The 52,396-nt window shown below is 36.3% G+C and overlaps 7 protein-coding genes, 1 non-coding gene and 1 pseudogene across 12 annotated transcripts; 4 read left to right on the top strand and 5 right to left on the bottom strand.

The window, feature by feature from the left end:
* Positions 1-5,473: 5,473 nt before the first annotated feature.
* On the top strand, positions 5,474-7,374 carry LOC147560208 (uncharacterized). The gene is made up of 2 exons (XM_086662299.1): positions 5,474-7,217; positions 7,260-7,374. The coding sequence occupies exon 1, from the start codon at positions 5,977-5,979 to the stop codon at positions 6,946-6,948; it is 972 nt and encodes a 323-aa protein (XP_086518425.1). The 5' UTR covers positions 5,474-5,976; the 3' UTR covers positions 6,949-7,217; positions 7,260-7,374.
* Positions 7,375-10,446: 3,072 nt separating this feature from the next.
* LOC147560207 (uncharacterized) lies at positions 10,447-12,499 on the bottom strand. Its single transcript, XM_086662298.1, has 2 exons — positions 11,695-12,499; positions 10,447-10,844 (listed from the first exon to the last, which is right to left on the bottom strand). The coding sequence occupies exons 1-2, from the start codon at positions 12,067-12,069 to the stop codon at positions 10,686-10,688; spliced, it is 534 nt and encodes a 177-aa protein (XP_086518424.1). The 5' UTR covers positions 12,070-12,499; the 3' UTR covers positions 10,447-10,685.
* A 4,544-nt stretch (positions 12,500-17,043) lies between these two features.
* Positions 17,044-21,992, bottom strand: DFL2 (Auxin-responsive GH3 family protein). The gene is made up of 4 exons (XM_086662297.1): positions 20,589-21,992; positions 20,273-20,374; positions 18,989-19,818; positions 17,044-17,745 (listed from the first exon to the last, which is right to left on the bottom strand). Exons 1-4 carry the CDS (start codon positions 20,915-20,917, stop codon positions 17,198-17,200), a joined length of 1,809 nt encoding a protein of 602 aa, XP_086518423.1. The 5' UTR covers positions 20,918-21,992; the 3' UTR covers positions 17,044-17,197.
* A 2,402-nt stretch (positions 21,993-24,394) lies between these two features.
* LOC147560205 (Pentatricopeptide repeat (PPR-like) superfamily protein) lies at positions 24,395-26,571 on the bottom strand. The gene has a single exon (XM_086662296.1). It carries the CDS (start codon positions 26,511-26,513, stop codon positions 24,519-24,521), a length of 1,995 nt encoding a protein of 664 aa, XP_086518422.1. The 5' UTR covers positions 26,514-26,571; the 3' UTR covers positions 24,395-24,518.
* Positions 26,572-26,628: 57 nt separating this feature from the next.
* On the top strand, positions 26,629-26,700 carry TRNAQ-CUG (transfer RNA glutamine (anticodon CUG)). The gene has a single exon. It is a non-coding gene; the product is annotated as a tRNA-Gln (tRNA).
* Positions 26,701-27,557: 857 nt separating this feature from the next.
* Positions 27,558-31,942, top strand: LOC147560203 (Cyclophilin-like peptidyl-prolyl cis-trans isomerase family protein). Its single transcript, XM_086662295.1, has 12 exons — positions 27,558-27,973; positions 28,744-29,004; positions 29,087-29,176; positions 29,503-29,598; positions 29,755-29,862; positions 30,037-30,086; positions 30,270-30,372; positions 30,573-30,626; positions 31,068-31,223; positions 31,326-31,448; positions 31,557-31,606; positions 31,708-31,942. Exons 1-12 carry the CDS (start codon positions 27,698-27,700, stop codon positions 31,817-31,819), a joined length of 1,479 nt encoding a protein of 492 aa, XP_086518421.1. The 5' UTR covers positions 27,558-27,697; the 3' UTR covers positions 31,820-31,942.
* Positions 31,943-33,018: 1,076 nt separating this feature from the next.
* On the top strand, positions 33,019-36,517 carry LOC147560202 (uncharacterized). The gene is made up of 7 exons (XM_086662294.1): positions 33,019-33,632; positions 34,599-34,739; positions 34,826-34,939; positions 35,035-35,208; positions 35,873-35,988; positions 36,093-36,162; positions 36,253-36,517. The coding sequence occupies exons 1-7, from the start codon at positions 33,123-33,125 to the stop codon at positions 36,283-36,285; spliced, it is 1,158 nt and encodes a 385-aa protein (XP_086518420.1). The 5' UTR covers positions 33,019-33,122; the 3' UTR covers positions 36,286-36,517.
* Positions 36,518-36,632: 115 nt separating this feature from the next.
* Positions 36,633-38,711, bottom strand: LOC147560201 (pentatricopeptide repeat-containing protein At1g08070, chloroplastic pseudogene; annotated as a pseudogene).
* A 3,684-nt stretch (positions 38,712-42,395) lies between these two features.
* On the bottom strand, positions 42,396-46,065 carry LOC147560200 (putative protein phosphatase 2C 52). 5 transcript variants are annotated; one of them, XM_086662292.1, is made up of 6 exons: positions 45,915-46,065; positions 44,562-44,956; positions 44,124-44,471; positions 43,928-44,045; positions 43,614-43,837; positions 42,396-43,025 (listed from the first exon to the last, which is right to left on the bottom strand). In XM_086662292.1, the coding sequence occupies exons 2-6, from the start codon at positions 44,811-44,813 to the stop codon at positions 42,537-42,539; spliced, it is 1,431 nt and encodes a 476-aa protein (XP_086518418.1). In that variant the 5' UTR covers positions 44,814-44,956; positions 45,915-46,065; the 3' UTR covers positions 42,396-42,536. The 5 variants fall into 5 exon arrangements, with proteins under 5 accessions (XP_086518418.1, XP_086518419.1, XP_086518415.1 ...); XM_086662293.1 differs by having other exon boundaries at positions 44,562-44,941; positions 45,915-46,035; XM_086662289.1 differs by having other exon boundaries at positions 43,614-44,045; positions 45,915-46,035.
* Positions 46,066-52,396: the final 6,331 nt, after the last annotated feature.

The following is a 52,396-nucleotide window of genomic DNA, read 5'->3' as shown; positions in this document are numbered from 1 at the left end:
AACTTCATTAAGAATCTGTTATACCCGCAGTCTCGTTTCTTTCGGGATTGTGACTACGCCCTTACCCATGGTCCCATCAACACCTTTCTGATAAAGCCAAAAAGCTTATTTGTCCTTAATGCTCTCAATTATGGGCGACCCTGGATCCTTAGGGGCATGCTGTTAGTTCTTAAGCAAGTTGAGTTTCCATTAACCGAAGCTTCGGATGACCTCTTCTATGAACCCTTCTGGTGTACTCTGTATCGGATTCCTCAATCGATACAGAATAAAACCGATCTTGATGCGATTTTCGAAAGTATGGGCAAGATTATTAAGATTCGGCCTCGCAATCTAGGATGTGTAAACAACCCCATCATTCGAGTTCAATTTCTATACGATGTTAGATCCCCTTTGCTAGCAGTGATAAACCCTATCTTTAATGATACGGTTTCGGAGATCAAAATCAGCTACAAAAAGTTTCCTGGTGCAATCTGTCATCATTGTCGGATTATCGAACATCCATTAAACCGATGCCCCCGCCCCCTTCAATACTACTTCTCTGGAGAAGATGAAGAGTCTGACTCAGACCCGATGGAAGATACTATGTCTGATGCAATCCTTGAACCAGTCGAGCCAATGTTAATTGCCCCACCTCCATCTCCTGTTCATCAACCAACTCCACCCCATCTATTGTTCAACCCCTCTGGTAAACGAACCCGAGACCAAGTTAGCCACCAATCCATTAGTTCCTCTGATGATTCAGGCGAAGAGAATCAATTTCAATCCATGTTCGCTGATAACCAGGAAACCCAGACTCTTCTTGAGGAGTCTATGATATTATCTCAGAGCTTGAATATTTTGGTGCATGGGGAGGAAGGGGATGGTGTAAATCCATCAGCCTTTTCTACCTAGTTTCTTCTTTGTCTGTTGGTAGTTTATCTTCCTGTTTAGTCTGTTATTTTGTGTTTTCTTTTAGTTTTCTGTTATTGTAGTAGTTATCTTTCTGTTAGCCTACCTGCCTGGTACTGGTGGCCATAGAACTGGTCGGCCTTCAGTGGTATCGAAGGCCTTGACGGAGTCAAACCACTGAGTTGGTTCTCGACTCGTGGTTAGGGGCTCCTTTTTTGGGTTCTCTGGCAACAAGTACCAGCGAGGGGGGGCCTTTAGTATTTTGTAATTCTGTTATCTTTTGTGGTGGACTCTTTGTTACTGTTTATCTCCAGGCTATCTTTATATTATATGTGGTATTTTAGTTTGTTTTGTTGGTTCGTTCTCTAGTTTTCCTTTGTTTCTGCTTATTGGTAGTTGGAGCTTGGGTTGGTCGGCCTCTGGCCTGCCCATTCCTCTCAGTTGTCTCGGCTCCGTCTTGCTTTCTTTTTTCTCTCCTTGTTCTTACTGTTTAGCTTAGGGGTGCCTTTAGTCGGTCTTGATGGACCATCCTAAACCAGACCTCTCCCTGTTAGCTTGGAATATTCGGGGTTGTGGGCAGTACCTCAATCGGAAGCATCTTTACCGGCTTATCAAGAGCCACAAACCTGACTTCATTTTTCTCTCCGAGACAAAGGCCACGAATAACCACCTTACTCAAATTCTCAAATTTCATGCTAATTACAATCTGGTGGTCGTGGAACCAAAGAATAAAGCCGGGGGTTTGGCCCTCTTTTGGACTAAAGATTATGAGGCCACCACTATTCATGTTGATGACAATATGATCCATATGAAATGCACTCACAATGATCATGGTCATAGCTTTGTCCTGACCGGCTTCTATGGTAGCCCTTATAGAAAAAACCGAATGGCCCCTTGGCTCACCCTCAATAATCATAAGATTGATCCCTTAACCCCTTGGGTGGTCATTGGCGATCTAAATGCCATTTTACACCCTTCTGAGAAAGAAGGGGGTCGCCATGAGGTCTCTAATCATTTCACCCATATTAATCAGATGATTAACAACCTTGGTCTCAGAGATGCGGGCTATAAGGGCACCACTTTTACATGGTCTAACAGGCAATTCCATGGTAACCTCATTAGAGAGAGGCTAGACAGAGCTCTTACTAACCACTCCTGGTTGATGGACTATCCTGCTTCCCTTGTCACTCATCTGCCAGGAGTAGGCTCTGATCATATTCCGATCATTCTGACTACTTCTGCCACTGCTAATTTGGGTAAGCGCCCTTTTAAATTCATCAGAACCTGGATGTCTCATCCGGATTGCGGGGAGTTCATCAAAAACCATTGGTCTCCCACCCTCCAGTCTATTCAACCCAAGCTTAATAACCTAGCTATTAATCTGGCTAGGTGGAACAAGAGGGTGTTTGGTCACCTGGATACTAAAATTCGCCATCTTACTGAGGCCATTCAGCAGGTGACAAATGGTCAGGATCTCAATGATTTACATCGCCAACTGGAGGAAGCCTATAATCAACTTGAGAGTCTTTGGAAAGAGAAGTTTAGAAACGACAATATCAAGTTGGGTGATCAGAACACAAAATTCTTCCATGCCAAAGCTATTAATCGCAATCGCAAGAACCGAATCACTGCGATAAAAGACACTAATGGTAACTGGGTGCAGGAAGATTTGGATATTGCTAACAGTTTTTCTTCTACCCTCCGTAGTATCTCAACTACTTCTGATCCGGTTATCTCTGATGAGCTTCTTGATCTTTTTCCTCCTCAGATCCCGAACGCTTCTAATCTTACCCTCATCAGTGTTCCCTCGGAACAAGAAATCTATGCCTCTGTGAAGTCTCTTAAAGCGGATTCGACCCCTGGGCCGGATGGTTTTCCCCCTATGTTCTACCATGCCAACTGGGACACGGTGAAGAAGGATATTATTAAGCTTTGTCTCGGATTTCTTTTCCCAAACTATTCTCCCGGAGCAAGTCAACCATACGCATATCTGCCTCATACCCAAAACCAAAACCCCTCAGACCACGTCGGACTACCGTCCAATCAGTCTGATGAACACCACCTACAAAATCATTACCAAAATTATGGCAAATCGTCTTAAACTTGTGCTTCCGGAAATCATTTCCCCATTTCAAGCAGCCTATGTCCCCGGTCGTCAAATCACGGATAACATCATCATCGGCCAAGAACTTGTTCATACGTTCAAAAAGATTAAAGGTTCGAAAAGCTACTTTGCGCTCAAGCTGGATATGTCGAAAGCCTTCGATCAGATCGAATGGAGTTTTTTAGATAGAATTATGCATTGCATGGGTTTTCACGCTAAATGGATTGATCTCGTCCATACCTGTATATCTACCTCATCTATGGCAATCCTGATCAATGGGCGTCCTGGTCCTACTTTCAATGTTAGCAGGGGCATTCGGCAAGGTGATCCTCTTTCCCCTTTCCTTTTTGCCCTTGCGATGGAAGGACTCAGTCGTCTTCTGGAGAACAATGGTTCGTCTGAGCCTTTTCAGGGCTTCCCCATCCCCAAAACTAACATAAATATCAAACACCTTCTTTTTGCAGATGACTGTATCATTTTTGGCCAGAACTCCCTCGTTAACATTAATTCTCTGCAACATATTCTGGACACTTTCTGTTCGGCTTCTGGGCAAATGATAAATTTCTCTAAATCGACTATTTTCTTTTCAAAAAACACCCACCCCAAATTCAAACGCCTTCTTATTCGCAATTTTAAGGTCCATCATTCCTCGAATTTGGACAAATACCTAGGTACTCATCTGTTCATCGGGGCGAATAAGAAGAAGTTGTTCTCTTCCATCACCAATCAGATTCAACTCAAGCTGTCTAAATGGCAAGCTTCTCTCCTCTCCCCAGCTGGCCGCTCTATTGTCATCCAAACAATAGCTGCGGCTGTTCCCCGATACCAAATGCAATGCTTTGCCCTCCCTAAGGGTATAAGCGATTGCATTGAAGTTCTTCAGCGAACTTTCTGGTGGGAAAAATCAAAATCTATCCATACCATTAATTGGTCGGCTATTTGTCTCCCCAAGAAATTGGGGGGGCTTGGATTTCGCTTTCCGATTCTTGACAACAAAGCGTTTCTTAGCAAGTTAGTTTGGCGCCTCCTAAAAGATCCCGGCTCTCCTTGGGCTAATATTCTTAAAGCAAAGTACTTTACCAAGGATCTGAAACCCAAAAAGGCGAAGAGTCATCACTCGTGGCTCTGGAAATCCCTCTCCAAGCAGGTGGACAGGGTTGCTAACTTAATGTTCTGGGATGTAAATAAAGGCACTAATATAAACATCTGGTCTGATTATTGGATTCTCAATCATCCTCCACCGATATGTAATACTACTAATAGTACCCTTACTACGGTCTCCCAACTTATTATCGATAATCAGTGGAATACTAATATTTTAACCCAATGTTTTAACAGTGATATATGTAATTCTATTTTGAGTATCAACCTACAGGAACAGCTAGAAGATACGGCAAGATGGACGCTTACCAAATCAGGTAAATTTACCATTAAATCCATGTATTATTATTTACGTACTGAACACCAGGCCTATGATACTAAGGAATGGAACTTTATTTGGAATTTACCTATTCAACCAAAAATAAAACTATTCCTCTGGAAATGTTGTACAAACAGTTTGCCAGTTCGAGGTAAAATTGGGCAGTTTATTGGCCAGATGTTTGAATGTGTTTACTGTCGAGCTCATGAATCTTTAGCTCATGCTCTTTTACATTGTGATTTGGCCACAGCTGTTTGGTTTCATTTTAGTATCCTTTCTTGCAACATAACTAATCTTTATGACTGGATCATTTCGTGGAAAAATATTGACGGGCAGACCACTAGTCTTTTTGCAAATATTCTTTGGCAGATTTGGAAAGCACGTTGTGACAGATGCTTCTCGAAGGTGAACACTCTTCCCATGATGGTGATAGATCAAGTAAAAAGAACACCAAACCTTCTCAAACACCAGAATCCATCTTCACCAAAGGAGCGAGACTCTCTCTGGGCTCCTCCAAAAGCCCCATTTATAAAAGTCAATGTTGACGCTTCGTTTTTGGAAGGTACAGTGATGGCCGGGATAGGATGTATCATGCATGATGAACACGCAAATTTCCTCGCCGCTTCAGCCTGTAATTTTAGAGGACAGAACGCAGAAGAATGTGAAAGTTGGGCTATTGTCAAAGCCCTCCAATGGTCGTCATATCAGAAGGTTGTTTATCTTCATATTGAAAGTGACAACAGTAACATAGTGCAGACTCTCAACGGAGCACAGGTGAATCTTAGCTGGCAAGCAAGCAAGTTAATCGGCAAAATTCGCTCGCTAGAAGGACATTTCTCCAAAGTCTTGTACACTCACATCAATCGGGACGGTAACGAGAAAGCTGACAGCTTAGCAAAATGGAGTCGCATGAATTTGGGTAACTGGATATGGCGAGCTCTTTCGGACCTTCCAGAATCATTACGTATCTCTTTGGGCTAGGCCTTGTGTTTTTGGTTTGTCTTTGTTTTCTCTCAACAAAAAAAAAAAAAAAAAAAGACACAAACCATCATTTTGTCCATGGTCCTTCTGAAACAAGTCTTCCAATCTTTTTCAAAGTGTGTTTGATTATTTCAAAACATGAGTACCTAAAATGGAATGATATATTTTCTCTATTTCCCCCAAATCTTTCACTTCTAACGTAAATTTCCCCCCATCCTTCTCTCCCTCTCTCTCTCTCTCTCTACTTTAAAGCAAACATCAACTCCGTGATCTTTGCTCTCTCTCTCTCTACAAGAACACACTCTGTAACTGTACCAGACCACTCTCTCTCCTCTCCTCTCTAATAAATAGAGTCAAACAAAAATCTTCATTCAGCTTACCTCCTCGTCCTTTCATTCAATCCTCTCACAGATATCTTCAGACCTGAAAACTCAATCAAATCTTTACCCCCCCAACCTTCTCTCACCGAATCATCAATGACCCCCCACCTTCAAATTCTTTCCCACCTCCTCATTTAAACTTTCTCACTCTAAAATCAACTTCCCCCCATTAATATCACTCTTTTCACCAAAAAATTTCCCAAATGGGTTGTTGTTTCAGCAAAAAAGATGAATCTGACCGGAACCCACCTTCTAGTTCTCCTCCTCCGGTACCGGATTCTGACATTTCTAGGTTTAAACCATCTTACCGTGGTGGTCCTTATTCAACTCAACTTGAAGAAGAAACTGTCAAAGAAGTCCTCTCTGAAACACCCACTATAAAACCACCATCTTTTGAATCGTTTCCAAAGATTGGAGTTGAAAAGAAGACGAATCAAAATCAACCCATTTTGCCTTCATTCCCCAAGATTCAACAAATAGAAGAAAAACCAGAACCAGTCAAAGAAAAAGTAAAAGAAAATGAAGAAGAAGAAAAGAAGATGAAAAAGGAAGCTCCTTTATCAAATATAACAGTAACCCAAGAAGTATCAGAAGTTTCAGAGATCTGTAGCTTAAGTGAAAGCTATTCAACGACTACATTAACAGAGAAAAAAGATGATGAAGAAGAAGGTGAAGTACGTCAAAGAATTAATAGATCTCCAGCTAAAAACCCTAGAAGAAGATCAAATCCTACTGATTTTGGTTACAGAACACCTGACAGAGGAAGAAAATCCCCTGCCAAAAGATCAGAACAACCCTCACCCAACCGGAGAAATGACAATGCCGGCAAGCTTATGTCAAAATCAAATACAGACGTGGGTCAGATTGGACGACGACGAATGATGCCGGAAAATACCAGAACATGGCGGCGAGACTCAGGTGATTTAGGTGAGAGTTCAAGACGAAGATCAAGATCTCCATCAACACGAATTGAAACGGGTCAGAATAAATCGGGTTTGGGTCGTAACCCATCAACAAGGAAAACGGGGCGAAAATCACCAGCCGGAATTCCTCCTCCGGTGGTGGCACCGGAAAGTAGTTCAAAATCAGAAGAGATTAATGAAGAAGAAAACGGGTCAACAAACGAATCTCTTGAAAACCCGCATGTTTCTTTAGAATGCTTTATTTTCCTTTGAAGAGAAAAAGTTGGTGAAGATATTTTCGCCGGAAAATGTGGGTCACCAGAGTTGAGTTATTTAATAGGTATAATATAAAGTACAATTTAACACCGGCGAGAAATGGCCATTAAAATAGCCGTTATTTTTCCGATGCCGGAAATATAACCGTTAATTTGTACCTTATTTGTCCTTCTCTTTGTAAATAATTAACAGGAGTGTGTGGGTGGTGGTTTAGAACTTTATCCTAATAAAGTTGTTAAATGTGGGGTGAAGTTCAAAAGGAGTGAGTACAAGAAAATGTTTTTTTTTTTTTTTTGTGTTAAGAGGAGTACAAGAAAATGTGGATTGTGAAGATGGTAAAATTTTGGGTGATGATGTGTGTCTTTTGATTTGGGGAATTATTCGTATTGTTTTCACTTTTATTCTGATATGTTTCATTTCTTAGTCGGAATTCACACTACAAAGAATTGTTTTTCGTCTACTTTTATTTGGTGTAGTTATTAGACACTCATTCCGTAATCTGTAAGTATTAGGTTCGATTCTCATTACAAGTGAAATCTTTGAATTATAGATTTTAAGATAAATTTACCCGGATTTGAGCCTCTTTCCCTCCCAATTCCCAACATACCATTCTAAACATAATATTCTTTCAGAGTTAAGATTACGCAAAATTTTCACAAGCTTGGAGATTGTATTTATAACTTCGGCTTTGGATTACCATTGTGACATCAAACATTGTGCTACTATCACAACCTGTGGTTACCCATGTGCTCTAACATAAAAAAGAACTAGCTTTTTAATTTTAATTTTTGGTGGATTTGATTTGTTTTTTGTTTTTTGGCTTTGGGGTTTGTTTTTTGTAAGGATTGTGGAAGTTGTGTGATTAAAAGTGGAATTTTAAACATTATCTTTGTCTTTGTCTAGTTGTCTTAAAACAAAATAAAAGATTCACAAGAATATAAAAAAAAATCTATTTGCTTTGTTAATTGAGTTTTGATTTTTGCTTTCATCATCTTTTATCCAAATTATTCAAGCACAATATCCCATCCCACTATTAATTCTGGACCTTCTTTTGTCAATTCCTTGTAAAAGAAACCAATGTTAATTATTCTATTATCTATATATCAAAACATATGCAGACTTCAAAATGGTTGTCTCAAAAATGTCAAAGTTGTCAATGCTTTTGTGTAAGTAGCATTTTAATTACATCTTGTTTACCTAATGCATGAGTTGTCTATGAGACAATATGTTTGTTCATTCAGAAGTGCCGGAAAGACTACAGTCTTGCGGGTGTCTTGAATTTTTGAAAAATTTAAAATATGTACAAAATTTTAGGATATCATAGTTGAGCATAAGTTATTGAACCGATAAAATGTGAAGTACGGTTGCTTTTTTTTGAAGTCAGATTTGACATATGATTCTTTGTCTGAGTTGATTTGAGTCAGATTATAGTCAATTAATTTTTTTCTGCTTCCATTTGGTTACTTGAAATCATTGAATTGAGATCATTTTGTATCCATTTGCTCTAAAAACTTCAAGTTTACACTAAAGATAATATTCAATGATATTTATAAAATTAGCTAAGACTAATGGACTATATTATAAGAAACTCAAATGTGTAAATTTGTGCCGTAAAATGAGGGGATGATTGTTAATTATTCACTCTGGAAAAGTAAAAGAAAAATTGCAGTAGATTTATATAAACTCAAAGTGGACCTACTTTTACCATTCACATATAGTCTATGGTAGTATGATCCCCCCTTTATATTGTCGGCTGTGGTACAAGAGAGACCAAAAAGAAAAAGTAATTTGTTAAATCAAATCTTTCTTCTTACATCTTTTTAAAGTTTCTTACTTTTGTATATTCAAGTCATACATGCATTTAAAGTGAAGGAGAGAATAGAGAGAGAGAGAATGGGGTTTAGGCCTTTAGGGGTTAAAAACACTTTCTAAAATACTTACTATATAACTTCATTTTTTTTTTTACATTTCTCATTCTTTCTCATATTCGATAATGAACATTTCAAACATGTACAACCTCTATGAATACAGTCGTGAACCACATGATTATATAACACATGAAATTACTAAGACGGACAACCAAACGTACAACATTATAGAAAATATTTACGTTTATAGTTTATATATGCACTGGTCTTTTCATGTAATTGAATCCCACACTTCATATCAGTGTTGACTTGAACTGAAAATACTCGTGATGTACTCAAATCCATGCAATATAGATCCTTTGAAACTTTACTTACTTGAGGTTATTTAGTAAATTAGAGAAAGAAGATTGAATTTAAGAACCGTTAGAGGACGAACGTTGGTTCAAAAGAGAGTGGTAGTGGTTGTCGTGGTCCTAACAAGAAGAATTTGAAAACCTAGATTATGTGAAGAGGTATGTATGTTCCAAAAAGTTGAAAGTGAGAGATTTAGAGGGACAAAAAGATAATGGTGAATTTTAGTTGTGGAGGTTTCAAAATTCAAACAAAAAGAATGTCTTTTAATCAACAAGGAGTATGGGATCCATATTGGACTATTTGTTATAACTTGTAAAGATGGTATTTTTTTTTGTTGTTGAAAGATTTTTATTGTTTGACATTGCTATCCTTTATCTTCTTCCCATATAAAGTTTATTTATGTGAAAATAGTCCCACATGTTTTGTGATCTAAAATTATATATTTTGAGGTAAATCCATAAGAAAATAACGAACATTTTATGACCAATTATATATGATTTAGAGCTCTTCTCAACATTTTACAAACCTAATAAGCTGAGCTAGTCTGGCTCTAGATTATTCTTTGTATGGTAGTGGTTCACAACTGGTCGTGTTCAGATAGGTCTTTGGCGTCGCTGGCATGCGACGTCAACAAGGCCCTTGCACCGCTAGTCAGGCGGGTGATAGTTGTGGTTGGAAAAGTAAGAGGAATGGGATATTTCTATTGGCACAACCATAAATTTCCTAGCCCAAACCCTTCAATTAAGGGAGCCGCAGTCAAATAAGCACATTCCTGTTTGTTTGGTGCCTTTAAAATTCTAGAGCTGCATTATTGCTAGGAGAAAGTCTATAGGCACCACAAGAATTGCAATGCACAAGCTCATACAGCCTAAGGACTTGGCTCGATCCTAATGTAACTTGGGCTTAGGTTGTGCTGTTTTTCCCAAGTCGGATCTGAAACCTGACTCGATGTCTAAAATGACTCCAGTCAGACTCCAAGTGTTTGTTCTTGTCTGACTCTGAGTGACTGATTTGGATAGGTTTCTGGTCCTTTGAAGTCAATCAATATAAGTTAGACGAGTCAGATTCAAACAATGAGACAAAGCCCGCGGTTTTAAGCATTCAAAGTACTTCACAGTAACAAGAAAATAATACCAGGATGCCACTTTCTTTAGCAACGGTTAATAACCGTCATTAAAAGGGATTCGTCAAAATTAACCTTATTAAAATCATTCACAGGACAAGTAAATAAGAAATTTTACTAGTTAAAAAGAAAATGAGATTTGCCTCCAAGTTTCTCATCTAGAACCATAATTAACTTCTACTTAATTAGATTCTTCTGAATAAGTTTGCTTAACTTGTTGTCCTTTTTTACATGGAGTTCAACAACAATGATATTTTCAAGAGCTAATCCTGGACTTAAAAACAAAATCTGTACAGACATCAAATTGAGCTTGCTCTTCTGAAAACATGAATATGGAGGGGCCGAATTTGACAGAAAAACACTTCAGTTTGAAACTAGAGCGTTCCTTATCAAGTGACATTCGAGCCGGAACTTACTGCAGGATCATGTTGATGGGTTGGCCAAGCGACAGGTTCAGGAGGGCATGGCGGAGGAGCTAGATGAGCAATGTAAGTAGGGATCTTATCTCCGGGCATCAGAACGGACACACCTTTTGAGTAGATAGACATCTGGGTAATAAACATAGACGACAAAATAAATAACTGCGAAATGACAAGTTCTGGTGCCATGATAGTACGAAGAAATGCTATATGGACCACATGACAAAACATACACATTATTATCACTCAAGATTGAGTACACCAAATGCTATTATTAGAGTGAACCTAACTAAACGAAATGATTACAAGTTCTACCACCACAACACCACAATAGGTAATGTCACACATGAACCACATTACGAAGCCGTTAGGACCCAAGATTTGTCTAATCAGGGTATTTCAAAAGTAACTATCAAAGGGACATCGGAAGTTATGTAATGGCAAGTTCTAGCCCCACAAGGCCACAACTATACAAGTAAACTAATAATGCTATACGTACAAACCACGACATTCGCTAACCACATGACATACTATGACAGTATGACTCAAGATTAGGGTAATCATGGTACATAAATGTGTGATCTTAATTATATAATCAAGAATGTAAGAAAACCATAGCCAATATTCCCAATATGCATATCAAGAAGAGATTCATCTCACATTTTTTTAGCTCAATTTTTTCGCCATACACCACAACCAAGAAGTAAGGTTATATAAGGAATTTAAGTAAAATAATTTCTAGCTAAGTTGTGTGGACTGACTCGTCTGACTCAACGAATGGACCCAATATCACCTAAATCAGTCATTTGAACTAAAAAAAACATTACAAGTCAGACAAAAACAAGCCTTCCTAAACAATAAGTGAGTCAATACAGATTTTGAGTCAGATTTGAAATCTGACTAAGAAAAGAGCTAAAACAGAGCAATACTAGTGAATATAATTGGACATGGACAAATAGAGAGAGACGAGAGAACTTACTTTAGGAGAAGGGTGGAGGGCAAGCTTTCCATTAATACCCATGTGATGAGTTTGAAAATGATGATGATTTGTTGTTGGTGGAGAGGGAGAGGGAGAGGAAGAAGAAGAAGAAGAAGAAGAAGATCTAAGGAAACGTTCAAAGATAGCCATAATAAGGAACATAGAAATAAGAATAGCAGTAGCAACAAATCCAAATGAAACAGCATTTACAGATGAGTTATTATCATCAATATTATGTCTCCACTCTCTTTCTTCTCCTCTCTCTACATATAATGCTGGTGCTCCTCCGCCATTTTCTCCCCCAATTGGTGGTAGTGATGATGATGGTGCTACTGCTACTACTAAACCCCACTTCATTAATTGATCTCTTCCCATTTAATAAAATAATAATGAAATCTGTCTCCTCCCCACTGAAATTCTACACCCAAATCAAAGAATAATAACAGAGAGTCTAGAGAGAGAGAGAAAGAAACTGTTTGTTCATGATATTTGATGACTTGTTGTGGGTAGGTTGAAGAAGGCCATGACTGGTTTTAACTGAAGAAACCAACAACTTTTTACACCCATAGTAGTCTAGAGAGAGAAAGAGAGAGAGAGTAAATAGTCTGATGATGATGACTTATTGGCAAGGCTTTTTGAACTCTTTTATCGAGGTTTACTGAGAAAAAGTACTACTAGTCTCTCTCTCTCTCTCTATCTGCTTCACAGGAAGGTAAAATAAAAAGCAAGAAAATGTTAGAGAGAGAAAGAGAGAGTGAGACAGGGAGAGGATCAGAAGGGAGAGCATGTGACTCCTTAAGATACGTACTCGAGGTTGGAAAAAGATATCACTATTTCTTTCTTTCTTTCTCCTTCTATAAACGACAAAAATATAATGTATTTTTCTTTATTAATGGGTCTTATTTCCAATATAACCACCAATATGTTACCAATATCAATATTTTGTCCTTGTATTTGTCTAGTAGTTTGGTTTGCCCCCTGAGATCATGACTCTGTCAGTCAAATTAAACCGTTGATAATTTTCTTCCTCTCTCTCTAGTTTCCCTCGGAGTTGCGTCCCACATAACAACTCATAAGCATTTGTTTCACGAAGTAACCATTTCATCATGTAGAAACGAAGTCCTCCAAGGTGTCGGTTGTATCACTTTCCAAAAAAGAAGTTGTTGCTACGTTGATTTGGTTGATTCGATCATATCCCAAACGATGGGACTAAACCCCGTACTAGGGATTTGGTTCGTATAGATAGAACAAAGATATATGTGGTGGCGGTAGTGGCTGACAAGTGGTGGTGAGGAAGAAGGAAAAAAATACAAGAAAAATTCTTTTTTTTGTCGATCGTCGTGAAATAGTCGACCTATCATCTGCGGACGATAATTTTTCTGATCAAAGAGCGAGAGGGAGAGTTATGAATTTTGGATTGAAGAACACAAAAAGAAATGCAAAATTTGATGTCAAAATTGACTGATCAAAATATATATACAAAAGAATCGAAATTAAAGTTAGTCATCTTCGATAGACTATTACGATAAATTGGACGTGTTTAGGGAGCCAAAAGGGAAATATCCCTTTCAAACAAGTACTATAATGTGTGAGATATAATAATATTCAAAATTAGTTTTTTACAGTGCGGCAGATCTTTTAAAGAAATTATAAGGGCATTTTCTTGACAAGTAAGTCATTTATTTCTCCTAATACGTCAAAGAGTGAAGGCCCCTCCCACCCCTCCTCCTACGTTGAGAATATATTTTTGAGGTGTCTCGATAAAAGAAACAGAGGTCGTAGTCAGTAGTCTCGTCAAAGACCCCTACCCAAACCCAACCCAACCAATGGGAATCTTTTTATGTACAGAAATAATACTAACTGATTGATTCAACTCACATATCATAGACTAATTAGGCCGTAGATCATAGTGACACAACTAATATTTTCTTAATTTCTAGACATAGGAAAATAAAATCTCAGAAGAAGAGGGAAGATTCTACAGATAATCTCTTTGAAGTTGTTAAAAGCAATCCACATATAGTTAGGGCTGGTAAAAAGTCCGCAAACCCGAAATCCGTCACGGGTACCCGAGTCTGTCAGAGTTCACGAGTACTCGAAATTCGAAAGCGGGTTCAGCCCGACGACCCGATGAAATCAACGGGTTAGGTACGGGTTTTGAAGTGCTACCAGACATCCCGTCCGAGCTCGCCCGATAATCTTTACCCAACATAACCCGCTTAATAATGTCATCCATTTATATGATAATATCTATACACATTATATATATGCTTGCTTGTATGTATTTATGTATGCATGTATAACATATATATAGATATATTTCTAAAGTATTTGAAGTGTGTATATATATATATATATATATATATATATATATATATATATACATATACATATATTGTTGTCCAAGTGCAGAGTGCCCTTGACACAACATTGTTACGAGAAACTTAATTAAATTTTCGTTTCGATAGAAATTTCGGTACCATCGAAATAGAAATATTTTGGTCATTTCGACCGAGATATCTTGAACCTTGGTGAAAACCCGATACTCGACCGTCCGATATCCGAGAAACCCGAAAAGTTTGACGGACTTGGACGGGTTTTCGACACTCGAATTTGTTAAATAACATGCCCGATTAAACCCGAAACCTCAAATGGACAGAGAGTTTCAAAGCCCGACCGGCCCGACCCGATGACTGACATGAACCTGACCGACCCGACCCGGATCAATTCCCACCCCTACCTCTTAGTTAGAGGTACGTGGTTTTGATGGCAATGTCCGTCTCCCTTCTTTTTTTGATACAAGATCGTCAGCTGACGACATCCTCCGACCTCTGATCTCGACTCAACTTTATCCATTCTTTTTTTTTTTTTCTCTCTGTTCATCTTCTTCTCCTCTCATCTTCTCTCCCTATCATTGTTTGCGAAGAAAAGAAGAGAGAGAAAAGAGAACAAGAGAGAGAAGAAGGAAAAAAAAAGATTGAGTTAACGTCGTCGCCCCAAAGTTATATGCTGACGACCTTTTACCGAAGAAGAAAGAGGATGGATATTGTCTCTAATCAAACTTCAACTTTTTTCAACCAAATCTTAAGAAAAAAACAGTCTTTAAAACTACCCAAAGAGAAGAAGCCAAAAAATCACATACGTCGCTATACTTTTGCCTCTACAACTGCGTTTTATTACAAAATGCTCCTTATTTACAATATATTTCATGTTTATATACCCTATGTTTCTTAGTTGTGATAGGCATCTAGCACTATACATTTTACATAATCTAAAATGTTCACTAACAAAATTACTTAATTTTTTGCCTATCAAACCAACTCTTTATACACAAAATTCGTCTTGTCGATTTGTACAGAGAAAAATTTCGTTGTATGGAAACTTTATCGTTGCATAGAATAATAGTGTCGTTGTAGGTTGCTTCTTTTAAAATGTGTTGCACCACTTGATTTTGTGCTCCTAATATTAGACTATTTACGTCTGACACTGTCACGTAAGTCAAATGACCTATTTTATATTTTCGTGTGTTTAAGTAACTGACATCTCACATATGAATCTAATATAACTTAGACTTTTTCGACTCCCAACTTGACTCTTCTAGTTCGTGAAATTTTATTTATGATACAATTTTTATTTTATATATAAAGTAGGTCAATAAACGGTAGCTTATCGGATCGGATATAGGAATATCCGTATCCGATAAGCTATCCGATAATTATCCGACGGATATTATAAATCAATATCTGAATCCGATATCCAAAACTTTAACAAAATTTCAAAATTTTCTTTTAAATTTTTAATCATTAGATCTAAATAATAAATCTCAACCATACATTTTATATATTATTATGAATAAATTATTTATCGTATACGGATATTTATCGGATCGAATATTAGTGTATCCGAATTTGATAAGCAGATATCCGTTAGGGAATATTCGAATCCGTGTCCGATGTCTGAAATTTCGGATAATTTTTAAAAATTCTAACACGAATGCGGATCGGATGTCGAATATTCGGATATCCATTGACAAACTTACTTAATCACATTAAAATTGTTTTTGGGTTATTTGGTAATTTTCATTTTCTTCAATCGTCACACCAACTATAAGCCGTTAGATTCAGTACTGGTAGTTGAAAATAACTTTACACTATTTTGGTCAAAATATGTGATGGGAAAAGATCATAAATTGAGAAATTTCAGGTATTAGGCGTGCATACGTAGTTAGCTACTCTATCAAAGATTACACGTTTTCTAGGTACATACTCTTCTGTGACTCTCTCTGTTCTAGAGAGAGAGATGAGTATGTCATAAATTCAGAAATATATACTTGAGATTTCCTTTTCTTTTGCTTTCTCTATTTTCTGTCTTTCTTCACTTTATCTTCTTTTTATGGATTCAAATGTGGTTGATAATGTTAAGGTGTCTGTGCGTGTGTGAAAGGTTTCACTTCATCACCAACAAAATAAGGTGTTAGATATAGTCCTATAAAAATTTATCTATCGATAAAACTTAAATCAAGCACCACTCAAAGAAAGAAACAAATACCACCTAATTACAAATCGACTTAATCTTATGTTTGACTCAATTATTGATAGAGAAATTATAGTCTTTAGTTACTCCTTCCTAGAAATATTACAATAAAGAAAATTTTAATTTTTAAATTGCTAGCGATGTAACATTTAGAGTCAATCCAGTATAGCACTCGTATACAAGTTTTATTGGTTGTAAAATCAAAATAACACAAAAGATCGAGTATGATCATTTGATGTTATGTGGTGAATAGATCATATAGATGTATAAACTTGATAAGTTGATAGTTAACTTCTTGGTCTTCTTTAGGGTAATATAGAAAGAAACACCAACTTCCTCCAATTTAATTGGGCTTCTACATATTTTTGTTTGAGAAATATAGAAGCTACAACTGGTATGTGGTGCTGGGGCCATATAATCATAATTTGGGGCTCATCAGCCTATTTGAAGGAACTCACTATTTTTAAGTTCTCTTTGTCTCAGCTTTTTGCATGATGGAAAAAGTTCTTGTTAGGTCCATTTTTTGTGTTAATGCTTTTGTCTAGTATTGTTGAGTGTTTATTTCTTTTCCAATGTGGGTCTTCCTAATCAATTTAAAATCGAAAAGGAATAAAAAATCCAAAAAATAAAATGTGTTTTGTAGAGAAATTGCTTGAAAGTTATGGTACAACGTGGATCGAATATAACCCACTCCAAATAAATCAAAACTATACTTATATTTATATTTATATGTTATGACCGGATTATGCTTGTCTACCTCTGAATCCTGAAATTTAAAAGTAACTACGCGAACTTGTCAAAAATAAAAAAAAACTCTAAAAACAATTCTACACATCATTTACTCATTTAGCTCCGATACATTTGACAAAATATCCGTAAACACTCTAAACATCATTTTATTCGTGGTAACTTGCAAACAAGAACCCTAAAACCATCCTATGAGAAAACACCAAATTAACTAGTACTAAATTTACAACTTTTCATCCCCATAAGCTGTGCTATGAAATCTTTTTACTGTACCTCCATTTAAAATTTTCAATATAACACTATTACTAGTGCACCTTGGTGTCTTAAATTGGCTCATGGCAGCTCCTTTCCCAACAAAATAATCTAAAATTCTCTTAAATGTTCCATTCTTAACAATACAAAGCTCTAATGGTCCAATCGAATTCAACTTCCTCGAAACGACATACCCATAATCTACAAAAGATTCATCCATTTCTCGACAACATTCGCGAAGAATTCCTTCTCCGACTTCGCCCTTAATCTCCCAGTAAATTACATAATGACCAGGTTGATTTACTATATCTGCATGGCTTGTAAAATCAACTATTTCAGCTTTTAGCTTATTCAACAACAATGATCCCTTCTCTACCACTAATTGAAGGTCTTTTTCAGTATTTTTGTCAATGTTTACTGTCAAAATTAGGTTTCTTCTACAAATGAAGTTTAGCTTTGGAGTGCCTTTATAAAAACCAGCAACCTCAACCACATCTCCTAACCTACACCTGTAAAGCCCTGAAAGGAAATACTAATAATAAATAAGCAAAAAAGTTAACAAAGAAAGTGATTCTTCTTTTAAAATGAACAGTAAGTACTTATTGAATATTATTTGCATAAAGTAGAAATCATGTTTGGAAAATGAGAAAGATTTGCAGGGAGTAATTGGTGAAATTAACCACAAAAAATTATAATGGCCACAAAATTTCTTTTGTGATCATCTATATTAAACCATGCCCATTCAAATCACACAGACACAAAGTGGGTGGGTTTTTTTTTTTTTTTTTTTGTTTAAACACAAAGTGGGTAGGTTGTAAATGTATTTAATTTATGATTTGTTATTATTATAAATTTGAAGACAAAATTGACAAATGACACTTTTATCGTCTATCGGGTACTGATTAAAGTCCAATTAGAGACAATATAATTACACTCTAGCGTTATGGTGATATAAAAGATCGAGAAAGAAAACAAGACTACCTTTTCAACAAAAAAAAAAGAAAGAAAAAGAAAACAAGATTACCTTTTCAACAAAAAAAAAGAAAGAAAAAGAAAACAAGATTACCTTTTCAACAAAAAAAAAAGAAAGAAAAAGAAAACAAGACTACCCATATGTCCCTTGTCTAAATATTAAATCAACTTCAATTATTGTACTTCTATTAAATTATCAATAAATGGTACTAATATCTAAATTTGCATGAAATAAATGATAGTTATACTAATTAATTAAAGGGTACCTTAATTAAAAATTTAATATATTTAAGAAGTCAAAAGCTTGATTAGTTGTGCAACAAATGAATTAGTTAACTTCATTTTATCTCTCTCATCAAATTCCTTCTAATCTTATTTAAGCAGTAGCACAAAAATCATATTATTGTGTGCATGTTCAGCCCCACAAAAGATCGATCGAGCTGTTAAATTTTTTATGCTAAAACTCTTAATATATAAGAACATCTCTTAGTTCTTATCAAGCAATAATGAAATAGATTATATTGCATAATCTCTTATAACTTAAATTTTCTTACGAGAATCATCCAGTTTCTCATGTCTAACTAAATGAATTAAAAAATTCTAGGGAATAAGAATTACCAGACAGAAATCTTATGTGACTGTCGTGATTCGTGCTTTTGATGTTTTTGATTCATTAAACACCGAACTACGACAAACCACATAGGATTTCTATCCAGAATGTTTTTAGTTTTTCTTGTTCTCTAGTATTACTCGACGAATTAATTATTGAGACAGAGAGAGAGAGAGAAACCTGTAAAAGTTGTGAGGACTAGCTCATATTCCTGCCCAACCTTAACTTTAGAGAGTGGTATAGGATCACCTTCAATAAAATCATGAACTTCAGGGGAACCATGATCATCATCTTCTTGTTTATAAAGAGGTATAAACTCAAAGTAAGAAAATGTAGGTACAACTGTAAACCTAACATCCTCAGGAGAATAACTAGGGTTAATATTAACTCCAACCCAACTCTCAGTAGACCCATAATCAGCACATATAATTGGCATACTCCCTGAATAATGTTTCAATTTCTTCAAATATGGTTGCATTGATCCAGTCATTATTGAATAAATATACTTTGAATTTGGCCATAATTTTGGAACCAAACAAAACCAATTACCCATTTCTAATTCCTTACATTTCTCTTCAATTCTTGAAGCTAAAGATGGGTTTGGAACAATAATCTCTAAAACAGCTTTTCTCATCTTTGATGAAGTCACTTTTTTGGAATTTAGGGTTCCATTTCTTATGTCATCACATAGACTTTTCCATATTTCTTCAAAAGTTCTAAAGGCTTGAATAAGACTATAAGCAAATGTTGAAGTAATGAATTCAACTTGATCAGAGAAATATAAACCAAGTAAGAGATGACAATATGACGATTGTTTATAATCACCACCTGAAATTACTTCTTCTGGACTACAAGTAAATATTTTTGTTTTCTTTTGTTTGGTCTTAAATTCTTCACTAGCATAATAGTGGCTTGTTGCTGTTCCTACTGTTAATCCTCCTTTGGTTTTTGATTTCTTGCTACTGTATATGAACTCAAGTACCCTTCCTCCTTCCCTTGTTTGATAAACCCTAGAAATTTGAGGAGATAGAGAGAGTGGTATGTTAGTAAAGTTAAGAAGAGAGAGTGCTAAAACATTTTACAATTTTACTCTATATATGGGTCTTGTTCGATATTGGTGACACAGTCCGTAGCTTTTAAAAAATAGTTGATGAAAGTATTTGTCAAGAAAACGCTATAAAATCAGCTTCTAACTCAAATTCAAAAGTCACCTTGGGATATAACCCTAAAGGAAAAAAGAGTCTAAAGCACTAAAGTTCACATGTTTCACTACTTGTGGTGTCTCAAGATGCATTTAAATTGGAAAGGAAAATAGGTGAAAAAAGAAGACAAGTACCCAAGGTTAACTTCAAAATGAACTTTACTATAAAAATGAATTGATTCATAGGTGGGGTGAGTTTGAACTTTTTTACTGTCATATCAGTGTTGAGAAAGAAAGAGAGAGAGAGAGAGAGAGTCACACACCTTGATCTATAAGCAGCTCCCAACCTAAAAATCTGCAGTGTGGTTTTGGAGCTGTGGTGTGTGAAAGGTACATACTTTTGTCTTCCATCTGTTGTCCCTGAACTACTCAAATCAAACACAACAAAGTGTTAAAAAACAAAATCCAAATTCATTCTTAAAATGAACCATTTTTTCCTCCCTCTAGTACATTAAAATAACATGAAAGAATATTACTCATATATAAGCTCACTCTGGTTGAGTACTAACACGTATGTCTCAATGCTGGAGAGATCAGAGTTTGAATCTTACAGTTTGAAAACCAAACTATGGGACTTACCTTAGAGAAAGGGTAGTAATGGGTTCTTGAGTGAGGATAGGAGAGACATCTCCATCAGCAATTCTCAAAATGTAAGGCTCTAAATCTGCATGAGAAACAAGAGGGACTAAAGAAGTATAAAGAGATTCAATTTCACTTGAATCCATTTCTTGAATATTGAAGTCATCATTCCCAAACCATTTCTTTAGATATTCTGTCTTGATATTCAATTCGATAATACGTCGAAGGGTTTCTCTTTGAACTAAACCAGCATTTTCGGCTATCTCGTCGAACCAAGTAATTATTTGTTCACTTTCTTCATTTTTGTTAGTATTCCCCATCGATCCCATAATGGTACTATGGTGGAATATGTTAACTAAAGAGATGATGAACTTGACCTAATAGCTTCTCTTTTCTCCCTCTCTCTTTCTCTTCTAGGGACAGTAAGAGAGAATGTAGTCCACAAGAGGAGAGGATATCAATTAGAGATATTTTGAAGGACAAAGATGAAGAAAGTAGCCACATATGTTAATTAAGATAGTGAACTCACTGCCACAACTTTTTGGGTTTCTCTGCTATTTATAGAAACCCCCCCTTTCTAAATTTTCAAATTTGGTACAACGTTGCAAAATTAATTGTGGCCTACTTTTCATTTTATCTCCATTTTGGACACTAGTTCACCCAACCGCCGACTTGATTGCCCAAAAGTGTTCTTGGATTAGCATTTGTTTTCTACAAAGATACAGAGGGTAGGGTGTGGTGGTTGTGCTAGGCAGGCTTGGAGGTCGTGCCTGAATTTACTCGAGTCAAATTTCATTATTATTGTTTCTTTCTGATTCATATGTCTAAATAGATTGAACAATTGACCCGAAATATCTGGATATCATGTTAAGTTTGTAGGTGACTAACTCAAAATCTAAATAATAGTGAATTGATCGGATCACCTACATACATTAGTAGGAATGTACGATTGGAGATAAAAGTGTATGTGGGTAGTTACGATTAATTTTGAATTTCGAACTCAACCATTGGATGAGTGATCCGAGTTGAGAATCCGACGGGCGTGTTTACCTAGAGGTAAATAAGATGGACTCTCTCAAGACACACCTTTGTTAAATAAACATATAAAACAGGGTGAAACCCTTGCCAAAGCGGATACAAGCACCCCATCCGTAAACTCCTTTGGTGATGGTCTCTAACGAAACGAGGGGAATTTTACATACGTGTGAAAAGATCACAATATCCCTTATCTTATTGGCTACATAAGCACATGGTTATCAAGGTTTTCCATTGTCATTTTCCAACCGTTTCCATTGGAACGGTGGAAACAAAAATGAGATGAGAAGTTGTAAGGGAGCCGCATATATCTATCAAGTGATTGTCAATAATCTTTTGATAGACCGAAAGTATTTATGTGAGCTTACCTGGAATAAATGTTTAGACTAACAATAAACACGTTTTAATTGATTATAAAAAGATATTGTGGTAAAAAATGATCACATAGTAAGACGACACCAATAAATCTCTACATACAAATAGAATCAATCGAATATAACTGATAGGGTAGACTACAAAAGTAGACTTATTCTAGACATAAATAGAACCAATCGTTAATAGTGAGTGAAAAAGTATCAAAAGGGAAAGCGAGTGTTGTCTGAGAAGTGGAAAATGTCTATATCTTGTGGGTCTAAAATAAACTTTTACTCGTGGTCTCAACTAGCACTGCTTTTAATCCAATGCATCATGCATATAATATTTGACAACTCGCAAAAATGACAATATTTGAGAACTCAAATGGTAAGATTTTTAAGTAAATGTTTTGTTTTCAAGAAAAAAAAGTTAATGATTTGTTACTTAAGTAACAACTCTGTCTTTTTCTTTTGATAAAAAAAATGAAAATTCGTTTTTTTTTTTCCATTGAATCATTTACCGTACTCCTAATTTTCAACACCGAAAAGAATTCGAAGAAGAAATAGAAACTAAAAAGATAAAGTTGAAAGGGGAGGATCTGCCGACCTCTTTACTCTATAATCTAGATGAAGATCCTCTCTTTCATATATCGACACGAAGTGACTTATATTGGTAAAATAGAAAACCTAATAAATATGCAAAAGAGAGAATGGTACGAAAAATGAACCTACAATGACCCATCAAATAAATATTGGCCCTACCAATATTAATGTATTACAGGGCATAAAATTGAATATCTGCCCAAAAAAAATACTACAAGGTTGGACCGTTCAATCTGAGATTAAAGTCGGGTCAGTTTCAGCTGTTTGTTTGGCAACTGCTTAGCCATTTATATTTTTGGTCCACTATTTACCATTATATCATCAACAACTTGATTTCATTTTAAAGTATTTCATTTTCACTTAAATGGTCCATATGACTACTTTAATTAAAGTCTAGTTGTAATTTGCCCTTCCTTTTGAGATTTTTCCTCCAAAATATTACAAAGACAGATCAAGATCTATGAATTTGTGATAGCCCGCATCGCTCACGAGAGTGTTTGGAGTCTGGATTATAAGTGCAGGCTCAAACATGGTAAGTGTCAAGGTCTTTTGGGGGGGCTCGTGGAGTCTCCACGGAGAACAAAACCTCGTACCTGTGTTAGGTGTCTAAAGTGGAGACAACATCGACAACTACTAAAGCTTGAGGAGTCACAAGTGGTATCAGAGCCGAGGACGACTCTTTCGCTGAAGGTGGGAAATTGTGATAGTAGTCTCACATCTCTCGCGAGAGTGTTCGAAACTTGTGCTATAGGTATACGCTCAAATTTGGTAAGTGTCGAGACCTTTTGGGAACTCGTGGAGCCTTTGCCAAGAACAATACCACGTACTTGTGGGAAGTGCTTAAAGTGAAGACAATATCGACAACTGCTAAGGCTTGGATAAATGAGTATTATAACTGTCTGATATGATCCCTAAAAGTCATATATATCTATCTTTAAAGGTCATTCTAAAGAGTCTAAAGTCCATCTAATTTCTTTATACCCAAATTCAATTAATCTTACATTTTTACTTCCAAGAGATCAAATCTGGTACTTCCATGTTATAGAGTTGGTTTACAACCACTACATCACAGAGGTGGTTATGGAAATGGCTTAGTAAGAAGATGGAGATTCGGAAGTAGCTCAAGATTAGTTCGACCATAACCAACCCTATCTCATCGGCATCTTTTTAAGGCCACAACTTTGTGAAACCAAGAAATTTTACAAAGTGTGAAAGTTTAAATGATTTAGACCTACATAGAGTAAAATAAAAAAATATAAGGTCCACAAACACGAAAAATATCATGAACGAACAAAAATAGGGTTTATGAGAGTGGGTGGGGAGTCACAATCAACCACTCTTGAATTGTCTCATTGAAATAATCATATAAGCTAATTTTGTTTTTGTTGTTGTTTTGAAAGAGAAAGATCAAACCAAATTGCTTGGGGGTGAACAGACATATCAGTCTTTAAAAGGACTACACATGATTGTTGATTGGAACAGATTATTAAAGCCAACTTTTATGTACAAACAAAACAACAATGATAAAGATAACAAGATACTATTAAATATGATTACAGTTACTAATCCAAACCTTGATAGTTAATTGACGGTGCAAACTAATTAGAGGCTCTAAACCCATTCGCCCGAGGTAGGTTATGGACAAGGCCGGCCCAGCCATTAGGTCACCTTAGTCTGAACCTAATTCGGGCAATGGGGCTTTATAAGGGGCACCGAGCTGAGCCGTTGAGCCCAGCGCCAGCATCGGCCTTTTCAAGGCTCTGGCCAGATATGGCTTGTCTAACCAGGAGCCTAGCTCGTGTGTCATTCTGAATAAGTTTAAAAACTCATCTAGATTATGGGTATATCAATAGACATCAAAAAAGTACACAAAGAAAACAGCTAAATTCACAACAAAATCAAGAAATGTAAACTTGATATGAAAGAACACCCGACGGCTTCAACTTTCAAAAAGAACTCGAAACTTAACTCGTTTTTTAACACTGCCCCATCGATCATACCCTATACCGATCTTACTATGCATTAGTTTAAGGGCTAAATCAACATTACCTGCTTTTCTTAAAGCGTTGATTAGAACCGTACGAATTCTACCAGGTATCTCACGACCTCTATCGACAATTCCATCCGCCAATTTACAAGCTTGTTTTACACGACCGGCTTTGCATAAAACATGAATCATATCTTCAAATGCCGTATCTGGAATAACTCCGATTGGTGCTAACTCGTCTAATATTTTACAAGCTCTTGCAACTTTCCCTGATAAACAAAGACCTGTCGAAAGAGCTCTAAATGAAGCGGGTGTGGGAGTTATACCTTTATCGATCATCATTTCCCATATCTTTAATGCTTCTTCGTTTTTATGTTCTTTGAATAATCCATCAATGAGAATAGTATAAGTATAAACTGTTTGATCACAACCTTCATCTTCCATTCTCTTAAACAGAGTCAAAGCTTCATCTGTCTTCCCACATTTCACATATGCATCCATTAGTGTATTATAGCAATAAGAATCTCGTATACATCCTTTATCGAACATTTCTTCGAAAAGAATCTCTGCTTCATCTACCCTTCCGGCTTTACCAAGTCCATCAATAAGACTAGAATATAAAACTGCATTAATCGCCACATTATTCTCTCGACAAAACTTGAAATACTCCATGGCTATGTCTAGTTTCCCAACTTTGCATAAACAATTAACAACAACCCCATAAGTAACCTCATCTGGTTCAAATCCTTCATGTTTCATTCTCTCAAAAAGCTTCATAGTTTCATCTTCATTCCCATTTTTCGCAAACGAATCCATCAAAGTTGTATAAATTGCAACATTAGGTTTGCAACCCTTTTTAACCATACTATCAAAAACAGCAAATCCTTCATAACATTTCCCTTCTCTACAAAGTCCACTAATCACTAAACTATAAGCATGAGGCGGAATTTCGAGTTTCTTCTCTCCCATTTCATTAAAAAGACTCACACAGGAACCAAAATCCCCTTCCGAATAACACGCTTGAATCAAAGTAAGATAAGTAATTTTATCAGGATTGATTCGTTTCAACTCCATTTCTCTATATTTATCCTTAGCTTTTCGAGTTTTACCCGATTTACAATACCCTTTAATCATAATATTATAAGTAACAACATCAGGAAGAACTCTTCCATTTTCCATAGCTTCAAGTACTCTTTCAGCAGATTCGATAAACATCGAATTCACTAATCCATCCATTAAGAAATTATAAGTAAATAAACTTGGTTCAACTCCATTTTCTTTCATTTTACGCCAAACCCACAACAATTCTTCAACCATTCCTAAACCCCCAAAACTTTTAATCAAAGAATTTGATGCCCAAACATTCATTAAATAACCCCTTTCTCTAATCTCTCTAACTAAACCCTTAATCCCTTCTAAATCTCTAACTAATGCTAAACTATCAATCAATATAACATAAGAATCTAAATTATGTGAATAATTACTCTGTTTACTAGCCCAATTGAAAAATCTAACAGCAAGATTAGGTTTTTCTCTAAGTTGTTCAGATTTAAGAACATAAGAAACAAAATTAGGGGATAATTTGATAAGAAACTTACTACAATAATCATCTAAATTCGATTCCATGGAAGATGAATCATCTAAAAGATCAAAAATTCTTTTGACCCAAGGTGAGGGTTGAAGATTTTTAGGGCTTATAACAAGATCAGATACATTAATAAAGGGTTCTATCCATTCAGGAGGAGGGGGAGGTAAGAAAGTTGAAAACAACCTTGAATTAGGGCAAAATAATGGTGAGTGATGAATCCAATGTGAGGGGTTTTTTTGTACTGATGAGTGATCATTTCTGTAAGTGTGAAATAGAAACTGATTGATATGAGAAGAAGTGGAAATTTGATTAGAGGTTGTTGATTGAGATAGAGAGAGAAATCTCAGAAGTTTTCTCATTCGAGTAAATTTTAGGGTTTATGATTTTCATATTTTGGCTCTAGAAGAGGATTAAGAATTTTTTGAAGGATTCTCGATAGTTAGTATAATTAATATGTATACCCCATAACAACTTGGTCCCATGGTCTAGTGGTCAGGACATTGGACTCTGAATCCAGTAACCCGAGTTCAAGTCTCGGTGGGACCTGTAATTCTTTTTTCTTTCCCCCAAATTTTATTTTGTTGGTGTTAAATATTTTTCGCAACGAATAGAAACCGTTACAAAACTTAGAAAAAATGCTTGCTTTATTCTTAATAACGATGTTGATGTCGTAAAGCAATCTCACATTGGTGGTGAAACAGAGTGTGGTGCTCCTCTTGAGAGGTTAAACACGCTTTCCTAGTAGGGTTTTTTAAAAACCGTGAAGTCCAGTTGTGCCAAAACAGACAATATCAGTAGCAGTCCAGAAGGTTAGTCCGCACCATCTTATACAATTAAACCTATACGAAAATATAAAATATCACAGGTGCCTTTACCTTTCTTGATTGCGTAATCGGTTTTGTTATGCTATGAAATTTTTTGTAATGGAGAGAAAGTCACAAACTGAGCTAACTACAAATATTATCCCAACGGTATATGCCCGTGGGTGTCCATAAAGTCAGCTCTATTACAACTTTAAATTGCGGAACTACTGGTATTTGTCAGATGAGATTCAATGTAACATCTGACATCCTTTATAAGCTCGGCTAACCCTATGCTATAGATGGTTTGAGCAGAGGAAATTTCCAAAAAAACCCGCCTGAGTACCTTAATGGGCAGAGATAAAATCTATTCGACCCGCCCGAGTCTGACTCAGAACTACCCGTAGACGTCCATGGCCGACTCACGACTACCAGTGGACGCCCTCACCCGCCCAATTCTCAACCGTGTAAGGCTGTAACTGTGAGCAAGACTAGAAGAAAGAAAACATAAATAAATTTTTCAATACCCAAATGACCTGTTTAGTAATTTTTGAGAAGTGAAGGGGTGTTTGTGTGATTTGATTATATCCTTGTCTGTCCCCAACCATTCAGAAAGGAGAGAAGAAATATCGATAGGCTTTGGATGAGACGCGCCAAATTGGAAACACCCCACCCACTCTGCAACTCTGCAACTGCAACTCTCTCTCTCTCTCTCTCTTTCTGTAATTCTGTCTTAAATTTTAATGGCCTCCTCTTACTCCTCCTCCTTACATATATTATCCTCAGCCATTCTCTCTCACAATACCAACACTAGTACTACTACTTGTTCATTTCATCCCACTGCAATTTTCTCCACATTTCAAAAAAGAAGACAATCTTTCCTAACACCACCACCACCAATTCACTCATCAGCATTTAGATTATTTAATCCAAGAATATGGAGACAACAACAATACTCACTATTAACAAGAAGAGTTCTCCTACCAACTATTTCTGCTCATCACAATTCCTCATCACAGGTTACTCTTCACTTTCTTCTTCTTACTATTTAGTTCTCTTCAATTCCTCATCACAATTCCTAAATGTTCATTGAAAATTGAACATTTTTTTTTATCATGGCAAATTGAACATTTTGATCCAACTTTTAAGTCACACATTTGTAGAAGGTCGTACGTGGTTAGTTTGTGTGAGAATAGTCTCATATGGGAGAAGGGCAATCTAGCAACCAAGATTATAATGTCTAGGTCCTCTTCACTCATTGCGAATCGGTTTTGAGTTACAAACTTAACAGTTTTTATCACCTTATGATCTACTAACTTTTGGTTTAAGAGAAGCCGAAAACCACCTACAACCCACTCACCAATAAGAAAAGAGGCCAAAGAAAACACTAGAATATGTACATTAATACAATCTTCGAAAGTTGTGTAAGTTTCAACAGAAGATATTATATCGGAGATCAAATCCACAACCAATGTATGGGTAATTGGGTTTCTTCGAGGAATTAGTGGGCTACAATTTTCATATTTTTATGGATAATTTGAACGCGATTATGGGTTAAATTGTTACAAAATGCATGTTCACCTCATTCAGATAATCCCACATTAGTACTAGAATTGGTCGTTTTTGCCTTATGGCCTTTTAAATAATATTTTGCCTCTTGAAGAAAACGATAGAAAATACATTTTAAATACAATGGAACAAAAGAAGTTATTAGTTATGTTACTATATGCAGACATTTCGAGGACTTAACAAGTTCTTGTAATAGAAGTTGTCAGTGTTGATTCTGCAGGAATCTTCATCCATTCTTGATTCCCCATCGATATCATACTTAACGATCTTGTCAAATGGAATCAAGAAACTAGAAACTGCATTTGCGGCTGCTCTCATATTCATTCAGATATCATCTCCGTTGCCTTCATTATACTTGGATGAATCGTTTATATCTCCTGCAAATGCGGTGCTTTATTCGCCTGACACCAAGGTCCCAAGAACCGGAGAACTTGCTTTGAGAAAAGCTATTCCTGCAAACACAAATATGAAAGCTATACAGGTTAGTTGATTAGTATATACAATGCCTTGATCAAATATAAAATGGTGTCTTATGGATTTACATGCTCGTTTTTATCTTGTAGGATTCTCTAGAGGAAATCTCATACTTGTTAAGGATACCACAAAGAAAACCATTTGGTACAATGGAGAGTAATGTGAAGAAAGCTCTAAAAGTATGTTTTTTTCTTTCTATCTTCGTTATTTCTCCTCCATCGTTGTGTTTAATTTCTCCATACTCTAACAAGATCAACGATGTTATGTATAGCATCTATGTTAGAAGTAGTTTGAAGTTTTCGGTGTTTATGAAGTTGTAACAAGTGGAAATTTCTACTGGCGGGTTTTGGTTAACACAGCGAATTGCATCAAATGCTTGTCAAAACCCCATAATGCACTTATCCTTGGGCTCTACCTTTAGTATTTAGTCTACCTTGCGAGTTCATTTTGTTCATTACCCGTATGTTGTTTGGTTTAGTACTCGTTTGAAAATTTTCACTTTCAGATAGCAAAGGACGAGAAAGAATCTATTTTCAGTAGTTTACCAACAGATATGAGAGAAAAGGGTTCAACACTATACACGTCTCTTGTAGACGGAAAGGTACTACACAACAATTTGATATGGTTTTTGTGATTTTGCTTGAAAGGAAATATTAGTTTATCCTATAGTCTCGTCATATACAAATCTTATTTATCTATAATAGTGAAGTTTTTTTTGAAACTTGAAGTTACTTATCATGTTTTTTCGGTTTTCCAGGGTGGACTTCAGAGTCTTCTTGAATATATAAAGGAGAAGGATCCAGACAGAGTGTCAGTAGGTCTCGCTTATTCGCTTGATACTCTTGCCGAACTGGAGCTATTACAGGTTAACATCTCAATACTAATTCAATCAAATATCAAAACCAGCGTCCAATTTTAACGTTTTGAAACCTTTTGTTTTTGGAAACGTTAAGATCCGAACTCTGATAACTTCGCATGTTTAAGAGGATGTTTTTCATTCTATACCCATTTTGGTATCTGATAACTTCTTGGATTTCAGGCTCCTGGATTGTCATTCTTGTTGCCTCAGCAATACTTGAAATACCCAAGGTTTGCCTTCTCTTGTTGCTTCACAATACATAATTTGTATTTCAATTTTTGAGTTTTCATGTAATTTCACAGTTTCTTATCGATTGCCCATTTCATCATTTCTTTGTTATAGTGAAAGAATTGATTTAGGGTAGATAAATTTGTTATCTGCTTCAGTAACTTGGAGTCCAAATGTTTCTGCAGGCTTGCCGGAAGAGGAACTGTCGAGTTTACCATTCAGAAAGGAGATGGCTCAAAATTTACTCCAGCTTCAGGTGGTGAAGGAAAAGATCTTGCCACTATTCAGGTTTGCCTCAACATCTCAGTCTCTCACCATTATACAAACACTAAAGCATAAATGAGAATGCGAATAGTTACAGACGTTTGCTAAATCGAGTGTTAATCTTAGCTCCATTTAGTGTCGCACATAAACGATCAACTTCCATTGAATGTCTATCTTCGAAGTTTTTGATAATGATGTTTAATTGATTTTGAAGATATTTTCAGGTCGTTATTGATGGATATTCAGCACCATTGACTGCAGGAAACTTTGCAAAACTGGTAAGGTAGTTTAAGCTCAACTTTATCCTTCATATTTCATACACAAGCAACAATGGTGCATACTTATCATCGACATAGTGAAGTATACGTCATGACATATCTTCATACATTATCACTTGAACCCTAATTGCCACTATCATATTGTCCTTGATTTTGCCGCCTAGGCGTGGTGACCATGTCTTCATACGTGACCATCGGAACTCTAGCAATTACCAATAGTTCTTCGCTTTTGTCACCCAGAACGAAGCCCAACCGGCACAGGGTTTTGGCTCTGGACACTTAGCCAAACAATGTGGGACAATCACACCTTATCTCATTCCTTGTATCATTAGAATTTTACTTCCATTAATGAATTGCAACGATACTTACAGTAAATTAACTTTTCTAGTCAGACATTTCTCCAAAGCAATGCTCTAACTATAAACCAATGGTTTTTCGCAGGTAGTTGACGGGGCATATGACGGAATAAAGCTAAACACTACAACCCAAGCGGTTCTTGCAAACGACGATGGAAAGAGCAACGGATATAGCGTTCCTCTAGAACTAATGCCATCCGGACAATTCGAGCCATTATATAAAACAAAACTAAGTGTGCAAGTTCGTTTTTATCATCACCAATATACCACGCGTTTCATTTATAATCTTATATATTTGATTAGTGTCCAGTTACTAACAGTTCAATCTTTTTGGATCTTGAAGGATGGAGAGTTACCAGTACTCCCATTATCAGTTTATGGAGCTGTTGCTATGTCTCACAATGAAGCATCTGAAGAGTATTCGTCGCCATTCCAGTTCTTCTTTTATCTCTATGATAAGAGAAATGTAAGTAATACACCAATTATTTGTGATCTTATATCACTTTGTGCTTGAATCAATAATTTTCTTTTTTCAAGTATCCTAATTTTTTTTTATCGAATATCTATTTCACAGTCAGGACTTGGAGGGTTGTCTTTTGATGAAGGTCAATTTTCCGTATTCGGGTATATCTTCAAATGTCTAAATAGAATCATGTTCTATTTGAGAAAAAAATTTGTTTCTAAGCTTGATTCTAAGAGTCTATTTTCGTTATATTGATGTACAGATACACAACCACTGGACGAGAAGTACTTCCTCAGATCAAAACAGGCGATATTATACGATCTGCAAAGCTAGTCGAAGGTCAAAGTCGTCTCATATTACCGAATGAAAACTAATCTACTTATTAGACAATTCAAGTCTTTAACTTCATTCTTTTGATTATGAGGATTTGGGAATGGTATCAATGAGATTTTTGTATGTACTAATCAATATCAGACAAACCTACTCCTTTGGAAGAATCTTGAATTTCATTAGGTCGAAATTGATATATGAATGTGAGTGCATTGTGTCGTTCTAGGATGTGAAAGTAACTTGTCAATCTAAAGCCACACATTGGTACATGTAGATATCTGCCACTGCCAACAAGTTTTCAAACTCATGGGCTTTTAGGTCCATGATACAGCATAAACTTTGGACTATTTTACCCATCTTGGGCCCACCAAAGTCAAGCTTTGGTGGGTTTTAGATAGCCACAAGTTAACCACACAATGCAAATATATTAGAATCACACGTACTAATGAAAATTGTTAAATATCAATTTCATGTAGATGATGGCAACACCAACTTTTATTTATGAGGACATAGAACCCACAACAAAAAATAGGTTACAAATTGGGGTACGATTTCCATGAACCCACCACATCAATAAGTCGGTTTTTCTTTCTAGAAGAAGCATAGAAAAGATACGAAAAGAGAACAAGCGAGAAAAAAGATAAATTATATAAAAAATAAAGGGTAAATGTGAAAACTGAAAGTAGAATTACTATATCTTTTGGAATCCTAAAAAGAGGGGCAAACACTTCAAAATCTTTTCTGTTTATGTTTGAAGTAGGGGATAGCATATATGATGAACTAGTTGAACTAAACTGGATTGACCGAAACTGAAGGCTCGTCCAATCCAAATTGAGCCAAATCAATCTGAGTTGACTTGGACTTTTTGACCGTAGCTTTTTGATGTAACGAACAAATTAAGATTTCAGCAGCAAATTTATTCGTTTATGCATTTTACAATTAAGTTGTTTTTTTTCTCATAATAATATTTTTAAGTCGTGCATCACACAGATTCCAAGAACAAGTAGCATTTGAAAATAATTAGTATTTTGAATTAGTTGCACCGATCAACCGAACCAAATCAGCCAAACCAAACTAGGTGAACTTACTTAGTAGAAGCATTGATTACTAATGCTCCAGCCGAGTAAAAAATGATCGGCAACTGACAGATACTTACGAGTAATATGAACTCTAGAAGGGCCAAATGGACGAATTAGCCACATTTTGGGGGGGTCAAATAGGAATTAAGCCATACGAGTTCTCTACCAATAACAGCCTTGAAAAGTATATAGCTTTTCCTCCTCTTTTGGACGTGGGAAAAGTATTTCCCATCTCTGCTATCTAATTCTTTTCTCACAGCAAATATCCATGGCTTCTTTGAATAGCTTCACAACCCAGAATTTTCTTCCCCTCAAAAACCCAATCCCAGAATCAAAATTACTCAAATTCAATCTCCCTATAAAGGGTCTTTCTGGTTCATCCCTTAATAGCTCCAGCAAATTTAATACTAAATCAACAAGAAATTCGAATTTCTTTAGAGGAAGTAAGAGAAGAAATTGGGGTTTTGTTGTTGGGTCAAAAGTTACAGATGAGGTAGATGTTATTTCAGTGAAGAGTAAAGATTTGGGGGATGAACAAGATGGAGTTGTAACTCAATTTGACAGAGAAGATCAAAGACTTTCATTTGAAGGAGCTAGAGGAGGAGATTTGAATTTCCCATCTTCTTCTAAATCTGAAATTGAATTTGAAGGTGTGAAAGAGAGTGAAGAAGAAGATGTTAGGAAATTGATTGATAGAACTATAAATGCAACTATTGTTCTTGCTGCTGGAACTTTTGCTGTTACTAAATTGCTCACCATTGATCAAGATTATTGGCATGTAAGTTTCTCTCTCTCTCTCTATAGGTGGCTTGCTGTGATCCGTACTTCTGATTTTGATCCACCGAACCGCGAACCACAGAAACCTGTTAAGTTTGTAGTCATCCAACTCAAAACCATGACAATGAGTGGAGAGGACCTAGACATTATATTCTTGATTACTGGATTGTCCTTCTCCCATGTGAGACTATTCTCACACGCCCCTTCACGTGTCGCGTGGTTAGCCTAACACGTGTTTTTTTTCTTTCGGGTGACGTGGAGCACGTGTGGCTTTTAAGCCTATCACGCGTGGCCCTAGCTCTGATACCATGTTAAGTTTTTCTCTTCCCTATTATCATTACTCAAATATGTTAAATTATCTTCATTATAGTATATTTACATTTGAGTTTTTCCTTGGGATATAGTCAATACTTTGTTAGATTTTGTTTCAATACACAAACTGTTTAAATTTGTGCAAACTTTACTCTGTGCAAACCTTACACAGGAGTTGAATTCTAAAAAGAATTGATCGATCCATTTTTACGAAAGAAAATTTGGCTTCGGAATTTGACCAATTGAGTGGTAGTCACTTTATAAGTTGAGGAAAATCATCACCTGTTGAGGTGGCTTCTGAGGTGAGAGAGGCCCTAGACCACTCCGAAAACAACATTGGCTCCCGTAAAACTATCTTCCCCACCACAATAAAGACTTTCGAATGCCTGCCCTCTGATATTAGCGTTGGGTGATCTTGAGACTTTCCCCAAAAGGTAGCTCAAGAGGCGAGGTTTTCTTTGAACTCATACCAAGCCACTTCCACAGCCAATATGGGATTAGCCCACCAGCCAAATTTTGTAGCTCAAGACTTAAGAGACGAGGTTTCCTCTGAACTCATCCCAAACCCGTCCACAGCCAATGCGGAATTAGCCCACCAGTCAATCTTTGACATATATATATATATACTTATTGTATGTTTTTCATGTTTTGTCAGGGATGGACTGTTTATGAGATACTAAGATATGCACCTATACATAACTGGGAAGCTTATGAAGAAGCTCTTAAAACAAATCCTGTTTTAGCTAAAATGGTGATTAGTGGGGTTGTCTACTCTGTCGGAGATTGGATTGCCCAGGTAATTTATTTGCTTTCTCTGAAAATTTCCATATCTCTATCCACTGAGTTCTTCTTAAACTCTAGTTTTTTGTACCGAAATTACAGTGTTATGAAGGAAAACCCCTATTTGAATTCGATCGGGCTCGTACGTTTAGATCAGGACTAGTTGGTTTCTCACTTCATGGATCACTTTCTCATTACTATTATCAGTTTTGTGAGGTGAGGTTTTGTTAGTAATGGTTGTTCTATTTTCTTTTGGTTATGTTTGTTTTAGATATCTCAGACTGGTTATTCGATTCTTCTGATTTTTTCAGGCTTTGTTTCCATTCCAAGATTGGTGGGTAGTTCCAGCCAAAGTTGCTTTTGATCAAACTATATGGGCAGCAATTTGGAATAGCATCTATTTTGTTGTGTTAGGATTATTGCGTTTTGAATCTCCCGCTAACATTTTCGGTGAATTGAAAGCGACATTTTTGCCCATGTTGACTGTAAGCATATCTTACTATTTACTTGCTCGAACTTCGTGACTCTCAATAATTGTTTTGAAAATATCGGGCTCTTTCTATGAACTCATAGAATACATCTACTAAGTTTTTTGGGCATTGAACTCAACACCAACAATGACTATGGAGCCAAAGTTACCATATTGTTGATCATGAGACTTCCTGTTATCCATATGGGACTATTCTCACACTCCTCATGCATGTGTGGGGTTCTTTGAGCCTCACATGTATCTTTTGTTGGGTCACGTGGACCATGTCTGACCGATCACGTATGGGCCTGGCTCTGGTTACATATTAACTTTGTTAATATCCAACTCGAAACCAATTGGCAACAAAGTGAGAGGCTGTAGATATTGTTGATCAAGAGACTTCTCTTTGTCCACATGGGACTATTTTCACAATACCAACACGACCACTTGCTAGCATGCCCATGTCTCAATATCCTGCGAGTCTAACTTCTCTTGGCTAAGAGTACCCACCTATCTAGCCCTATTTTAGAGAACAAACATGGCAAATCAAGTGATGGTTCTCTTTTTTCTACTTTTACAGCTTACTTTGATTTTGAAGCTTAAGTTTTCCATTGTTGATTATGTACCTAGGCGTATATATACTTGATTTTCGACAGTATTTTTGTACATTTCTTTGACAGGCAGGGTGGAAGCTCTGGCCTTTTGCTCACCTGATTACCTATGGTGTAGTACCAATAGAACAACGGCTTCTTTGGGTCGACTGTGTTGAGCTCATTTGGGTGACCATTCTCTCAACGTGAGTATCTCATCTCGTCTCCCATAGACTTATATTAACAGTACACTCAGTAATGAATGACCATAACTCGACGCTGATGATTTATGACTTTTTCGTATCGCTAGATATTCAAACGAAAAATCAGAAGCGAGAAATGAAGCATCAATCGAGGCAAACTCTGTATCCTCTTCTGAGGTATGTCACTACTAGACTATAATGTTAATTTTTTCTCTAGACATGAGTATTGTACAATACTAATTTGTTGTCTCCTTGGTTTCGTACCAGGAAGAAATGTTTAAGGATAAGCCTCAGATTTAGGAGTCTAAGCTCAAGATGATCATTTCCCTCGGGAAATATCGAGTTGTTTAATCAGAAGTTCGATGGAAAATGCAGCTACAATGGTCTCATTGACCTTAAATTATTGTATGTATATCTATGTATATTCTGTCATTGTCCTTATAGATCTATAGAAATGTAGTTTGACATACATAATGTCTAGAATAATAAGATGTAAAATCCCTTCGATACGTAAATAAAGTTTACCATCAAAGGCGTTTAGTTGTCATCTTAGAGTGGTAAGGTGAATTACCAAATTTGGAGTGGAAATTTGGTGCAGTCAATCATCATAAGAGGAAATCAAGACAGATTTTATTTACATTTAGGGTTCACCAATAATCACTGCATGAACATTTTCCATTTCGAAAATGATGAAACCTACTATGATCTCTTACAACAATTTCACGATCATAAATCTCAGAAACAAGTTTAAAAAAAGCATGACAATCACAACACATTCTTAAGTTCTTAACTATACAAATATTAGCTCCATGAACACTATCAATGAGACCAAAAGCAACAGCTAACTTCTCACTATGATGAAAAATCGCGCTTTCTCTTTCCTCATCGGGTATGTCAAACAACACTAACTTCTTATTTGGTACGTACCCAACTAACTTCGATTTGTAAACCATTTCATTCAACATCGTATAAATCTCTTCCGTTCTAGAATGTGACTTATCTCCTACGAAAAACTTATGAAAGACACCTTTTGATTCTATCGAACTGAAACCAGGTTCCTTTTTCACTCTTCCATCACTCATTTTCTTCCTTAACGAAATTGCATCACTTGATCTTCCTCTAGCTTCGTATATATTCGACATTAGAACATAAGAACTACTATCATTTGGATTAAGCTCGATTAGATTCTTAGTTGCAAACTCACCAATTTCAACATTTCCATGAGTTTTGCAAGCTCCTAAAAGAGATTTCCAAATAACAATATCGGGTTCGATGTGCATTTTGTTGCATATCAAGTCCTTCGCCTCATTTAACCGTCCGGCTCTACCAAGAAGATCGACTAAACATCCATAATGTTGGATTTTTGGTGTCATTTTGTATACATCTTTCATCGAAGCAAAGAAGTTCAAACCTTCGTCGACTAGGCCTGAATGACTGCACGCATTAAGAACAGCGGCGAAAGTTACATCATCAAAGTCTAAATGGGTAGCTTCCATCTGAGAGAAAAGCCCGATAGCTTCTTTTGCTCGGCCATGGATCCCGAGGCCCGAAATCATAGCATTCCATAGTTCAACTGTTTTCTCTTCAACTACATCAAAGACAGACAGGGCGAGCTCTATAGACCCACATTTACAGTACATATCAACAAGTGCAGATCCAAGCATAGAATTTACGACAATATTGTTTTTTCGAATATATGAATGAACCCATTTTCCTAAAGTTAGTGAACCTAAATTCGAAACTGCGGGGAGAATTGAAACCAAAGTGACATAATCCGGTTTTACATTTTCAAACTGCATTTGTCGAAACAAATCTAAAGCTTCTTCGAATTGATTCTTTCGAACTAACCCAGACAACATAGGATTCCATGAAGCTATTTTTCTTCGAGATCGACTATTTCTAAATACTTGAAAAGCTATATCTAAACAATCACATTTGATATACATATCTATAAGAGCTGAACTCAAAACACCATCAACTTCAAACCCTGATTTGATTATAAAAGAATGAATAGATTTAGCCCTAATTGAAGAACCTGATTCTGCAATTGCAGGTAGAATACTAAGAAGAGTTACCCGAGTCGGTTTTATGAAATCCTCTAGTAATGCATTTCGAAACACCGAAAATGCTTCATCTACTAACCCCTTATGTGCATAAGAAGAAATTAATGAATTCCAAGAGACAATATCTCGTTCAGACATTTCATCAAACACCCTTTGAGCTGATTCAATATCACCATATTTTCCATAACCAGATATCAAAACATTCCAAGAAACAATATTTCTTTCAGGCATTAAATCAAACAGTTCTTGAGCTTCAATAATTTTTCCAAATTTAGCATACCCATCAACCAAAATGGTCCAAGACACTACATCTCTCTGAAGCATTTTATCGAACAGTTCACGAGCATTATCAAAATCTCCATTGACAACATAAATATGAATCAGTGAATTGATCAAATAGATATTTGAATGAAAACCCAATTTAGCTATGTAGGAATGAAGTTGTTTTGCTTCTTTGATTGTAAATTTCTTCGATTTCGATTGAGAGAGAAACAGAGAAGCAAGGTTTGCTTCATTAGTGAGAGAATTTTGATTAAGTTGGTTTGCTGTTAGATGGTGGTGAAAGTTTAAACTCACACTACCTAGGCGCAAGTTAGCACCATGAAGAGGAGAAAGGATGGTTGGTGGGCGTATGTTAAGGAAGTTGCTAGAAAGTGGGAACATCCTTGAAGTGAGGGGAAATAACCAAGTAAGCTTGAAATAATTTTTTTAAAACTAAAGCTTGAAATTATTTGATGAAATGAAGGATTTGGAAGACTCATTTAGGGGGATGGGTGTATCCGTGTATGGTTAATCTGGACTTTGGTTGACGTTCATAGACTGCATGTCTATATAAATTTATGTTGATAATGGAGAGTTGATTGACTTTCATGAATTCTCACTATCATTTTGGTGTGGATAGTCAATGGTGACTTTGATTGATTTTTAGATTAGAAAATGTTCGAGACATTCAATCGTAATAACATGTCAACAACTGTTTGGTTAGTTTGTTGCGCATCTACTCCAAAAATCTGGAAGTCACATGTTTGATTCATGGTGGAATCCACCATTTATTGACTTGTTTTAGAGGGTATAAAAATAAAAGCATGAATGGACTTTCACCTCTTTGAGACGGTCTTAAGGGTCTTTATATGACCTTTAGAGCCCAAAATATCTTTAACGATGGTAGTCAATTGACATATCCATGATGTATCGGTATCCACACTGTAATGTAATGATTCTTAGGGTACATATCAAAAATAAAATAATTTTTTTTTTGAAAATTCGACTACAATCTACGTTAGTCATTACAAGACATTGATACATTATAAAGATGTGATGAACATGATAACCGCTTAATTTAAACCATGAATGAAAGAGGCTTAATGCCCGACAACATGAAAGAAGCTTAAAATCCGACAAATTTATGACATTATTTACAACTTAAATTACATGGGATAAATTTTGATGGCAAACTGCTTCCACCAAGACTCGATTCCACGACCTCATGGGCTTAAGAGTGGTATCCAACCACTGCACCAAAGACTGGTGGACAAATATATAACCAAGACTCGATCCCACGACCTCATATGCTTAAGAGTGGTATCCAACCACTACACCAAAGACTGGTGGATATATATATATATATATATATATATATATATATATATATATATATTATAGTAATACATTTTATATGATGTAATATATCATATTAGATATTAAATCTATATATTACAATATAGTACACTTTCATTAACATGAAATCCATGAAAGTCTATACAATGCCAATGAAAATTGTCAATAAGAATTCATGAAGGATTATACAATGACTATAAAAATGTCATATTTTTATAGAAATCAAAGTATGTTTTGAAATCAATAAATTAAAATTTAGATTTATTTCAGCCGAATTAAACGAAATTTTTCACTTCCTTACTTATCGAAACTTCCAGCGAAATTGAAATTTATTATTATGTTTTAAATACTGCCTGATCAAGGAATTAAATTTTGAAATTTTGTAGCCGAAATGAATGATATATTCCTATTTCCATGCCTACCAAAATTTCATTTCTTACTTAAGATCACTACACGGTAAGGGTTGAAGGGCTTAGTTTGGCTCTTATAGTGGATGGCGGAGATCATACTGTCAAATCTCTGGACTTCTCTCTAAAGATCAAGAGGTCTCAAGTTCAAGTCTTAGAGAGCTCTCAATTATCAATCTCATGACCTATTGGATTTTAGAAGGATGCACAACCGTTGAGTTACTACTTCATGTTATTTTTCATCTCCTATTCTTTGTCAAATGAAAATTGAAATCTGCTAATGGAATCATGAATTGCAAAATTCATTTTTGAAACAGTAAGATTCAAACTGTGCTTTCCTTTTTCATGCGCACAATTTAAGTGGTATCCACCTCAGGATCATCGCGACTAAAAGAACAAAGAAGCTAGACATAGACAAGTACAATCCAATTGAATAAGAAAGATAAGAGATTATATATTTATATGGCAAAACAAATAACTAATAACATAGTTTATAAGCTAATTAAGTTTCCAATTAACACCAACTATACAAAACTAACAAATGAATGAATCAATAAATATATGAAGAATTGTTCTAAAGATCAACAAGCACTAGACATGTTACAGAGCCGACTAGGCGTTGGTCGGAAACCCAAACACCGTTGAACGGATCGACGAACAGGCCGACTCAAAGCCCTCCCTAAAAGTTCTTTACCAGCTGAATTCTGGCTGCTATAAGCTTGGTTGTGGTGGTGGTGGTGAGTCGGGCACTGACGATGACTACTACATCGAAAAGCTCCCGAATGGGTTGATGGAGAGCACATACATGGTCGTCGAGGACGAGGTCTAGGAGAAGAAGACACCATCGAATTGTTGTGAAAATTAGGAGAAGAAGAAACTAATGAAGATTGTTTCCTGTCCAAATTTCTCATTACTAAAGGAACAAGAAGAAATTGAAGTTTGTGTTTGCTTTTTGAGAACAAAATTGGGAGTACTAGTAGTTGCTTCTACTTGAGATGAATTTTAGCTTTAACTCTCTCTCACTCTCTTCCAATATATATATATATAGAACAAGGTTTGTTGTGAATTTGGGAAAGATCCAAGTAGTCAACTATAAAATATCTAGAGTTCCAACTTTGTGTGTAGTGATTTGAAATATCTTCAATTTGGACTTTCCACGAAATGACTTTTTCTTCATTCTATAGTGTTTAATGATACTATGTATCAAGAGAGTAGGATAACAAAATAGTGTCCTAGTTAGATGAAGGACACATCTTAAGTTAGTTGGATCTTCCGGTTGAGAATAAGTTGAATATATGACCAAGATTGTCAAATTGGAGTGGATTATTTTGAGGGATTCACTAAAGTCGGCTTGAAACTAACTAGTCTAAGTCCAAGTTGAAAAAGTTGTAATATGGGACCATTTCTTTATTTATTAGAGACAAGACAATCATCACCATCACACTGAGCCATGCCGTGCCGATTTATGCCCCGACGGCCCATCGTCGAAGTGTTGGACCACAATGGCCCGTCGTTGAAGTGTTGGGTCCAAAATCTATCCATTCCACTTCAATGTTTGTCGTGTCATTTTGGGGCCGTTGTGGCCCATCATGAAACAAAGGGCACAAATATATTGTTGGGTCCAATTATGATACATAGACGGCCCATCGTCGAAGTGTTGGACCACAGTGGCTGGTTGTCAAAGAGTTGGATCCAAAAGTTATCCATTCCACTTCAATGTTTGTCGTGTCATTTTGGGCCGCCATCGCCCATCATGAAACAAAGGGCACAAAAATACTGTTTGGTCCAATTATGATACACAGAGGAGAGTAACAAGCCGTTTGGTCCAATTATGATACACAGAGGAGAGTAACAAGCCGTCTTTCGGCCAACGGTGGCCCATAATCAAATGGGGTTGGCTATGGTTTTGGTACATTCCCATTTCAAGGGGAAATCAGAGTGACAAACCATTTTGGGCCACTATGGCATGCCATGAAATGGTTTTGGGTACAATTTATTCATTTTCACTTCGAGGCTTGATCAGTTGGTCGTGACATTTCGGGCCATTGTGGCCCGTCATGAAACAGTGTTGGGTCCAATTATGTCCAGTCCGACTTCTGCCACGAAGTAGATAAGAGAAAAAGGAGGTGTTACAGTTAACAGAGAGCCAACTGGTGAAGCTCACTTTAATTGGATGGTATCATGTGTCCTTCGACTGGAAATACAACGAATCTTATAGTATAAAGAAAGACGATAAACGGGGCTAATTAGTTAAGTCTCCCCCTTGTTCACGTCTGGCTCTCAATCCAGCAGCAAATCAAATAGTGAAAAAGTACGGAAAATGTTTCTCAAGAAGAAAAAAGATAATTCGAAAAAATTTACAGTAAAATTTGCTTACGCACAGAACAAGTCTCAATCTTTTTGGTGCTCTCACTAGCAAATGCTGATACAACAAGTACATTTCATTTCCCTTATCAGAATAAGCTCAAACTTGGGATTTCTTCTCCTCAATGGAAAATCGAGGAAGTTGAACGAGCGAGTTGACTCTGGTTACACCTTCTAAACCAGACCAGTTTTGATCTTCTTCACCAGTTACATTAACCTCATTTTCTTCAATATCAATTTGAACGCTGTTTAAATCACTATCTTCTCCAGACCTGACAGTGAAGTTCCTCTTCAAAGATGGTTCGTGGTTTCGGATTGGGTTTTGACCTTCATCCGATTCTGTCGCAGGACAAGAACTATAGTTCTGATTTGTGGATATTGACATACTTTGATCTTCAATATCTGATTCAGCTTCCATTTTTCCATCTAAATATAAGCAAATCACGGCACAATCATCCATTTTCGAAGTTGGGTACTTGAGTTTCCACTCATGAGAAGCTCTATCGACAAGGACTCGTGCAGATGACGATCGTGTTGGAGCTGTCGAAACAATTTCGACCACTTCTTCATTACTCAACACATCCCAAACCTGAAAATGCATCATCACAATCACTTCAATAACCATTTAGAAGGGCGACCGGCAGAAAAAGAAAAGTCTACTTCAACAAATACGTTTAAAATTAAGCGAAACGGAAAATTGTGGGAGTCGTGACATTATAACTGAGGTAGGCAATAGTTTAGCTACTTGTATTTTTATCTCGAGTTAAGCGGTTAGGCGTAAGGGTGAGGATTGGGTAGCATGGGTACATTAGACGGGCTATATGCTCAGGTAAGTTTTTTCTCTTTGATGGTGGTGAACCCATCTAATTTGGCGGGTTGGGCCACCTTAAGGCGTCTCAGGCCCGGGGTATCCCACTTTCCTTAATGTTTTGGGTGCTCTGGATCCGGTATCAAGCTCTTGGGCTAACTTCCCACCTCTAGTTAAGAGCTTCTATATCTTCAGAGTTCAGAATCTTGCCTTGCGAAAAAAAGATGCATCTACTGGGTTATATATATACATGGACATCAAATGCAACAAGAGTAGGGCCAGATTCGATGAGATGCATCTCGTCGGCCCTGATTCGACGAGGTACGAACCCTGAGTCAGGCGAGTAATAGTAGACAGATAGATAGTTACCCCATCAGATGCAAGAACAATGAATTGATCCATTTCAGTGAGAACCCTATGAGAGAACTCTGGTATGGAAATAACCCCATAATTCTTCAAACAGAAATCCCCAAATGCTCTAGCCATTGCTAATCCTGGGGCATCATCGAACGGCAACCAAACCCTAGGGACTTCAGGTTCATCTTCCATTGCAAAAACCCTTCCTTTACATTTTTTAATTCTTTCAGCTTCTTCTGTATAGATTAAATAACACAAATTAAAGAATAAGTTCAAAATACACGCACAAATCAGCCAAAACTGACTCAAATTATGAACAGACGTACTCGGCAAGTCAGGCTTAAGATCAACTGTCAACTGAACAGCAACAATGGCATTGTTGCTACCTTTGGATCCCAAAATTGCCCTAGAGTCCCCGATATTTCCAATGAAAAGATTCAACCCCTTCAATCATCAACAAACAAGTATCCAATGAGAATGAGATAGCAACTTCGAGTTTTCGATAATGGTAATGTTTAATACCTGTTTCACCATAGTAACAGCAGTGCTGCCACTACAAAAGCAATCAAAACTAGTATTAGATTTCAGCTCTTTATCCATGGATTTGAATGATTTAAGAAATACTTCTCTCCATAAAGAGACTGATTGATCCTCATCTAAGTCATCTTTCTTAGAATCTCGTTCATCCAATTTATTTTTCCTACTAAAACAGTTCACACTACTTGATTCATTTCCCTTTGAATTCTGAGATTGCAGAGAAGTAAGCAACTTCAATGGCAATGTATCTCTAACTTTCCGAGAGACGAGATGACCATAAGGCCCATGTCCATCAAAAACACCACAAAAAATCGCATCTTCTGCATCGAAATCCTATATAAAGCATAAACACATAATCTAAATAACAAATTACGCCATAATAAGTGAAGTTCGAGATTGAATTAAACGGAGGAAATAACTTACTTCCCACACTAACATAGAATCTTGATTTACTCCTTTTCTCCCTTGTTGAGTAAAGATACAAGAAGTTCTACTCTTCCCGTTTTTGAAAATCCGATTGGGTATATAAGGTAAATGTTGTAAGGTAGTGACTCGTCTCGAGAGTGACCTCTTCGTTCTTCTTCTTCTCCCATTTGATCTTGAACCCAAACATGAAGAAGAAGAAATAATCTTCTCTTCAGAATTCCGAGAACTAACTGAAACACAACCTCCCATTGCTTAACACCAACTCTAAGGCATTCGGACTCGAGAAACGAGAGGACTAGCCTACCAGCTTAAAGTATATCCGGTTATGGCGATTCTCACAACACATAATGAATACAATGTACTTCAAATCTTGGAATCTATAAAAAGATAACCTATAATTGGAGTTAGATTATACTAGTTAAATGTAGATCCAGCATAGGAAATGTGAAGATCGATAAACGAACCAGCTAAACAAAAGAGATTAAAGTAGCACAATGAATTGTTTAATCAATAAACAAATCAAATATGTTTAGTTTATATCGAACATGACGGGTAATGAAGATTAAATAATAGTCAAATAGACAAGTCCGTCGCGATTTTTCTGTCGTTTGGCAGCATAGGAGAACTTATATTTAAAAAAAGAAAAATTGAAGCACCAAGAGCAGACAACAAAGCAAGGAATCTAATTATATTCATATGTTTCATGAGTAAACGAGAAACCCTTCCAAGTTCCAAGATTTAAGAAATGAAAGCGGATAGGATCAATCACTGATTCAGTAGAAGAAAAACATGAATAATAATAATAATCTCATAATCAAGGGGAGATCTGAAATCTGACTCGAGGTCTGAATGGGATAGCGTCAGATTTCAGAATGTTTGTTTTTGTATGATCCTCGTGATGTCTAACCTGTCTGAATAACTGATTTGGGTAATTTTGTCCATTTGAGTATTCAGTTTTCGGCCCATTTAGAAAGAAAAAAAACACCACCTAACTTTTCATAGAAAGGGGAAAGTGAAGGTAATCTTGTTAAAGTCACAACCTTAGATTGAAATATTACTCAAAATCACACATATTTTTTAGGGTTTTAAAAAGACATTTCATACAAATGAAATCTTAGACTAGAAAAAAAGAATAAACTGCTTCAGTAATTTCCTTCCAACTTTCAGAAATCATCAGGATACAATTTTTTTTCTACAGAGCTCTCTAATTAGAGAAATAAAGAAGTTCAAGAAAGTGCATGAACATGTCAATTGTAAGAATGATGATCTTCACAATATAGAATAAATAATTGAAGTAAAATTTCTCAGAGTGAGCAAAGTGAGAGAGAGAGAGAGAGAGAGAGAGTAAACCTGACAACTATAGTCTGCAAATAATCTTTTGCTTCAACTACTACTCCAGCAGAGTACAGAACTCAGAGAGAGAGAGAGAGAGAGAGAGAGAGAGAGAGGGGAGATGGTTAATTGGTTATTTAAGAGAGGGAGGAGAAGCAGAGGTGTATATTGAATGCATAACGGTTAGACGTGTGATTAGGGGTGGATTTTGGCCCAGCAGCCCGATACCCGCCCACGTTTACCCGCATCCGAAGGGTCTGTGGGGAGAGACCCGCTCATGCTCGCACGCATCTGAAGGATCTTTGTCCGGTGTCTGAGCCGATCAAAACCGTCTGCAGATAGATCCTAAGCAGACGAAACGTGTGCCTGCCCGGTGTGCATACCAAGCCTGTCGGTTTAGGTTGTCTGTCCGCCCATACCCATCTGTTAATTCGTCCATAATACCAGTCCAATGTTGGAACGCATACCAACCATTAGATGCTTAGGGTTAATGGTAGCTGTTACAATTTCGGAGGCTAGTCATATATAACCTTTAGAATTAGAAGAAGCCCAAACTTTTAACCCTTTCTCGTCGCCTCTCTTCTTTTGTTAAGGAAAATTATAGAGTGACTTAAAAATTGGTACTTAGAGGATGAGATGTTTCCTCATTTGAAAACAAAAGCGGTCCTCTCCGTAATCAAATTTTGAAAAAACCTTGTCTTTTAGTGAATATACGTCATTATGTCACCCTCTGAGTCATCCTCTAAGTCACTCTAGCATCTCCCATCTTTAAGGGTTGATGGATCGTGAAATTTCTGAACTGATAATATGGTATAATATCTTGTAAAATGAAATATTATGTACGATAAGACATGTCATAACATATTCAGGCCAATATGTCTAGTCCCTAAATATCTAAAAATAAAGAAAGACATATCCAACTTGGAATCACACTTTACATTTCCTGTATCTTTACATTCTTTTGTTTAGTTTTGACATGGACTATCGGAGTCATCACAAGACATTGATACATCATGAAGACACAAATATACATCAAGATTCATGAATTGAATAAACACTATAATTGTCTGATCTAAAATACTTCCTGAGTCCTTAAAGACCACATATATCAACTTTTAAAGGCCATCATGTGGAGTCCGAAGTCCATCTAATCTACCTTTACTTTATTTAAATTCAGGTTTAATAAATTTTGGATTTTCACATCTATGAGATCGAACTTGGAACCTCTGAATCGCGGAATGAACATCCAACCATTACACCAGGAGATAGTAGACTTTACACATTTTTGTTGTCAGCGTACAAGAAATCAAACATATAAAATACTCCAAAAAGTGTAAAGCTTGGTATATTTAAAGTGAAAAAATCTTAAAAACCAAAGGGTGTACAGATAATAAACGTAAAAGGATGCACTTTTTGCTTATCCAGAGAGATTTATAATTTTACTTAAATCTCCCGCCGAAAGAAGGCACGAGGTGGGTGCTAATATGAATTTTTATGTCAAAGGTACATAATTACCTTTATAGGGTATATATTGTTAGTCATAGTCATCATTATGTGTAACTGGAAATTTTATTGGCAATGTACAAAACTGTTATAACCACTCTTACTAAAGACAATCCCTAATTTAGTTAAAGACAATGCGGGCGGAAGAGGCAATGCCTATTGGTAAGTTGCCGGTCGGAAATACGTGAAGTTGCTAGTCGATAATTACGGCAGACAACTTTGAAAAAAAAATTTCTCTCTTCCTTCTTCTCTTTACCCTCTCTCTCACTTTTGTCTCCGACGAAGGGGAGGAGCCCCTTCGCCAGAAACGTATGATTTCCAGACGAACCAGACTTGAAGGTCTGGATTCAAACGAGATCTGTTTCTGGTTTGAAACCAGACCATGATGGCTCGATTTTCTCTCGAAACTAGACCTTCAAAGTCTGGTTCGTCTGGTTTCAAGACGAAACCATATGTTTTCGGTGAAGGAGCCCCCCTTCGCCGGAAACAGAGGTGAGAGAGAGGGTAAAGTGAAGACGGGAGAGGAAGAATTCTTACCATAGATGTGATAAGCTCGATAACCGCCCAATCAAACACTAATAAGACCGGGCCTATTACCCAACAAGACAATTGAAGCCCAACAACATTATTTATACCATAATAATCCCAATTCAAATAACCAAAGATTCCACTTTCTCCGGGATTCGAACATGGGACCTCCAGAATTTTCTGGAGTTTATGTCAACACCTTGGAACTACTTGGGCTAACAACTCCACAAAATATTGTGTCTCCACACACTCACGCTTGTTTACTTTACAATTGTGTAAGCAAGAAAAAAAGAAATATAAGAACTCATAAGATGCTATCGTAGTTGTCTATGTAGCATTGTTACCATATAAAAAGAGTATTAGGGCTATCCTATAAAGAGTACTAAGTTCTTAATTTAATTTCTACATCATTTTTTGCATAGCTCTTTTCAATTCACCCACCTTTCGTGTTAAATAGTAACACAATCAAGACTGTCATCCTAAGATCTATTTCTTAAAGTATAATGGAAATCATATACACCCAATGTTATACACAAACATATTGAAAACTAGATTCTTCAATAATTTTTGTTGGTTTCTCGTCAGTCGTCAACTAATAACACCATAAATTGAAAATTTCTAACTAACTAAATTCTTAAAATTGCCTTGTTAAAATCGGGTTTATGTGATAATCAGAGAATATTGTGATGCTCCGTGTTCCGAATCACGGTTTGCCAGACAGTTTACAAAAGAAATTTGGTATAAGTCTCACTGAAACCTGTTTCATATATAAACCCAAGCTAAAACTTTCATCACGGGTTACAAATGAAGAACAAACGCAGTGAAAAATCGAATATAATTTAAACCTTTTGAAAATATGTTCGGAAATTGTGTAATCCAAAATAGTTTTCATAAAGCAAAAGATAATTTGAAAACGCATCAATCTCATTAAAGTGAAAGTAACAAGGTGCATACTATTTACTTGTGTATAATCACAAACAAGTGATAGAACAATCCTAACTATTCTAGATGATACATATAACGTTAACGTTGTGATAAAATTGTAAGTTGAAAATATAATAAAAATTATATCGTGCTTACGTAATGTGAGTCATCGAAGTAAACTGTGTCACTCCGGGTCACCAATACCTGCAAATGAATAAAAACAAATATGAATGAGATAACTTGAAGGTTAGCTCAGTAGGATACCCTAGACATCCTACCCGCACCACACACATCAATAGTTTAATATATCAATAGTTATAAGTGTTACATATATACAGAGATATCAATGTGCACACCAAGCAAGGCAATATAGAAAGATACTTCTTCTAGCTTACCAAGGTCACGACTGAATACGTCATCAGTCGGGATCACTTACTATTCGGGTAGGAAGAACCGGTCGGCCTTTGTTAGTATGTAGGCGGGCGAGAGCTTATCGAACGTTTGACTACTACAGTGTACACATGGATCCACGTAATATCCGGTAAGAGCTTCTGTAATTCTCATTATGTATTGAACAATAAATCTCACCAAATAATGATACGCTTAGAATACGTCATGACTTACCCAGACGACTATAAAAGCATCGTCTTGTAGCAGAGCCATATACCGACGACGATACAATTATCTCGTCTTGAGGCATGTCCTACCTCCGACCAGATCTGACGCTACCTCGCAAGATAATTCATTAATCATTCGAAGAATAGCCAAATATATGCATGAACCTATAATAACATTAAATGATCTGAGTGGCTCCCAAAGCTACAAGAACAGAGCCCTCCTAACAAATAACATCCACCGAAGGAGACGAACGTTCTTGCATCTCAAGGTAGGGTAAACCCTGTTTAAAGCCAAGTTTTTACAAGTGTCCACTTTTAGGGATTAAGCATTTTCTTATTAAGAAACTCGAGTAAACAAATTATTTCATTTCGATGAAAATATTGTAAGTATGAACCACAAGTCATTATAGAATTCAAACCACACATACCAGTGGCTTAGCAGAATAAATAAACAAATATGACATTGGGTCGATCCCCTAATCACTCCAAGGGTCGGAATACCCCAACTTCAATCCTCTCTCGGATCCCATTCTGGATAAACTGAAATGGTCGCGACAAAACGGCTGGCGACACACCGAGTGTAACCCTTGACATGAATTTAATCCATAACAGAAAAATAAACAAGGGGACCAACCAAGACCCTTCGCAAAACAACCATTACACATAACACAACTCAAGCGGTTACGCCACCATGTTCTACAAGCAGCTCAAGCGATTCCGTCGCCACGTGTTTACAATTCACACAAACGACCACGCAGCTCAAGCGATTCCGCCACCATGTGATTATTTTTTAGGAAAAACTAATTTATTTTAAAAAGAGAAACATCCATAACATAGAGCACGCCACATACATACATATCATATCATAATTTGAATTAGGGAAAGAAAAAAGAAAAAAAGAAATATATTATATATATAACGTGGTGAAACAGAGAATATCCATGCTCCAAGTAAGATTCATAGGATCCTACCTCTTCTTGCGCCTCTAATGGTTCTCGTGGCTATACTCCACCTGTCCTCGAGCTCCCTGTTGCAATACATTAGTCATACTGAAATATAAAAGACCAAAACAGTCATTTGACAGTTACATAACCGAACATTTTGTCCTCTTGTAAAGCAAGAATGCATGAAATGAATGAAACTAGACTAAGAATGTCTTATTGGCACTGTAGAGTTCGCTGAAATATTCTACTGAATAACTGAAATGCATACAAACCAACTAACTTCTCAAGCTCTCTATTTTACATTCCCGAGTCACCATAAGCTGACAAATCATATAACAAACCCAATAATATGAGTCTAAAACTCAAACTGTTCATTCATGCGAAATATGACAAAGTTCGGGTAACCATTTCTATATTTCAATCAATTCCAAAACTAATCCAACGACAGAAATTGACCACAAAAATAATTCGACAACATCTTATCCTATATGAATACTCCGAAATAGCCCATAGTATCCTAAACATGATCCTAAACATAAATCATTCGAAGAAACTAAAGAAGCACTTCAAATTGTGAACCCAAAAGAAATTAAACCCAACTATACAATTATCGATATGACTATCAAATAACCACCAAATTCAGACGAAATAGAAAATTCTAAACCGCTAGATGTGTAAAACGAATCGAATAAGATTACTTGGAAGAAGTTTCATTGAATTCCGATCATCGAGTACAAAGAAATTGAGCAAAGAAGTCCAACCACTAAACGTTCTAAGCATCTCAAGGCCAGAACCATTTCCATTCTCTGTCTTCTCTGATTTGGTGGGTTTAAAAGTGAAAATGTGGGATAAAGGTAAAAAAAACAAGGCCCTAATAGTGCCAACAGTCCACCCATCCTCCAAAATGTATCAAAAGTCTAAAAATAAATCATAAACCCACATCTAGTCCAAATATAGATCCCAATACACCAAATCCCATCTCTTCCAATTTTACCCTTCTATATATACAAAGTCATTTATGCATTCAACATTTCTAATAGTTCGTAACCCAAATTTTCAAATGCTTAGAACATAAACTGACTAACGAGTACGGGTTACACACTAAAATATGTATTGTACAAACTACAAGATGCAATATACAAACTTAAAAAATGCTTTATACAAACTACAATATACAAATATTGAATTAGAAATGCATGACATCTAAGATTCATACAAATTCATTTCCGTACCCAACATTTTTATTAGTTTTTAACCTAATTTTTCAAATGCTTAGAACCTAAAGTCATTGAATAGTATAAATTACCCACTTAAAAATGCATTATATGAACTACCAAATACAACATACAAACATTGAATTAGATGAACTATATCTAAGATGCATACAAATCATTTATGCATAGTTCGTAACCTAATTTTTCAGATGCTAATAACCTAAATTAACTGACTAAAATGGTTTACACATTTGAAAATGTATTGTACAAACTACCAGATGTAATATACAAACTACTAGATGCATTATATAAACTACCAGATGTAAACAATCTTTTGATTGAGGGTAGTTTGGGCATTTTAGACATAGGACTAAAAACCTATAGGTCTTTCCAGATGGACCTTGGACCGAATTTTTCCTAATTTTTGGACTCCCAACCTATCACCCCTTTTGAAAGTGGGATAAAGAAAATGTTTTAAAGTGGGGCAATACATGGGACGTCAGGTGTAAATTAATGCACAGGTGTCACTTATTAAAGTGGCCATGTTACTTAATTTATTTTAAGTCCTTCATTTACATAAGCCTCATAAACAAGTCCCACTATATTTATAGTCAACTAATTCAAGTCCCATTAATTACCTTTTGACCCACAGTTTAATCCTTTCTTTTCTTCCTCCTCCCACAACCAACCATGAAAGAACTATAGAGTCCATATTAATTCGATATCGAAGAAAATTGACGAATACAATCGATAGCCAAACCACGTCAGAT

Source organism: Eschscholzia californica, unplaced genomic scaffold, assembly GCF_041429995.1.
Source record: "Eschscholzia californica isolate CP2 unplaced genomic scaffold, dmEscCali1.0.p SCAF_2, whole genome shotgun sequence".
Taxonomy (NCBI): Eukaryota; Viridiplantae; Streptophyta; class Magnoliopsida; order Ranunculales; family Papaveraceae; genus Eschscholzia; species Eschscholzia californica.
The sequence above is the reverse complement of the archived record's forward strand: the minus strand, read 5'-3'. Positions and strand labels throughout refer to the sequence as shown.

Bases quoted from the DNA above. Each gene is read 5' to 3' on its own strand.
- LOC147560208 (XM_086662299.1), top strand. From the start codon at position 5,977: ATGGGTTGTTGTTTCAGCAAAAAAGATGAATCTGACCGGAACCCACCT.
- LOC147560207 (XM_086662298.1), bottom strand. From the start codon at position 12,069: ATGGGAAGAGATCAATTAATGAAGTGGGGTTTAGTAGTAGCAGTAGCA. The intron at 10,845-11,694 runs GTAAGTTCTCTC...TTTATTACCCAG, and splicing joins CCCTCCACCCTTCTCCTAAA to ATGTCTATCTACTCAAAAGG.
- DFL2 (XM_086662297.1), bottom strand. From the start codon at position 20,917: ATGGGATCGATGGGGAATACTAACAAAAATGAAGAAAGTGAACAAATA. The intron at 20,375-20,588 runs GTAAGTCCCATA...TGATTTGAGTAG, and splicing joins ATTACTACCCTTTCTCTAAG to TTCAGGGACAACAGATGGAA. The intron at 19,819-20,272 runs GTGTGTGACTCT...TCAAATTTCTAG, and splicing joins GGAGCTGCTTATAGATCAAG to GGTTTATCAAACAAGGGAAG.
- LOC147560205 (XM_086662296.1), bottom strand. From the start codon at position 26,513: ATGAGAAAACTTCTGAGATTTCTCTCTCTATCTCAATCAACAACCTCT.
- LOC147560203 (XM_086662295.1), top strand. From the start codon at position 27,698: ATGGCCTCCTCTTACTCCTCCTCCTTACATATATTATCCTCAGCCATT. The intron at 30,627-31,067 runs GTAAGGTAGTTT...GGTTTTTCGCAG, and splicing joins CAGGAAACTTTGCAAAACTG to GTAGTTGACGGGGCATATGA. The intron at 31,449-31,556 runs GTAAGTAATACA...TCTATTTCACAG, and splicing joins ATCTCTATGATAAGAGAAAT to TCAGGACTTGGAGGGTTGTC.
- LOC147560202 (XM_086662294.1), top strand. From the start codon at position 33,123: ATGGCTTCTTTGAATAGCTTCACAACCCAGAATTTTCTTCCCCTCAAA. The intron at 35,209-35,872 runs GTAAGCATATCT...TTTCTTTGACAG, and splicing joins CATTTTTGCCCATGTTGACT to GCAGGGTGGAAGCTCTGGCC. The intron at 36,163-36,252 runs GTATGTCACTAC...GTTTCGTACCAG, and splicing joins ACTCTGTATCCTCTTCTGAG to GAAGAAATGTTTAAGGATAA.
- LOC147560200 (XM_086662289.1), bottom strand. From the start codon at position 44,813: ATGGGAGGTTGTGTTTCAGTTAGTTCTCGGAATTCTGAAGAGAAGATT. The intron at 44,472-44,561 runs GTAAGTTATTTC...TGCTTTATATAG, and splicing joins ATTCTATGTTAGTGTGGGAA to GATTTCGATGCAGAAGATGC. The intron at 43,026-43,613 runs GTAACTATCTAT...ATGCATTTTCAG, and splicing joins TTGTTCTTGCATCTGATGGG to GTTTGGGATGTGTTGAGTAA.